This window comes from Schistocerca serialis, chromosome 10 (assembly GCF_023864345.2).
Source record: "Schistocerca serialis cubense isolate TAMUIC-IGC-003099 chromosome 10, iqSchSeri2.2, whole genome shotgun sequence".
Classification (NCBI taxonomy): domain Eukaryota; kingdom Metazoa; phylum Arthropoda; class Insecta; order Orthoptera; family Acrididae; genus Schistocerca; species Schistocerca serialis.
In genome coordinates, this window is record NC_064647.1 from 168,218,497 (window position 1) to 168,290,585 (window position 72,089).

Below are 72,089 nucleotides of genomic sequence, written 5' to 3' on the forward strand. Positions count from 1 at the left end.
TATTGAAAATAAGAAGAAAACTTTGAGAATCTTACTTCATGTGCTGAGATACATTCGCATTAATCTCCACTCGCTTATTACTGAAACGGTAAAGAATAAGATGAAGTGGGAGATCTAAAGGTGAATGACCACTATGATTGTAAAGTAAAAGTATTACCTGTTTGATGTGAACAGAGAGCTGCAGTACATTCCAGGATTCACACTTAATAATAATGGGTGTTGTGTTGTGTTGTCCTCATCATCATCATTTCATCCCCATCGACGCGAAAGTCGCAAAAGACTTGCACCCGGCGAACGGTCTACCCGACGGGAGGCCCTGGTCACACGACATTTACATTACTGGTTAGGGCGTCTTGTCAAAGTAAAATGCAAATTACACAGTTGTACTATACCACTCAATGTCCTTAATTACACGCTGCAATACAGATTTAGAGAAATGAAATTAACATACTGTGATTATGATTTGTAACGCTTTCTCCCCAAGAGTTCATCAACGTGGTGGCGTTACCTTCTCCTCGGGACATCAGCAAAACCTTCGTGGGATCAACTGCTCAGATCAGCGGCTGGGGGCGGACAGCTGATGGTAAGTGTACCAGCTGACTTCACATTGAGACACCTGTCTGAATACGGCAGAGAATTAATTCTGGTTCTGTCGTTCGGAAGCTTTTGTGTTCTCTCTACGAGTGAGTTTTTTCACTGTGTAGATGAACTTGTTGGAAAGACTGACAGTGCTGGGCTTTTCTCACTCGCTTGCATGACAAAACATAGCACGAAAACGCCACAAATTCAGTAATCGCCACCTTTATGTTAATGAAAACATTCGCATTTCGGTCAGTAACGATACACAGTGTTGAATGCACTAACGTTCACTGTCAGTTTACATGAGTGTATGTCATAAACAAAAACATCTCCCCTACAACACATCCCATCATATTTGACTCGTCATCTCCCTGAAAATATTGAAAGAAAAATGTCTACGACACACGTCTGATTCCTCCGATAGTTTGACAATTATCTATACTTCCATCCGAAGCGTTGCTATTTCAGCTTATCATTCTACGAAACATTATTTTGGCCTCAAATCCGAGTGAAACACAATTTCACAGAGGACTGCTTTAAAACTGGCAGATTTATTAGTTTAGGATCACTGTTTACAGAAATACAACTGAGCCGAGTTCGGTGGACGAAAGCAATGGCGATCACCAGTCCAATACTGGTTCCATGGTGAAGCTTGATGGGTAGAGTGGAGGACATGGGAGGAGGTGATGTTAGATGCTTCAAGGGAGGTGGCAGGTGACCGTGTGTATCGACTGTGCAGAGAGAGAGAGAGAGAGAGAGAGGAATGGGTACAATCGATCCTCAGGTACTTCTACGGACGAATGGAAGATACGGGTTTGTGCACGGTTTACGGCGAAGAAGTAGAGGCGGCGTGTCAGAAAGAAGGAAGCTATAAGCAGATGAAATTATTTCAAATTGCATGCCATTACACTTTTAACAGCTTTTTTAGGAACAAAGCAGACAAAGATGGCGTAACAATGTTTGTTCAGTTGTAGAGAAAGAAGATGGACGAGGTTGAGGAGTTTATCATTTGGGACGATTTTCATATGCAATGTCCAGTGTGTGTTGGGAGAGTAAGGTGTTTTCGTTTGTGTTTGTGGAAGCGCAGGACTAGGATCATTTTAAGTACCTCTGTAAAGACGGAAGTGTGGCTAATAGGTCAGTTGCAAGACGTTTCATTCAGATTTATTTTTTTTCTAAATTTAAGGAACAGGAGTATCTTGCAAGCCTTTCTTCGCTATTGGAGGAAATTATAGGATAGTGTTGTACAGAGTGACTATGACTTGTGAGAAGGAGTAGGTAGTTTTTTGATGTGAGTGCATATAAAACTCTTAATAAGATCCTGGGGCGCCTTTTCTGGAGAGAGTCACTTCAATTTCTTGTGCTGTAATTGGCATGTTTAATTCGCTTTGTAACACTGTGTGAAAGTATAGAAAATCGGATATACGGTATGGGATGGAACTGTTGCTACACTAGCAGACATGGAGGCCATGCAGTGCTTGAAGATCTGTTCACTGGTGACAGTAAGAATATCTTAAACTGATGAGCCAAATCAACTCAGATGTTTTATAATGGTTTATTGTTATGGAAGAAATGATAATGTGATGGAGGAATTGTAACAGTGACAGTGGAAGACTTTCCAATAATTTGTTGAGTGTTTGGGTAATCTATTTTCAGTTTTGCACATGTCTGTCACCAGTCTCTATCCTTTTTTGCCTGAAGGAGTGTGAAGGTGCACCAGTCTTGACTGTGGAGAGAGGATTAGTTCAGTTGATGGTACTATCTGACAATGAGTATAACAGATGTATATTGATATAGGTCTATGAGATCATGGGCACAGTTATGGATTAGTCATATTGCTTTTACAATATGCGTTCTGCTGTGGTTTCCGATTTGGGTATAGGTGGAGTTGGTACAGGCATAGTCTTCCATGAATTTGATAGAGGGTAATGTGATATAGGTTGTGTCTGTTCAGTGTGGGGTTGAGAGAAAGATATACATCTACACCATATGGTGCTTGCCAGACAGTACCCTGTACTAGTCGTGTGCTATTCTGTCCCACTCCTAACAGAGCAAGGAGAAAACGACTGTCTATATGCTTATGCAAATACAAATTGGTATAACATTGAACATAATTTTAATTTTCTTCATATGAAATGCAACTAGTTTTTCTTAACATACACTAGTATATTCATAAAGAGGTTTTGAAATATTTATTAACCAAGTAGTGAATCATACATTAACTAGTAGAAATCTGTTTGAAAATCGTTAGTTGCTAATTTCTCATTTATCTATTCAAACCAATATATTTCTACAACCAATCATATTGTGCAAATGATAAGATTCTATGAATTTTCTTAAATTTTAATCTGAACTTTAACACTGTTTAAGATTTCTGTTATGTAAAACATATTTTTCTTTGTTATTTAAATTTGTCAATCATATATTTCCTCCTTCTGGGGTTAAAGGTAAATCGTTAAGAAAATCATGCAATTCTTTTGGATTTTCCAAATCCACTTCTAAAATATAACTATATTTATAATCAGCTGGTTTCAGAATCAAAACAAATGGCTATCCCCAGCTGAAATTTTTAAATGGTAAAAATTGAGACATTGCTCAATGATAAAATTATTTGCATCTAAATATGCAATATAGTTTGACTGTTTTTGGCTCAAATTTTCATTTACTTGTTTTTTTTTTTATTTTGCATATATTTTAATACTTTGAGAACTTCCACCTCGAATTCCTTTTTCAAGAAGTAAAATCATAGCATAATCATGTAATAAATCTAATTTAATTTTTGTCATTTTTAACATTGAATGTAAACCAGGTGCCGTAAAATACCTAGATTGATCATAATTATTAGATTAAATACATGTATCTCTAAAATTTTCGAAATGATCTACCACTATTGGAACATAGGATTTATTATAAAATTTTCTATACTATACCTAAATTTTTAACATGAAATTTTTCCATACTTTTATAACTCTTTTATGATCTTCATCAGGTATGTTATCTTGTTTTGAATAAAAACATCCTTTTTAGGTAATTTATTTTACTGTTATTTTTCTTCAGGATCCATATATTCATAAGTGTAAACTCCTTCTTTAATTATTAAATTTAATTGTTTACCTTCGATATATTTTTCTGTTTCTCCAAATTGTTCTTCTATAAGATTAGAAGATAGTTAATTAATACTTGGAGCCATAAATTTAAATGTATCTAAAAATCTAAAAATTAATCCATCTTTACTAAAAGATATATATCTTTATTTATGATTTGAGATTGCATCAACATCATTATTATCAATTCCTAATTTTTCAGTAAACAAATGAACATTGTAATTTGTTAAATTATGATTATAAACTGAAGTATATTTAGGATTTTGATTATTAGATTGCAATCTTGAGGTGCAGGTCCAGGATATTTTCCTGTTAAATAGCAATGATCTTTCACTCTCTATCCACCAAAAGTAAATTCTTTTTCACAAATATGAAAAGCTTTGTGATTTATAAAATTTATTTTACCTTCATTAGTCATTTTCAGTAGGATATTTCGTTCATATATTCTAGCAGTTTCTATAGATTCTTCTTTTACTATTTTAATATTTTAACGAATTACCATTATTATTAATTCCATAAGTTATTATTCTTGATTCGAAAGAAGGAACTTTCCTATTAATTCTTTTTGTGATTTGGAGAAAATCTTCATCATCCAGAAAATTAAATTGTTCATTTTTTCTGATAATTTTTTGTTTAATTTCTTAATATTTATCTACTAGTAGTTTATGAAAATAGTTCTTAAGATCATTATTATTCATTCTGATCTCAGAACAATAGAAAAGATTGATTAATTGCTGTTTATTAATATCAGAATATTTTTTTAAAATTTCGTTTTGCAGACTTTAAAAAGATCCCTTAATGATTTTTTACTTAAATTGATATCATTAATTTTACCTTCAGATTTTTTGCAAGATCAAGTAATTTTGTTTTTCCAAGTTTCGAATAATTTTTAATTTTTTCGTTATACAGATCTGATGCTGTTATTTGAAATATTTTCTATTCATTATCGTTATTATAATTATTATTGTGAAGAGGATTTACAATAAGAACGATAACTTTTGTTTATTAAGTATAGAAGAATAGTTGTCTCCTGTTAATTTCTTTATTCATTTCTTTCTTATTAAAATAATCAGTAAATTCCAAGAGATCTTCTCTAGTTACATTTGTGTTGTGTACATAGTTCCGCGTAGTCAGAGGGTACACAACTTTGCCACTAGAGCGCGCCCCGCTAAGCACAACAGCGCAGGCGCAGGGCTCATCCATCTCCACACTACGAAATGGCGCTGTCTTAGAGATGGACCAAATTCTGCTTCTGCTGATCCACATATTAATATGTAACGCAGCCAATGAGATTGCTGCTATCATGGAACCTTTTCTCCTCTCGGATCACACTCATGCAGTGATATATGAACACGCGAGGTATTATTACGAGTGTACAGACCTCTGATTAGTCAGTCTGCATTAGTCTGCATTTGTCTGTACCAGTCTGTAGTCAAGTTTCAGTCTGCACCTAATAAGATTACCATATTCCTGTACATAGCCATAGATAAATGAATAGACACTTTGTCAAGTATCAGAGATATGTGAGAATATGATTAACGTACCAAGACCAAAGGAAATTCAGATTGTCAATTGTAAATAGCATCCAGAACCAAGTTAAACTAGTTTTATGAGTGTTATTATTTTAATAAATGTGTTTGAAAGTTAATCAAGTTCTGTTTAAAGTTGGTCACCGTCCATCTGCTACTCTAAGCGTGCAAGTGGCATTTGTATCATCTGACATAACGGCAGAAGATAAACACGCCACGATAAGACAACGAGACATATTGTTGACACTCGCCTACTTCATTAGAGTGACAAGTCAAATAATCTGATGGTGTGTGTATCGAAGGTCTTACAGTATGCACACCACAATTTGCATAACCATTTAGTTTACATTAATTTTCTAAATCCTTATAATTCAATCCATACATTCCTTAACTATAATTTTCTAAGTTTTTAAATAACTCAACTTTGTTGTCCATTTTGTTTTAGTTTTGATTAATATGTACCTTTGAGATTTTAAGTTTGATGGTTCTTATTTATAAACAAGAAAATTTATTAATTTAAAATTTTTAAATGAGAACATGAGAATATGGTTTTTCAATACAAGCAAATGAGTTTTGATACTTCTTATTTGTAAAGAATAAAATTTATTACATTTGATAATTTTTAAATGTGAAAATGAGAATTTGGTTTTTTCAATACAGGCAGATGATATTTTCTGGTTCATATTTATAAAGAATACAATTTATTAAATTTGAATATGTTTAAATGGGAATGTGGCTTTATCAGCATTGTTAATTGAGATTTTTGGTTGTAAAATACAGCAAAGTTAGTTTCTTGGTGTAACCTGAAATTTTTCCTCATAATGCTCATTGGTCCAGAATCGGCATGAATGTACCACTGACAGTCCCACTCTCTCGTTACATAAGGGCTACCTGGTATTGATTTAACATTGGTTGTTGCTTCTAATTTCCAAATCATGGTCATGTCACCTACAATCGAACTGGGCAGCTTTATAGAGGTTCACCTGTCTCTGATGGATCTGTTACTCAGGTAACATCGAATGACCAGTCCAGGTTTAAAGACGACGAGCACACCTGACCAACTCTCTCTGCTGCTACTGCTGTCTACTGACAATGCAATATTCCCTGCTGACTTCTATACTAACGAGTCTGTCTCATGGCAGTTAATGGTCAATTCCACACTCCTTATGGTGTACAGATACCTTTGATCAGATAGTGTAGATGATGAGGGCTGTAGAGGATAAGACTGGCACACATTGTAGGCAGTGAAAACGACTATGGCAGAAATAACTGATGTGCATAAATATCTATGAAACTTGAAGATATTTCTGGCAAAATCCGAAGCTATTGGTGAGGGTTTCAAGACTGAAATGTTCTGTTTTGTCCTTCGACCCTCGATCCTATCACAATATTCTTTTCCCAAGTCTGCAACGCTCTTGTAACCCTTGTTCCCTTAAGCACCTCCTCATCTTCCTGTTTGGTATTTGTGCTCTTACTACCCACCACCATTGTGACTTTGTACGTTCCCTACTACTGATGGTGTGTTTATTCAACCCTCCTAAATTTTCAGTTTTAAAATGTACAGTTTGCATGCTAATGCATCTGGATCTAAATGCAGCAGGTTATCTTACATTCTTCCTGACACACAGAGAGCCACTGTTAATCATTATTTCGCGATATTGTTCCAATGGTGAGAATCTGCTGGGAAAATGTGTACTGTCATAATGTGCATCGCGACTCAGCTAGATTTCTTTGGCGTTAAAATGTAACAAACTGTATTTTTCTCCTGATAATGCCTTAATTTGTAGTAATTGTACTTTGTTTCGCTATAGTCATGCGCCAAATGCAATAATACTGCCATTGTCGTAACTATGAACCTGCATTCATCATCAGCTGCTGTCTTTCAATAGAGTGTTCAGAGTAAAGACTTGAAATGTATTCCTACATATATTTTCATGTCGACTGGAGTCTACTCAAGAATAAACGTTTACAACAGTGGTGAAAAATATGTGTACCAACGTTACACTGTATTGAGGACTTAAAACAGCAGTCCTTGTCTCTGACAAGCTAGGCCAGTTGTTAGGATGGGGGTGAACCCTCCAACTATATTTTGGTGGAAACAGTAGCCACGATTCTTCTCAGCACTTATAACTGAGTGACCAGCAATACCTCAGGTGATGTCAAACTTCTCTGGTTTTAGCTTGATTCTCTGAGAGTAGGCTGCAGCCAGCGAATGGCTAAGGTTCGTGCAGCAGCGTTAGCTGCATCAACCCTTGACGTAAGAAGCTTGGCTATCCTATGTACCGCTTATTTTCGTTATAGGATTAATCCGTTACACAGTTCATGTTCAGACAAAGAATAAGTACAATAATTTTGTATGTAAGTTCTCAGTTACACTCTTACTTGTTCTTACTACACAACCTTTTCCCATCAACGTTTCAACAAATGACATGTTATTTATACACTGATGTGATAAAAGACATGAGATACCTCTTAATACCACGTCGGAACTCCTTCCACCCCCCAGCACAATGCAACAACTCGACGTGGGATGTACTCAGCAAGCCATTGGAAATCCCCTGCAGAATTATTGAGCTTTGCTGCCTCTACAACCGTTCATAACTGCGAATGTGTTACGAAGATGGATTTTGTGCACAAACTGACATCTCAGTTATATCCCATAAATGTTCGATGGATCTCATGACGGTTGATTTGGGTGGCTAAATCATTCGCTCAAATTGTCCAGAATGATCTTCAAACCAGTCGCTGACAATTGTGAGCCAGTGACATGGCACATTGTTGTATGGGCATATACAAGTCCATGAATGGCTGCAAATGGTCTTCAGATAATCCAACATAACCACTTCCAGTCAATGATCCGTTCAGTTGGACCAGACGACCCAGTCTATTCCATGTAAACACAGCCTACATCATTATGGAGCCATCAGCAGCTTGCACAATGCCTTGTGGCCAACTTAGGTTCATAGCTTCGTGGGGTTTGCACCACACTCGAACCCTACCATCAGCTCTTATCAACTTATATCAGGACCAATCCGACCAGACCACGGATTTCCAATCATCTTGGGGCCCAATGAATATGATCACGAGTCCAGTAGAGGTGCTGCAGGCGATGTCGTACTGTTAGCAAAGGCCCCTTTCGTCGGTCGTCTGATGCCATAGCCCATAAATGCCAAATTTCGCCTTACTGTCCTAATGACTACGTTCGTCGAACGTCCCACATTGATTTCTGCGGTTATTTGAAGCAATGTTGCTTGTCTCTTAGCACTGACAACTCTACAGAAACGCTGCTCCTTTCGGTCGTTAAGTGCAGGCCGTTGTCCACTACATTTTCCATGGTGAGAGTTAGTGCCAGAAATTTGGTATTCTCTACATACTCTTGACACTATGGATTTCGGAATATTCTATTCTCTAACGACTTCCAAAATGGAATGCCCCACGTGTTTAGCTCCAACTACCATTCCGCGTTCAAAATCTGCTAATTCCTGTCATGTGGCCATAATTACATCAGAAACCTTTTCACATGAATGACGTGAGTACACTTGACACCTTCACCAATGTGCTGCCTTTTTATTCCCTTTGAAGACGATACTACCGACATATTTATACTTGTATGTCGCTCTCCCATGACTTTTGTCACTGCCATATCAGCCTGAGTGAAGCTTCCAATAAATTTCTGGGTCTTATGTATAAAATATTCGAATATGTCGTTCTTGGTACATAATAATCAAAGTAATTAAAATTTGGTAAAAGTTTATACACAATAATCACAGAAATGTGAAAGGGACTTTCGTCACTTTATCACATTTTTCTTACAGTTTCCTTTCCCTCACCCCATCTCTGTCAGCTTCCTCTTTCCATTCCATAGCCTTCCATACAACTTCAGCTCCCTTCAGGCTTCTGACGTTTGCTTAGAACTTCTTGGCAGCATGAGCTCTTAATGTTCAAACAGCTGTTTCGGTCTTTTCCAAAGTTTTCTTTAATTTTTATACGTTATGTTTACATTGCCTATAGCCATTCATTATTATAAACTTTCTCATTTCCCCCACGGATATTCCTGTTATGCCATCCTGCACTTTGTATGCAGGATATGATATCAAATCAAGTACTGCTGTTGCTGGTAAAGAGGAGTATGCGAAAAACTCAGACTGTTAGGCTTCTTTTCAAAAAATATGAATTGAGCTGTGTTTTTGTAATGCAGTATAAGTAATTCTCAATTTCTGAAACAAACAGCTACAATTTCCACATTTGTGTCACTATATCGTGCATTTTTCCTCACTGTTCTTGGTGAAATGTTATTATTTAAATCATCTTAATGGATGAAAGTGAGGTCGAAATTCACAATGATGCTAACACTGGTACATTTCATTACGAGTTTAAATGTTTCTCTAAAAAGAGTAAGAGAAACATAGGTACACCTTCAACAGTAAAAAAAATTCGAAATAAATTAGGTTATAAATATTTTTATTTCCCGCAGACTTGCTGCTTGTAAATCTCATATAAAGACATTAAATAATTTTAACCGATAATGCTGATGTAACAGCATTTTATTCAGCTGTACTTACGGCTATCAGCTCGTTTCAACACTAAGGTCATTGTCAAATTATCTGAAAAATATGTAAGATGTTGGTACAAAAGTAATTTTTGTACATTTTCATTAGTTACAAATTACATTATAATATTTACATTACAATTTGGAAGTGCTTACGTTCTTAGCACATCGTTATCGCTGGTACTGTCGAAATTTATTATATGGAAATATGTTGATGGAGTTTTATTAATCTACAGTTCATGAACGCTATTTTTGAAATGTTTGATGCTTTTTTAAATTTGACAGTTTCTAGCAACAGCATAATAACAATATACAATGGTCACATATCTGATTTATTAATCTAGGATTTGTGTGATGTTATCATCTTAGTATTGTTTACTCATGGAATTATCTATACCTATGTAGCGTGGTTACATACATGAAGGTAAAAAGAGAAGGGAGGTGGAACTACAGACTTATGCTGTACATTATTTGGAAGCCAGCGTGTCCACCAATTTAAGTAGTGCAAAACATTAGCAGACCATTGTTTACAACTGCTTCTTGTTCACTGCTGGTGTCATGTGTGCGCAATAACTGTTTTAAATACAAAAAATTAGAGAGCTTACATGAATCACAATGTGTCAGGGAAAGCAATTTCAAACGTTTTTGTATTCTTGAATGCATATTTTTTCTAGTAATACAGCATCAGAGTGACGTCACAAGAAAGTGTCAACATGGTGAAGTATGGGGTATGAATGTGGTAAACCTAATGTTTTGGGCTAGTTAAGATGGCGGACATCAGTTTCAATTTAGTCATTTACTGCTCTGTTTTTTTACCTCCATGGTTACATATCTGGTTTATTAATCCATGGGCCTTTGTGATATTATAATCTTTGTATTGATTACTGGTGGTATTGTCTTTCCTAAATTTTTTCCATGATCTTTTCCGATGATTTCAATGAAATTATTGATGTAACTTTTATGTTTTAATTCAGTTTGTTTATTTAAGGTTTTGTTCGGGTACTTTTGTTTGGGTATTTCTGCATATGAATGTAAATTTCTATTTCTTCAAGAAAATTTAGTTTCGGGCCCTTTGGTGTTATCTGCATGATTTCTATAGCATGTTCTGTTTGCTTTACATTGTGATTTTCTGTTTTGTTGTGATGAAAGAATGAAGATTGGTTCGTATCGCTATTTATTATGTATTTGTGATATCTTTTGTTGAATTTCCTGCCCGGTTTTCTTCAATATTGCATTAAATTTGTCAATTATGACTCCACATATGTTTGTGATATGTAGAAGAATTTACACTTTGTGTTTGTTTCTGTTGCCAGTATTACTTTATTATGTATTGTGCAGGGTGCTGGCTTCATGTGTTTTGGTCGATTATAGTGGGGTTAAAGATGTTTGTGCATTCTATGTCTCTTTAGAGTTGCCTGTTCTTTTTGTATTGTGGGATTTTGTAATGGAATGCTTATTAATGCGTTTATCATGTTGCGGAAATATGCTTATTTGTGTTGTGGTTCGTTTTTTATAAGTTTTGGATTCATGAATGTTGTGTTTTTTATTGTTAAGTATAGGGAGTTAATTGTAAAGTAAAAATTACAATTAGTGAAAAAGTACAAAAAATTATCTATCAACTTTTTGTACATTTTGTAGATAGCTTGGAAATAAGTATGGTGTCGATATGGACTCACAGCCATAAAAATTATAAGCATTATTGATTTAAGTGTTATTGATTAAAATTAATTTCTTTATGAAAGGTTCTAAATAATTCATTGTGAAATTCACAAAGGCTTATATTATCACAAAATACGAATAATATTTACTTAGTCTTCAAAAAAATCGACTTCTACATACACGGAGCACTTCACATAGTCTGAATAATCCGCACTAAATAACAAGAGACATCAAGACTTACGAAATACAGCTTACATCTAACCTGCATTTGCTCGTTTTCGTCAACTCCTTTTGGCTCCCTGGTCAGTTTTCGATTAATAACAAATTACAGTGAAGACGAATAACACCTTAATTTCTTAAATTTGTGTAAGTCTCACCAATAACTTGTAAAGACTGATTCGTATATACCTGATAATACAATTTACTAAGTTTCTCTGTGGTATCCATTCATCTCTGAATAGTTTATACGTACACAAACAGGTCATTTATTGGTCATGTGGAAACTGATTCAATCTCTGTCATAATGAAACTGTTTGGAAAAAAAGAGAATGGTAATTAATCTAAGAGCATTCAATAAGATGCAAAATTATTATTATGATTTTAGCAGTTTATTGCTCAGAGACTCTTACATTATGAACACCTAGGACCTGATATTGTTTATTAATTTTGTTTCGCTACTGAAGGGAATAGTTGCTGGATATTCATGTTGGTAAAGAAACAGAAAGATGACATGACAAAATTCGTTTGTTTACAGCATCAGCCTGTTCAGAGGTACTTCAATGGGCTCTTGTGACGGTTATTCCCAATTCAATATGCAAGCAGTTCTACAAAAGTGGTTTTATTGTTGACAGTATGTTGTGTGCCGGAAACAAGTACTCTGGTGCGTGCTATGTAAGTAGAAAGCATGGTTCACCTTGACTACTTACTCATTAGAAATTCTTTATTTTGTTGCTTTTTAAACTATGTATCAGTTGTTGATACACAAGTGGTTTTTGCAATGTGAATTTGTAATAAATTGTTGTTAAAAACAGTTTATATCATCAATTCACAGAATGTGCTATTGATAGCTATGTCACATGGTCTGCCTGCATTTGCTTGTAACTTATCAATGTTTTATGCAACCTACACTGATGTAAAAAGTTCCAGTACCAACAAATAATCGACATAGATTAATCAAATTTTCGAAATACATTTGTCTAGCTAACACATGTGATTAACATTGCAAGATTACAGGTTAATGGAAGAGCAAGATAAACTATTGCAAGTTTGAAATGCTGCTATGTTAATAGCTGGTGCAACATTCAGAATGTTGAATGTAAGCATGATAACATGCATGCAGGGACAGTTAATGCTTGTTGTGGATTTTGGTACAGCAACATCAGTTTCATCCCACATTGCATTGTTGCCATATTTATTCGAGATGGCGGACAAAATATGGCGGCGATAGATGTGGCAACTTTGCAATGACATCATGATGGGAAGTTCAAATTTTGGCGGGAAAAAGCTCACTTGGGCTATCTAAGACATTCAACCACCGCCACTTCGTGGAATTGGTGGGAGAAGGACTCAACCTGTGCTGGGCTGCTGGATAGTATGGGTGTAAGTCTTTATTTCGCATGCAGCATTTATTTAAAGAATTTGAGTTGTCACAGGCAGTAGCTCCATCCAGTGTGTTCCCCATGAGGACCAGAGTGGAACTAACCCAGTACACAGTACTGCCACCAGATGTGGTCTCTCCCATGATGCAATCCAAGATGGTGGTCTGGGGGAAAACTGGCGGGAAAAGGACTCAGTCTGTGTCCAGCTGCTGGAGGGGAGGGAGTGTACTGTATTTATTTTCAGTGGGAAGTTGAAACAATTGATTTAGGGACAGATTTCACGTGTTTTATTTATTACACTGATACAACACAGTCACCCTGTTGTGCTTTGGGTCACAATAAATAGCCTACAGACCTGCAAACTGCTCGTAAATTACCGAAATAATGCAGTACATTGTCAAAATACTGCATATATAATGCTCTCCAAACACGCTCACTAATTGTAAACTATCGAAATAATGCATTGCACAGACTACAAACATGTTCACAAAACAATGCAGTACGCTGATGCTTAGACATCAGATGTAAAATTGGAAAAATAAATTTGGAAAAATTGGAAAAATAATGCATGTATAATGCTCTGCAAACACGATCACAACGCTCAAACAGCTGTAATAACGCAGTTCACAAACACTAGTGGCATGTATGCTCACTTTCGGACTATCGTTAAGAAATTTGACCGCTACGTATCAGCGAAATGTTCCCCACAGAGTTCCAAAGTGGAATGATGACCAGATGCATTTGTTATATACACTGATCAACACCCACATGATAATAAAATTTGCTTTATTAGGTGTAGCCAGGACACCACTTAATTTTACAACAGATAACCTTCTTTGGAAAATAAAAAGGCTTTTCTCCTGCCCAAAAATTTAGTATCAAAACACGAATATACAACCTTAATAAAAGTGACTTTTATAACTGAACTGATTTTACGTTCCTTGGTAGTGCTCTTTCGATGCTCTCCAACGGATGCCGAGGAGTTAGACGGGCGCCGCTTCCGGGTCGAAGACTGGCGTATTGAAAACGGACACTTGGTCGATCCGGCTGTGACGATGTTTCCTCCTGGCGGCGGTCCGCGGTGGGTCGAAAGACCCCTGTTTCCTTTCCTGTCGGCTATTTAACCTGGCGGCTCTAGTCTTCCTCCGTGGATTCTGTCGTGAGGAATGGCGACCGTTGGCAATACCCGATTGGCAGATGGTGATGTCATCTTATTACCACCTGTGTCGTAAAAAGGGGTCGCGCACGTGCGTATTCCGCGGTTGCTTTCATGTTTGGCGGGAAACGCCTCTAGTGCCGGCTGGCGGAACGCACCGGAACCACGAGGGCGGTTCAGAAAGTAACCTCCGATTGGTCACAGTGCAGGTTGTGGGGGGAGTAGCGACGCCATCTGTGCGTTCACGCACTCAACAGGTCAGTCGGCATCAAGCCGTGGTCGAGTAAACGTCGTACCTGCGCTAGTTTAGTTTTTGTGGCAGTTTGAAATGTGTGCTGCAATAGAAAACCCCACCAAATGTGAAGTGCGTGCTGTCATAAGGTTTTTTACAGCCAACGGATATTCTGCAGCAGCTATTCATCGTGAGCTTTGTGCCGTGTATGGACCAAGAGTTATGAGTGAAGCAGTTGTCCGTGAATGGGTACGTTTATATAAAAGTGGACGAGAAAACGTTCATGATGAAGAGAGGAGTGGTAGACCATCATTGGTGACTGACGAACTCGTTCAGACAGTTGATGCAAAAGTTCGTGAAAATCGACGTTTCTCAATGTCGGAGTTGTCTACTGGTTTTCCACAGATTTCTAAGACTCTCTTGTACGAGATAGTGACAGCAAGATTGGGTTACCGTAAGTTCTGTGCACGATGGGTGCCCAAAATTCTTACCGACCACCACAAAACTCAAAGAATGGCCTCTGCATTAGACTTTCTGTCACGTTATGAGGACGAAGGAGAACCATTGTTAAACAGAATCGTGACCAGTGACGAAACCTGGATTAAGTATGTGAACCCTGAGACAAAAGAACAATCAAAGATGTGGGCACATTCAAATTCGCCTACCAAACCAAGAAAAGCCTCGCAAGATTTTTCAGCCAGAAAACTGATGGCAACGGTGTTTTGGGATGCCAAAGGGGTGTTGTTGGTTGAATTCATGGAACGTGGTACGACCATTAATCAAGACGTGTACTGTGAAACAATAAAAAAGTTACGACGGGCTATACAGAACAAACGCCGTGGTATGCTGACTTCCGGTATCGTTTTTTTGCACGATAACACCCGTCCTCACTCTGCTCGCAGAACAACGGCCCTTCTTGAGTCCTTCGAGTGGGACGTTATCAACCGTCCACCTTACAGCCCAGACCTGGCGCCAAGTGATTATCACCTCTTCATGCATTTGAAGAAATGGCTCGGGTCACAGCGGTTTGATGACGATGAAGAGCTCAAAGATGCGGTCACAGGCTGGCTCCAGGCACAAGCGGGTGATTTTTATGCAGAAGGAATTTCAAAGCTTGTGAAGAGATACGATAAGTGCCTCAATCGCTATGGAGACTATGTAGAAAAATAGTGCAAAGATGTGGTTGTAAGATGTATATATTAAAATATTTTTATTTAACTTGGTGTGTTTTTTTAAATCAACCGGAGGTTACTTTCTGAACGGCCCTCGTACGTTGCAGGTGCGGCTTATTCTGCAGCAATAGCCACCCGTTGTATTTGCGTGACTGTGCGCGCCATGGCAGCATTCTTCCTAGCGATACTAATGGGACAGCCTGTCCCACATGTGAGAGGCTTCTCATTGCGCACGTGTTTGCCTAGCCACCATGGCTGACACATAGCTTTAATAGGTGCGGGTCCAGCGCCAGGCGAGATGCTTGCATAGTGGCTCACTCCTGCAGGCGCAGCTAAAAGTTTGTCAGTGTTATACTGATGTCACATGTGTATGTAAATAGTAGCCAAGTCTCCCTCTCGGAAATCGTTAAGTATCGCACATATAGTTAACAGTCACTTTTGTTGTTGTAGCAGCTTTCGTGATGTCTCAGCTTGTCTGCATGGGAATTTTTGTCCTATCTGGACCTGTTTACGGAAATAGCCCAGAATAACACTGAAAGCATTCTTCCTGATGGTCCTAATAAGGCACCATATCCATCACACGTTACCCTTCCCGGAAATCATAATGTCGTGCCTTCTAAATACGACTCAGAAACGGTGAACGTTCTGACAGCTAGAAGCCTTCATCGTTTATGTGCGTGCTTGTGAAAACACCATTAGTCATAAAAGCACTCTCAGTGTTTGGAAAGAGAACACTGACTAAGCACAGACCGGAAAAATCAGGACAATTATGCAAACAGAATTCGAAGAACTGTCCTAGAGAAGATGAAAATGGCTGGAATTTTTTGTGTCCTACAGATGCCACTCTGGAGATGATCTAATGCCACAGTGGCGGATTAGGAATAGCATCCCGCCAGAGATGATGGTCTGCTTCAACTTGTCTTTGAACAGTTGAACAAAGAAGATCATGTTACTCTCGTTGCTTTTTGTAGATAGCTTGCCTCCATATTGTTCGAACCAGGCTGTAGGGGCTCCTATGTCCCAGCACAAACGATGTCTTGTGAATGAATGGAGCGTTCTGATTGGATCTTACTGAATTTACCCGCCAAACTGCTGATGCTGCTGCTGTTGATGTGGGAGCACTGTCTGCCACTTTCTTCTGCAGATGAGACTTTCACTGGCAAAACTATTTTTTACAGATCGCCACATTACACTGACAGTTAAACAGTTAAACCTTGCAAAAATGGTCTACAGATTATGAAATACGAGAAGACACTTCCTCAGTTACACTGATCTGCCACTGACGATGGAAGCTTTGAATATTTCAGCGTGAAACCGATCTCCAGCCTGGCTATATATCACCACATATCGTGTCGATGTAGTAAACATACAATTCGTATCCTATGCCAAACAAAAACATCACTTCCGCATCCTGCACATAGCTAGCGACCACCGGACACTAGTACATACGATCATAGTCCACAAAGTTTCGTTTTTATTTCTATCAGCGGCAGCGCTACGATAGCAATTCTGAGCATGCGCAGCAGCTACTCTGACTCAAGGAGAAGACATGTACGCCATTTTCAGATCGCTGCTGCTGACGTGTGCTTCGTAGTGCTTCTTTATAATGTCAACCGTAATTGAAAATGCCACTGCATGTAAAATCAGATCTGTGATTCGTTTTCTAAATGCAAAGAAAGTTAAACCATAGGAAATTCATCGGCAAATCTGCGAGGTTTACGGACAAAATGCTATGAGTGATTCAATGCTTAAAAGATGGGCCATACTGTTCAGTGAAGGACGTGATCAAGTGCATGATGAAGAACGAAGTGGACGCCCTTCTGTGGTTACTGATGAACTAGTTCACACAATTGAAGAGAAGATTAAGCACAACCGTAAGTTTACACTTAGTGCCCTTGCTATGGAAGTTCATGAAATTGTTACTGAAAAACTGAAATTTCGAAAACTTTGCTCACGTTTGGTACCCAAAATTCTTACTGAGCAACACAAAAAACAACGGATGGGCAGTGCATACCAGTTTTGACACGCTACAATTAAGAAGGCGATGGTTTTCTTTCTCGGATAGTCACGGAAGATGAAACTTGGGTATCGTACGACACCCCTGAAACGAAACGGCAATCAGTGCCTAAGCCAATCTTGACACCTCGAAAAGTCATGTGCGCCGTTTTTTGGGACACAAAATGCGTTTTGCTGATTGATTTCTTACCACGAGACCAAACAATCAATGCACATGGTTACTGTGAGACCATTAAGAAATTGAGCCACACAATACAGAAGAAGCGCCGAAGATTACTGTCAAAAGGTGTTGTTTGTTTTCCACGATAATGCCCGACCTCACACGGCGAATGTGACCAAACAGCTCTTATGGGAATTTCACTGGGACGCGTTTGATCATCCTCCATACAGCCTGCACCTCGCCCCTAACGACTTTCATCTCTTCTTACACCTATAATCTGTCTTTGGTGGTCAACACTTCAACGATGATGATGAGCTGAAAGAACATGTAACCACATGGTTGAATACAAAGGTGGCAACCTTCTATGAACAAGGCATACAACAACATGTGCCCCACTATAACAGGTGTCTACAAAATTTCGGAAACTACGTATAAAAGTAGTTTAACAGTTGTAGATCTTTGTACAATAAATATTTTTTTCTGAATCTGTACACGTTTGTGGCACTTACTTTGTAGACATACCTCATATACCACGAAGACAGATGCAATAAGCACATGGATCGTATGTAGTCCTCGTAGCACTGCAAGGTCGGTAGGTCATCCACTGTAGCCAAAGGTCAGTAGTCATCTGCCCCCACACACCCTGGCCCGACGCCTCACCAGAGCGGACCGAGGTCACTCTCCAAACTGTTGCACGAAGGGTGGTTGGGTTCCACTTGGCACAATGTTTCTGGTCCCTACCTGCTTGCTAGCTTGGGTTCTACACCCATCTCCAGAGTATGGGATTAAAAGAGCATATGTATTTTCACGTGGTTTTCTAGAATATCGTACCATTTACGCAATACTTCTCGATATCAAGCACATAGCAGTATGGTAGCGATCACTTGCACAGTATTATTCCGAAGATACAGACTGGAAATGATTTCTCTATAAACCCAAAACTTCATCGAGGTGCAGCGTGCTGTAAACCTCTGAGTAACTAGAAACTTATCCCGTCTGCGAATATCTTTACGTGAGAACTCGAAAAAAAAAGAGGAAACTGATATTTCTTATCCCGAATACCGATGTCAGTCGTATAACAGATTCCAAATCATCCTTATAATTTACAAAGTTAACGAACATGCTTCTCATGTCTAGAGAACCAGCAAACGTTCTTCCACCCGTCTTTCACCTACTAGATGCACACACCACATTCAATGTTCTGTTAACCAAATAAAGGTGGTAAATGTGCGAAAGGAGTCGACAAGACAATTTGCATTGCATGCCAGCATGTGTAGGATACCGAAAATTCCAGCCATTTTTCTCTTCTGAAGGACAGTTCTTCGAGTTCTGTTTGCATAATTGTTCTGATTTTCCCGTCTGTGCTTAGACAGAGCTCTCGACCAACAAGAATGCTTTTATGATTAACGGTGTTTTCGCAAGCACACACAGACATGATGAAGGTTTCTAGTGGTGAGGACGTTTACCATTTCTGAGATGTTTCTTGAAAACAGGACATTACGATTTCTGGGAGTGGGATGTGGTGGCTCGTAGGGACCATCAGGAAGAATGCATTCGGTGTTATTCTGGACTATTTTCGTAAACAGGACCTGTTAGGACAAGAATTTCAGCCGACCGAGGTGGCCGGGCGCTTCTATGCGCTACAGTCTGGAACCGCGCGACCGCTACGGTCGCAGGTTCGAATCCTGCCTCGCGCATGGATATGTGTAATGTCCTTAGGTTAGTTAGGTTTAAGTGGTTCTAAGTTCTCGGGGACTGATGACCTCAGAAGTTAAGTCCCATAGTGCTCAGAGCCATTGGAACCATTTGAACCATTTGACAAGAATTTCCATGCAGACGAGCTGAGACATCATGAGAGGTCCTACAACAACAAAAGCGACCATTAACTATTTCTGTAACACTTTATGATTTCCGAGAGGGAGACTTGGTTCTTATTTACATACACATGTGACGTCAGTATAACACTGACAAACTTATAGCTGCGCCTGCGAGGGTGAGCCGCTATGCAAACACCACGCTCAGCACTGGATCCGCATCTATGAAAGCTATGCAACAGCAGTATTGCCTAGGTAAACATGTGTACAGCCAGAGGTGTCTCGCATGTGGGACAGGCTGTCCTGTTTGGATCGCTAGGAAGAATGCATCTAGTTATCATCCCACCTTGGAGCTCTGTAGGGAACAGTTCAGTCATACATCATGCTCGAATTTCTTAACGATAGTCCGAAAATGTGTTTGGATGCAATGGGTGTTTGTGCACTGCAAATTTTTCGTTTGTTTAAGCGTTGTGAGAGTGTTTGCAGAGTGTTATACACGCATTATTTTCCAAGTTTTACGCATAGTGAACGTGTCTATGCATCAGTGTACTGCTTTATTTTGTGAACATGTTTATAGGTTCTGCAATGCATTATTTCGACAGCTTACAATTAGTGAACTTGTTTGGAGAGCATTATACATGCATTATTTTGACAATTTACGAGTTGTTTAAGTGTCTGTTGATCAGTGTACTGCATTATGCAGTTTTCAGGTCTGTAGGCTATTTATTGTGACCCCAAGCACAACAGGATGACTTTGTTGTATCAGCATGATAAACAAAATATGTGAAATCCGTCCATAAATAAATTGTTCCAAATTCCACTGAAAATAAATAAAGTATCTCCTTCCTCTCCAGCAGCTAGACACTGAGTCCTTTTCCCCCAGGCCGTCATCTTGGATTATGTCATGGGAGTGACCACAGTGCCCTCTGGTGGCAGTACTGTGTACTGGGTCAGTTGGACTCTGGACCTCATGGTGAACTGCCTGTGACAACTCAAATTGTTCAAATAAACACTGCATGCAAAAGAAAGACTTACACCCATCCTATCCAGCAGCCCAGCACAGGCTGAGACCTTTCCCCGCCAATGCCCAGAAGAGGTGGTGGTTGAATGCCTTAGGTTAGTGGAGGTAGCCTAAGTGACCATTTTTCCCACCATTTTCTTCAGTTAGTGGAGGTAGCCCAAGAAACCTTTTTCCTGCAAATTTGAACTTCCCACCATTTTTTTTTTCAGGGAGAGGGAGGTGTGAGGGGATGGGGCTAGGTTAGTGGAGGTAGAATAGCCAAAATTTGAACTTCCCGCTATGACGTCCTTGCAACGTTCCCACATCTATCACCGCCATCTTGTATCCGCCATCTTGAATAAATTTAGCAACAATTCAACGTGAGGCGGCACTGCTGTTGCCCTAGTACTGTGGTTCTTGTCTGATGATGTCCCATATGTACTCGATTGGAGACAGAGCTGGTGATTTATCAGACCAAGGCAACATGAAGACACACTATAGAGTGTGTTGGGTTGCAACAGCGGCATGTGGGCGAGCATTATCTTGCTGGAAATACCCCATGGAATGCTGTTCATGAATGGCAACACAACTGAATCAGCTGACGAACGCACAAATTTGCAGTCAGCTTGCATGAGACAACCACAAGAGTGCTCCTGCTGTCATACAAAGTCGCCCCCAGACCATAGCTCCAGTTGTAGGTCCAATGTGTGTAGCACGCAGACAAGTTGGTTGCAGGACCTCAGCTAACCTCCTCATAATCAACACATGGCCATCACTGGCACTGATGCAGCTGTCATCAGAAAACACAACAGACCTACACCCTGCCCTCCAATGGACAAACAACTTGACACCACTGAAGTCGCGGATGGTGGTGGTTTAGGATCAGTGGAATGTACGCTACAGGGCGTCTGGCTCAAAGCTGTCCTCGAAGTAACCGATTTGTAACAGTTTGTTGTGTACATAGTTCCGCGTAGTCAGCACGTACACAACTTTCCCACTAGAGCGCACCCCGCTAAGTACAACAGCACAAGCGCAGCGCTCGTCCATCTCCGCACTACGAGATGGCGCTGTCTTAGAGACGGACCAAATTCTGCTTCCGCCGATCCACGTATTAATATGTAATGCAGCCAATGAGATTGCTGCTAATGCAGAAGCGTTTCTCCTCGCGGCTCACACTCGCGCAGTGATACCTGAATGCGCGAGGTATTATAACGAGTGTACAGACCTCTGATTAGTCAGTCGGCCTTAGTCTGCCTTAGTCTGCGTTAGTCTGCGTTAGTCTGCATTAGTCTGCAGCAGTCTACATTAGTCTGTAGTCAAGTTTCAGTCTGCGCCTAATAAGATTATCGTATTCCTGTACATAGCCACGAAGAGAAATGTATAGACACTTTGTCAAGTGTCAGAGATATGTGAGAATAAGATTAACGTACCAAGACCAAAGGAACTTCAGATTGTCAATTGTAAACAGCATCTAGAATCAAGTTACGTAATGTCTATCCTTTTTATTATTTTAATAAATGTGTGTGAAAATTAATCAAGTTCTGTTTAAAGTTGGTCACCGTCAATCTGCTAAGCGTGCAAGTGGCATTTCTATCGTCTGACCTAACGGCAGAAGATAAACACGCCACGATAAGACCACGAGACGTATTGCTGACACTCGCCTACTTCGTTAGAGCGACAAGTCAAATAATCTGATGGTGTGTGTATCGAAGGTCTTACAGTACACACACCACACAGTTCGCTGTGTCACTGCGGTGCCACTTGAGGCTCAGTTTGCTGCTGCAGATGCAGTCCAATGCACTAGAGCCATACCCCATAGACGATGCTGTTCCCTGTCAGTAGTGCCACATGGCTGTATGGAGCCTGGTCGTCTTGCAGAAGTAGATTCCCGTGACCACTGCTGCAACAATCAGGTACAGTGGCTGCATTCCTGCCAAGTCTTTGTGCACTATCGCAGAATGAACATCCAGCTTTTCGTAGCCCTGTTACACCACCTCGTTCAAACTGTGGTGTTCATAATGGCGTCTTTGTTGCCTTAAAGGAATTGTTGACTAACATCAACTTATCACGTCCATTATCAAAGGCAACCAACGCTCACGACTCTTACAGCGTGTATTTAAGTATACCTGATATGCATCTTCATAGTGGTGCTACCAGCTCCACACTTACACGAATAGCGCGAAATTTTGATAAATATCATCTTTCAGACGTAGAAACAAGCCTATCACCTTTCGTTTATGTCGCTCAACACCTTCTTGGTGCTACGATATTTTTTTCTGTCTGTGTGTATATCAATTTTTGATACGCAAATTCTTTTGCAATGCAAATTTGTAATAAATTAATGTTAAAACAATTTATTTCATGAAACTAACAAAATTTGCTATCGATAGCTGTGTCACGTGGTCTTCTTGAATGCATTTATAATCTACCAACGTATTATGTGATCTAGCTTCGAGTGAGAGCTAATATTTGGAGTTTCCAACAGTTGTTAATATGTCATCGTCAGCAGATACCACTGACAGAAACTAAGGGAAATGAAATCGTTCGATTCATTTCATCTTTGGGACTTTTGATTGACAGTTTTGTTGATATCCATACTGACAAGCAGTTTAGGTTTTGATTGAATTATTCATAGCTAGAATTTTGGAAAATAACAAATATAATCAATTATGAAAATATTATACCTTACTTAAGCATTTGCAATTAGTAACAGATAAAAGGGTCAGGTGCACCAGCTTGAGGTTCGTAAACAGAGAGTAATACAATTTATTTATTTTCACAAAATAAGTGTATTCGGGATCACGTGTAGATTTATTGAAGTGAACACATACGAAGATTATTCTCGAACAGTTAGTGCACTGATAAGCCAAAACATAATGACGATTACCCACCGCAACGTCGGATGACGCCTGATGCCGCTGCAGGCATGTGATACTGTGACAAAAGCAAGTAAGCGGAGCAGATACGGACTGGGGATTACCTCAGCGAAGATATGGACTGTAAATTGGGAAATCCATTGAAGATAAGTGACTTCGACAAAGGGTAGATTATTATTACGCAGAGCCTGTGAATGAGTATCTCGAAAACGCATAACCTCGTCTGGAGTTTACATATTGTTGTCATGAGCATCTACGGAAAGAGGTGGAAGGAAAGGTAAATTACCACTAGGTGCTAAATGATTACACATCCACGACTCTTCACAGAACGTGGAGTCTGAAGACTTGGTTGTTCTGTAGGGTGGGATAGAGGGTCATATGTGGCATCTCTGCCGAGAGAGCGCAATGCTGGTGAACACAAAAGTGTTTCGGAGTACACTGTTCGTTGTACATTGTTGAACATGGAACTCCACAGCATACCACCCCTACGTGTTCAGACGTTGACCCAATGACATCGTCAGTTACGATTTCAGTCGGCTCGGGACCATCGAGACCCGACCGTCGATCAATGGAAACGTGTCTTCTCTTTGGGGGAATCACATTTTTGCTGCACTAGGTCGATAGTCGTCTCCACAAACGCTGTCATCGACGTGAACGGTGGCTCGAAACGTACTGCGCGCTACAGACGCAGGCTGGTGGGAATAGTATTATTCTATGGGAGACATTCTACTGCTCATGGGACCTGTGGCAGTAATTGAAGACACGCTGACATCTGCAAACCACCTGCATACTTTCATGCTTGATGTCTTCCGCCACGTCGATGTTATCTTTCACCAGTATTCTGAGCCAGAACAGTGCTAGAGTGGTTTGCGGATATTATAGCGAACTCACGTTCATTTATCGACGACCAAATTCGCCTGATGTAAATCCTATGGAACCTATCACGGTCGCTGTCGGGCGCCATGACCGCGTACACAGATCAGCGGCCCGTTATCTACGCGAATTACGTGACCTGTGCGTAGACATCTAATGCCACATACCACCACAATCCTACCAACAAACTGTCGGACCCCTAATAATACACAGAACCTGTAGTGTCACCGCCAGACACCACACTTGCTAGGTGGTAGCCTTTAAATCGGCCGCGGTCCGTTAGTATACGTCGGACCCGCGTGTCGCCACTGTCAGTGATTGCAGACCGAGCGCCGCATCGCGGCAGGTCTAGAGAGACTTCCTAGCACTCGCCCCGGTTGTACAGCCGACTTTGCTAGCGATGGTTCACTGACAAATTACGCTCTCATTTGCCGAGACGATAGCATAGCCTTCAGCTACGTTATTTGCTACGATCTAGCAAGGCGCCATTACCAGTTACTATTGATGCTGTAAAACATGTACCGTCAAGAGCGATGTTCACCTATTATGGATTAAAGTTAAGTATTCCAGCAGCTACGTACTTTTTTTTACTAGTCTCAATTCCTTTAACTGTTCCAGACCTCACGCCAGCCTGCGTGAGCTTAAACGCGTGCCTTTCGGCTTCCTCATAGTGGCTAGGCTGTCTTGCCAAGCCACAACAGAACCAGTGATGTACTTCGTTCCAAAACCGGACAAACGTGTTGTTAAGAGGGGGTCATAATGTTTTGGCTCATTAGTCTTCACTACTGGCCATTAAAATTGCTACACCAAGAAGAAATGCAGATGATAAACGGGTATTCATTAGACAAATATATTATACTAGAACAAACATGTGATAACATTTTCACGCAATTCGGGTGCATACATCCTGAGAAATCAGTACCCAGAACAACCACCTCTGGCCGTAATAACGGCCTTGATACGCCTGGGCATTGAGTCAAACAGAGCTTGACTGGCGTGTACAGGTACAGCTGCACATGCAGCTTCAACACGATACCACAGTTCATCAATAGTAGTGACTGGCGTATTGTGACGAGCCAGTTGCTCGGCCACCATTGACCAGACGTTTTCAATTGGTAAGAGATCTGGAGAATGTGCTGGCCAGGGCAACAGTCGAACATTTTCTGTATCCATAAAGGCCCGTACAGGACCTGCAACATGCGATCGTGCATTATCCTGCTGAAATGTAGGGTTTCGCAGAGATCGAATGAAGGGTAAAGCCACGGGTCATAACACATCTCAAATGATGCTGTGAGGAAAATGCTCAAAGAAGACCCACATATTACATTTTGCGACATTGAAGAGACCATAAATATTGGATCAACAGCAGCACAGACCATCGTTCATAGTCACTTAGGCCTTACTAAGAGATGTGCCCATTGAGTGCCACATTCCTTGACAGAAAGCCAAAAGGAGGCGAGAGTGGACTGCTCGAAAAATTCAATGGAGGGAAGTCCCAAGACACCTACAATATCGTCACAGGTGATGAAACGTGGGTCTACCATTATGAACCTGAAACGAAGAGACAGTCTTCTGTGTGGTGCTTTCCAGGGGAGGAACCACCCACAAAAGTTCGACGAAGTCGGAGCTCTGGAAGAAAGATGGTGACAACTTTTTTCACAAAGATCACAGCATCCAAAGTCCAAGAGTGGGCACCTTCTGCTGCATCACGACAATGCATCTGCGCACAGGGCTGCCAGAAGGATGAACTTTCTGGAGAAGGAAAAAGTGTGAGTGTTACCCCATCCCCCCTATCCACCTGATCTGGCCCCCTGTGACTTCTTTCTGTTCCCTAAGACTAAGGAAAAAATTCGAGGGCAGTGGTTTTCATCAGATGAAGAGGCCATTGCAGCATACGAGAGTGCACTAAGTGACATCCCAAAAGAAGCTTGGACTGACACTCTTCTAAGCATGTATACATGCTAATGGAGAGTATTTTGAAAAGTTGTAAACGTTTTTCGCAAATAAATTTTCTTTCACACATTCTGCTAAAAACTTTTGGCATAGGCCTCATACATCTCCTCCCTCATCTCTCTCTATCCATCCCTTTGTCCCCCTCCCCCCCCCCCACCACTTCTTTCTCTCTCTCTCTGTAAATCGCCTCCTCTCCAATTCTCTGCCCATCTTCTTCTCCCCCTCTCTCTTTCCACCTGCTGCTCCCCAATTTCTCAGTCCATCTCGACCTTCTCCCTCTGTGACCATTTCCTCCTCCGACTCTCTCCCTGAATTCCCTCTTCCTCTCTCTCTGGTGATCTCTTCCTCCGAATAACTCTCGTGCATTCCTGTGTATGAACCTCATTTCTGTTATCTTACCATCAAGGCCCTTAGGCAAACAATACGTTGGTGGCAGTAGAATTGCTTTGCAGTCAGCCTCAGTTTCATAGAGAGGGGGTGGAGAGAGTAGGCTCATAGAGAAGGGAGGGGGGTGATGATGGGCAAAGATTTGCGCAGATAGGGGAGAAGTAGGTGGATTTGTAGAGGGAGTGGGGGAAATACCTACAGTCATAGGGACTGAGTAAATGGTCAGATGATAGGGGAAGGAAGAGATGGATAGACAGAGGGGAAGAAAATGAAAAGAGAGATGGGAAAGAAGAAGATGTAAGGATAGAGGAAGACGCAGCAGGTGGACAGAAAGTGGGGAAAGGAGAAGATGTGTGCAAATTTGTGCTGTATGAGCACATGGTAGAAACTGCAGATTAAAGCTATATTTGTGAATGGACCTGAGCAGAGTGGTGGAGGATGAGATTCACGGTGTAAACGCTGAGGATGATATGAACAGAAAAAAGGGGATGAAGTGAGGCACAGTAGACAAGTCGAAGACGGAGAGAGGTGGTAGGCACGAGGAAAAGGAAGAGGGGGAGAAGAAGAAGGAGAGATAGAGGAGGATACAGACAGGGTAGAGAGGTAGAGGAAGAGGAGAAGGACAGACATACAGGGGGGGGGGGGAGGGGAGAAGGTCCTCAGAGAAAGAGAGGAAGGAGAAGATGGTCAAAAAGAGAAGAGGAGGAGGAGATGAGCGTAGAGAGATGAGAGGAAGAAATACGCAGAGGGAGTGGGGCAGGCAGAGATGAAGAAAGAGGAGAGAGTTGAAGGTAATAGCATTTTGCCTCATGTATATTGTAAGATCAAGGTGATTCTTCCTCAAAAACTACATTAAAAGTAAGAAATTTTGTTAGAAAATGTTACACAGTTGTCGAAACATTCTGTCCACCAAACTTGTCTACTGAGATATTGACTATTTGAGCAGTTCGGGAAACAAACCCAAGAACACATCTCCTCGGAGCTTATGTGTTGTGAACTGTAGCAAATGACTTTATAGTATTCCTGAAAACTTCTGAAAACTACATAATAATCTGTTAAAACCTGTAAAGTAAAATTAATATTTTTATGTAGCTTATAACAAACTTTTATTTTGTTGAAATGAGTACGCACCGCAGTTGTTGAATAACAGCTTTGAATAAATCATGTACATTTTGCTATATCCAATTTCTTAATATTGTCTCTGTCCATGCTTTGCTTTAGCTTTTTTTTTAAACTAGAGGGAATAAATATTTAAACTCTTATGTATATAAGACAATATGTGTTGATTGTCAATAGAACTAAATTGGGAGACAGGTCTAACATTTAAAACTTGCTTTAATGAACGTATACTTACACAAAGTAAAATGCTATTTGGTACGCATTTATCACCACATACACATGAAATCACTAATATTGACAATAACGTGGATATTTTGAATAGAACAAACAAAGGGCGGTATCTTGAAGTATTAGAGGAACTTGAAATGTACACTGCCAAAGGAAAATAACTCTATAAGAATCTTAACGAACAACATCAATTTTCCCTTGATGTTCATTTTAATATTTACCTTCATGTTCTCCAGTAGGTGCGTAGCACGTGATGAACTTCCTTGTTCCACAAACATGAAATTGGATATCGTGTTGTTTGACTGCTTGTGATGTTCATAAAAATACTACCTACTGCAACATTCGCCATTCAATCTGCTGTGGTACAGGGGTACACTCTAGCTGCCACTTTATTATTTTTACCAAACTATTATCATTAAACACCTTGTCATTTGCAGTATTTCCGAAAATCTATTCTAATTTTTATAACTGTATTCTCTCTTTTCTTCTCCCATTTTTTTAAATTTTAAAGTAATGATCCTCAGTGTATTTTATTCTTATTCAATAAAATTAAAACTAATTCTTAGAACTGTATTTTGAGAGATGAAAGACTCAGTCTATGCTGATTAGACATGTTTGTTAGTTTGGCACTGTCTTTTAAAATTTACAAACAAGAACGAAAATGTTTAATGCACACTGTACTGTGAGGTTGTGTTTTAAATTGCTATTTTATCTTTTAAGGCATAACACATCATACATGCTGAAATGTTGTATATTATCATGTAATGATTTTAACTTTACTACATATCAGTATTTTATTTTGTGGTGGAGGAATCTATTTGATGCTGTTTTGGTGTACTAGCCAATGAGAAACGCACACATTGCGTTACTATGCAAAAATTTTTACCACACCCATAACCTTTGTGTTTTATTATAGTTGACAATCTTCACTTTGCACTGCCGGGTATGTACAGCTTTCCCAGTGTTTTGGTGTTAATTATGGCTCCTCTGATAGTAGTGATTGTAATATCACACTTTTGAAATTTGGTTTGTTGTTGCCTCTTTTTTCTGATCCAACTAGAACTGAACATGATCTGCAGCACTGATTAAAACTCGTAGTCGATAATGAAATGGATGCGTTTCAAAAAATGGCTCTGAGCACTATGCGACAACTTCTGAGGTCATCGGTCGCCTAGAACTTAGAACTAATTAAACCTAACTAACCTAAGGACATGACACACATCCATGCCCGAGGCAGCATTCGAACCTGCGGCCGTAGCGGTCGCTCGGCTCCAGACTGTAGCGCCTAGAACCACACGGCCACTCCGGCCGGTGATGCGTTTCAAATGGTACTTTTTATTTATTACAAAAAAAGAGATTACAGTTCCCACGTCATGGCATCGATAAATAAACGAAATAACTTCGTTACGTCTGTGTGAGCTAACAGTTCCAAGTTATTCAACTTCATTTTGATCTTTTGAAACGCATCTTTGCATTTGTTACTTCAGTGCAAAACTCCTGTTTCTCCAGTAATTCATTACCGCTTCGTTGTTCAAGGTTTCTCTGTCTAAAAAACGAAGCTAGGATGAACGCAGACCCAAGAAGCAAATGAGATGCGTCAGGCGTGTCGCAGGTCATATCACTGATTAGCATCCTGAAGTCGCGTAACTCCATGCTTGACACAGCTGTTGGCTTACGTTGCTCGTAACAATTTACGGTCACCATTTCCGAAGTGAATACCGAGTAAACACAATGCATGCCCACACCCTGAAAATAAGGATGTGGCAACATTTGCCTCTGACATTCCGTATCTTCTGTGTTACCTTAAAACTACTGTCGGCTCGATCTTGAATTCTACAGAAATTTCATCACTGCGGTTTAAATTACGGTGCTCTTTTTCCTGCCTTACTATCACGCAAACACAATCCGGAACAAGCTTACCATCAGCTTGACGTATTTTCCATCACTCTTTTGCGAGTTCGTGCTGTGGACTTTACCAAAATGTGGAATTATCCTTTAGTGACAGTTTCCCACATTGTTAAGTGCCGTAACGGGAAAGTCACGTGTGACATCATCTCCATTTCTTTAGTCAATATTAGGTAATATATCTACCAAAGGTCAGTGGTAACAGATGTTGTGTTAACTCGTACTGACCAGATAGACTACGTGGCATTCTGGATATCATTTTGAAATTTAATTTGGTTTAATTATTGAAAACAATTAAGGTTAAATATTGCTTTGACGGCAAACGAATTTAAATTAAGCTATAATCATCTTGTGGTGTTGCAGTTCTTCTTAAGTCCGTGCTTGCTATGAAAATAGGACGAGGAATTTCGCCTTATACAAGACACCTTTTCTGTTTTGTTTTACCCATACATGTTTCAGCACTTTTTGTCCTATCTTCAGTGGGTTATTTTTTATTTTCTTACAGTAAAATTGTTGTTACATGTTAACATTCAGCGAAACTTTTGGTACATACACTACTGGCCATTAAAATTGCTACACCAAGAAGAAATTCAGATGATAAATGGTTATTCATTGGACAAATATACAAATATATTATACTTTAACTGACATGTGATTACATTTTCACGCAATTTGGGTGCATACATCCTGACAAATCAGTACCCAGAACAACGACCTCTGGCCGTAATAACGGCCTTGATACGCCTGGGCATTGAGTCAAACAGAACTTGGATGGTGTGTACAGGTACAGCTGCCCATGCAGCTTCAACACGATACCACAGTTCATCAAGAGTACTGACTGGCGAATTGTGACGAGCCCGTTGCTCGGCCATCATTGACCAGACTGGTGAGAGATCTGGAGAATGTGCTGGCCAGGGCAGCAGTCGAACATTTTCTGTATCCAGAAAGGCTCGTACAGTACCTGCAACATGCGGTCGTGCATTTCCTGCTGAAAAGTAGGGTTTCGCAGGGATCGAATGAAGGGTAGAGCCACGGGTCATAACACATCTCAAATGTAACGTCCACTGTTCAAAGTGCCGTCAGTGCGAACAAGAGGTGACCGAGACGTGTAACCAATGGCACCCCATACCATCACGCCGGGTGATACGCCATTAAGGCGATGACGAATACACGCTTCCAATGTGCGTTCACCGCGATGACGCCAAACACGGATGCAACCATCATGATGCTGTAAACAGAACCTGGATTCATCCGAAAAAATGACGTTTTGCCATTCGTGCACCTAGGATCGCCGTTGAGTACACCATCGCAGGCGCTCCTGTCTGTGATGCAGCGCCAAGGGTAACCGCAGACACGGTCTCCGAGCTGATAGTCCATGCTGCTCCAAACGTCGTCGAACTGTTCGTGCAGATGGGTTTTGTCTTGCAAACGTCCCCATCTGTTGAGTCAGGAATCGAGACGTGGGTGCACGATCCGTTACAGCCATGCAGATAAGATGCCTGTCATCTCGACTGCTAGTGATACGAGGCCGTTGGGATCCAGCACGGCGTTCCGTATTACTCTCCTGAAGCCACCGATTCCATATTCTACTAAAAGTCATTGGATCTCGACCAACGCGAGCAGCAATGTCGCGATACGATAAACTGCAATCGCGATAAGCTACAAACCGACCTTTATCAAAGTCGGAAACGAGATGGTACGCATTTCTCCTCCTTACACGAGACATCACAACAACGATTCACCAGGCAACTCCGGTCAACTGCTGTTTGTGTATGAGAAATCGGTTGGACACTTTCCTCATGTCAGCACGTTGTAGGTGTCGCCACCGGCGCCAACCTTGTGTGAATGTTCTGAAAAGCTAATCATTTGCATATCACAGCATCTTCTTCCTGTCGGTTAAATTTCGCGTCTGTAGCACGTCATCTTCGTGGTGTAGCAATTATAATGGCCAGTCGTGTAATATTTACAATTGGGAATGAATAATTTTTGAAAAAATATTATACATCACTTGTTCATAGTTCACAGTTGAGATCTACATCTACATCCGTACTCCGCAAGCCACCTGACGGTGTGTGGCGGAGGGTATCTTGAGTACATCTATCTGTTCTCCCTTCTATTCCAGTCTCGTCTTGTTCGTGGAAAGAAAGATTGTCAGTATGCCTCTGTGTGGGCTCTAATCTCTCTGATTTTATCCTCATGGTCTCTTCGCGATATACACGTGGGGGGGAGCAATATACCATACTGCTTGACTCCTCGGTGAAGGTATGTTCTCGAAACTTCAACAAAAGCCCGTACCGAGCTACTGAGCGTCTCTCTTGCAGAGTCTTCCACTGGAGTTTACCTATCATCTCCGTAACGCTTTCCCCATTACTAAATGATCCTGTAACGAAACGCTCTGCTCTCCGTTGGATCTTCTCTATCTCTTCTATCAACCCCATCTGGTACGGATCGCAGACAAGTAAGCAGTTTTCAAGCAGTGGGCGAACAAGCGTACTGTAACCTACTTCCTTTGTTTTCGGACTGCATTTCCTTAGGATTCTTCCATTGAATCTCAGTCTCGCATCTGCTTCACCGACGATCAACTTCACATGATCATTCCATTTTAAATCACTCCTAATACCTACTCCCAGATAATTTATGGAATTAACTGCTTCCAGTTGCTGACCTGCTATATTGTAGCTAAATGATAAAGGATCTTTCTTTCTATGTATTCGCAGCACATTACACTTGTCTTCATTGAGATTCAATTGCCATTCCCTGCACCATGCGTCGATTCGTTGCAGATCCTCCTGCATTTCAGAACAAATTTCCATTGTTACAACCTCTCGACATACTACAGCATCATCCGCAAAAAGCCTCAGTGAACTTCCGATGTTATCCACAAGGACATTTATATATACTGTGAACAGCAATGGACCTACGACACTCCCCTACGGCACGCCTGAAATCACTCTTACTTCGAAGACTTCTCTCCATTGAAAATGACATGCTGCGTTCCATTATCTAGGAACTCTTCAATCCAATCTCACATTTGGTCTGATAGTCCATATGCCCTTACTTTGTTCATTAAGTGACTGTGGGGAACTGTATCAAACGCCTTTCGGAAGTCAAGAAACACGGTATCTACCTGGGAACGCGTGACTATGGCCCTCTGAGTCTCGTGGACGAATAGCGTGATCGTCTTTCTCGAAACCCATGTTGATTCCTGCACATTTCGTGTCTCCAGAAAAGTAATTATACTCCAAAGTAATACGTGTTCCAAAATTCTACAACTGATCGACGTTAGAGATATAGGTCTATAGTTCTGCACATCTGTTCGACGTCCCTTCTTGAAAAACGGGGATGACCTGTGCCCTTTTCCAATCTTTTGGAACGCTACGCTCTTCTAGAGACCTACGGTACACCGCTGCAAGAAGGGGGCAATTTCCTTCGCGTACTCTGTGTAAAATCGAACTGGTATCCCATCAGGTCCAGCGGCCTTTCCTCTTTTGAGCGATTTTAATTGTTTTTCTATTCCTCTGTCATCTATTTCGATATCTACCATTTTGTCATGTGTGCGACAATCTAGAGAAGGAACTATATTGCGGTCTTCCTCTGTGAAACAGCTTTGGAAAAAGACATTTAGTATTTCGACCTTTAGTCTGTCATCCTCTGCTTCAGTCCCATTTTGGTCATAGAGTGCCTGGACATTTTGTTTTGATCCACCTGCCGCTTTGACATAAGACCAAAATTTCTTAGGATTTTCTGCCCGGTCAGTACATAGAACTTTACTTTCGAATTCGTTGAACGCCTCTCGCATAGCCCTCCTCACACTACATTTCGCTTCGTGTAATTTTTGTTTGTCTGCAAGGCTTTGACTGTGTTTATGTTAGCTGTGAAGTTCCCTTTGCATCCGTAGCAGTTTTCTAACTGTATTAACGATCTGATGCACTGTCTTGTTTATAACATCATATCAAAGTTCTGTTTATAGCTTAATTGGCAAAAGATTAGATGTATGCATTGGTTTACATACCTTACATGATGCTATTGGACATTTATGTTGGTAGCTAGTCTACTACACAATCTACAACTTTTCATCTGCAAATAGCAAAACGTAATTTTGATTTTTCTATTTATTATGTATTTACAAGCGGCAATAAGTATTTAACACGTTTTTTGTGTGTAGCATACGGTTTTGATGTCGCAGTGCTTTCTCATATGTTGTTAGTGAAGTGATTAGGCTGATTTCGTAACCTATGGTCGCTTGACACTGCACTTTCTTCGATTTTTCAAAACATAGAGTTTTCTCCGCCATTACGTGTTTTTGTGGCTCGAGTTTGAAGTGTATTTGGAGTTCGTGGTGACTGGTTTGTGTGAGTGTGCTTGTGTGTGTGTGTGTGTGTGTGTGTGTGTGTGTGTGTGTGTGTGTGTGTGTGTGTGTGTTCGTTCAGGACTGGAGCAAAAGAGAGAGAGAGAGAGAGAGAATTTTTCTTTTTTTTCCTCTTGGGTAGTTTTCGTGTGAACAGTGGCGGATTTAAAAATTTTGCGCCCCTAGGCGCACCATATTATATGCGCACGCCATGTTTCAAACAATAACTATTACCCGATCAGTTCACAATTGCTGTTTTGGGTGGGAGCGCTATGAGCTGTTTACGTACTCTGCTATTCATTGATCTGAAGGACGCGTTAGTGTCTAGTAATGCTCAATCAAAATGTAATAGGAACTGTACTTTGGGTGTACGGCAGCGGATAAAACTAACTTAAAACTGCATTGCGTTAACACTTCTTCCGTCAAAAGACAACGGAAACGAACACAAGGAAAATAACTATTCTTTAATGGCCTCAAAAATTCAGTAGAGCGTGTAGGAGACATCGGATTTTTGTTGTACTTTCACTTTTAATATGTTCTTTTACACGACACCGTTGAAAATGAAAATAAAAAAGTTCTGTTACTATCTAAAAACTGAAGCGAACGTGTCATACATTAGAAATTAGTAAGTACTTTTACAGAGATGCGTTAAACTGTCGTTTTGCGATCTAATGACTTCAATGTGTAGCAGATAAAAAAAAAAAACACGTTCGGTTTTAATACGTGAATTTATAGGAAAGCGTAAGGAATGAAAATGAAACAGAGAATGAAATAGAGATTTCCGTGCACGAACTAATAACTAAATACAGACGACTAACACAAAACTGGATTAGCTATTACATAATTTTACAGACTAGTGTGGAAAAATCAAATTGGTTTTATAATCTAATATTTAACGTCTAAAGCATTAGGGTCTGTGTAGCTAGATGCTGCATAATAAGTGTACATAATACCTTTAATCCATGTAACGGCTGAATAGTTTTGTACTGCAGCCAATGCTCTCACCATAGCTCTTTTTAACGGTATTAGCAAAGCTTTTACGTATTTATCGACAGAACTGAAGTACGTTATTTATTAATACTTTTTCATCTGGGCGTATTCTCCGATAACGTATATTTCCACTATACACTTCAGATGACGCCAAGAATACGCATCAGTTGTGATATACTACAGTATCAGTATGACTTGACTGTACAGCGCCCGGTTCTAGGCGCTACAGTCTGGAACCGCGCGACCGCTTCGGTCGCAGGTTCGAATCCTGTCTCGGGCGTGGATGTGTGTGATGTCCTTAGGTTAGTTAGGTTTAAGTAGTTATTGAACCTCAGAAGTTAAGTCCCATAGTGCTCAGAGCCATTTGAACCATTTTGTACAGCGCCTAGCGGCCTGGGTCATTCAGGTATTGTTTAGTACTGTCGGGCGCCTTCGGTCTTGTCTGCACGTAAACGAGGTTTAGTTCCGCGTTCTGCCATCGCCCGTTGTAAAATAAACAGGTACTACCTAGTTCGTAAATCCAATGAATGTGCTCTAAGTTATCATAAAAATCGCATGATAATCTTAAATTTTTAAAAGTAATATGAACAAATAAACAAAATCAGCAGTCAGCAAAGTTTGTGTCTGGCTTTGACGACAGAAAACTCGTTGATCTTATCTTCATAGTTTATATGGTTATCAGTTAGGATGTCAGCTTCGATGTGAGGAATGGACAAGGTGTTCAATCTCTCCTCAGACAACTTAGAACGTAGGTACGATTTCAGTCTTTTAAGAGCCGAAAACAAGCGTTCTGCTGAACAATTTGTAAGTGCCATACATAGAAATATTCTAAGAGCAATGTCAACATTCAATAACACGGACTGCAACCTCTCTTTTCGTAAAAATTCACTCATTTCAATTTGTATATCACTAATCTCAAAATATTCCGAAAGTTCTGCGAATTGTACACATTCACTAGGGAAGGAAGGCTCTAAATCCGTCTCATATGACTCTTGGAGTTTGGCTGCACGTCCAGCAATATCGTCAGGTGAACTGTTCTTAAGGTAACTGAAAACTTTGAAGGAGTCCAACAGTGTTCTATAGCTTTCCTTCCTCCAAACTAATTTGGCGTACAAGTTGTCGAGTACTGGGAGAAATGTTTAGATTCTCAATTCTTCCCTCCCAGTCAGCAAAACTTCTTCAGTCCGCTTCTTCGTCATCATGAAGTTTGCGTTTTCGTGATATTTTATAGATGCATTCATAGTCTATATCAGTCACAATCTCCATGGATTTATTTTCATAATAGTCGAACATGCCACGAATAGATGCAATAAATCCTACAAGTGATTCATATAATTCATGATGTGTCGGCAGCTGGGCCAACACCTTGTAGATCGAGATGGCTGAAAATGCACGCTAGACTAACGCAGACGGGCGTGAAGTACTGGAACAGGCTACGTAATTAATGCTATGAAGAAAAGTACGTAGCTGGATTAATACTTATCTTTAATCAATCATTGTGGTACATCTCTCTTCACTATACACAGGAGACTTTAATTACAATCACTGTAAGGCTAATGGCGCCTTGCTAGTTCGTAGCCATTAACTTAGCTGAAGGCTATTCTGTCTCTCGGCTAATGAGAGAGAAAGGCTTCGTACATCTAGTCGCTAGCTAGGTCGTCCGTACAACTGGGGCGAGTGCTTGTTTGTATCACGAGACCTGCCTTGTGGTGGCGCTAGGTCTGCGATCACACAGTGGCGACACGCGGGTCCGACATGTACTAAATGGACCGCGGCCGATTTAAACTACCACCTAGCAAGTGTGGTGTCTGGCAGTGACACCACATTCCCCCCCCCGCAAATCGGCGAACGGTCGTGAGATAAGGCTTCCGCCCGCCGTGGGGAGGACCCCATGTTGACGTATGCGATGAGGTGGGGAGCCTAACAACAGGCGAGGCTGTGCCACCCGCACCCGGCCATTCGGTCCGAGGGGAGCTAGGAAACGCCTGAAAACCTAGTCCAGGGTGCACGTCAACATGCGGTGTATGCGCCCGTAAAGAGACAGGAGGGGCCGAAGGGTCGACCTCCATTGCGTCGGGGTAGCCGACGCGCGATGACGTCATGTGGTCCGGAGCGGGCGGGAGTTCCATGGCGGAGGACAGCTGGTCACGGGAAGCGATCGGCGGCGCGTGACCCAGGGAGGCGCTTGGCGGCTGCAGCGAAGCGTCGAATGCGGGCGGCGCCGGCCGGAGTACCGGCGGCTGCGGCGGCGGCGGCGGCTGCGGCGGCGCGTCGCCATGGGGCAAAATGGAAGGCATCGTCGGTAACACCCGGGGATGAGGCGAGCCAGTAGATGGGTCCCCAGGGCGCTGACCGGACGGCACCGTCGCTGAAAGCAGACGGGGAGCGGCAGAACGCGTGCGACGACAGAGGCGCAGCTGATTGAGATGCCGACGCACCTCACCAGAGGCCCCCAAAACCAAATACATCGCGCGGCCGAGGCAGCGAAGAATGCGCCCTGCGAGCCAACGCCGTGAACCTCGATAGTTGCGATAAAATACAACGTCGCCTGGAGCAAAAGCAGGAGTCTGCCGCTGCACAGGAACCTGATGCGGCGGATGCAGCAAAGACATCAAGGTGCGATGAGGACGACCGTGGAGCAACTCAGCCGGCGAGCGACCATCTCGGGGCTGAGAGCGATACGAAGACAAAAAGAGCAACAATGCGTCCTCCCGAGAATGCGACTCTTTCAACTTTAACATCTGTGACTTGAAAGTCCGGACCAATCGTTCAGCGGCACCGTTTGACTGAGGCGAAAACGGCGCGGATGTCAGATGTTGAATACCATTGGCCTGGCAGAATGACTGAAATTCTGCGGACATGAAGTGTGGGCCATTGTCGGAAACAATAGTCTGCGGAAGACCTTCAATGCAAAAGATAGCAGACAACGCTTGGATGGTGGCGGAGGACGTCGTGGAAGACATCCGGACAACAAAAGGAAACTTACTGAAGGCGTCGACCAGAACCAACCATCGAGCATTCCAGAATGGACCAGCAAAATCAATGTGCAAGCATTGCCACGGGGAAGTGGCTTTTGGCCATGCAAAGACTTTCCGCGGCGGTGCGGATTGTTGTTCGGCACACGCCATGCAAGAAGAACACATATTCGTAATCGCAGCATCGTTTCCGAACCAAGTACAGTGCTGACGAGCAAGTTGTTTCGTTCGCACTATACCCCAATGTCCTTGGTGAAGAAGCCGTAAAACAGAGGACTGTAACGAACGTGGGACCACGACTCGGGACTGATCATTATCAGAACGCAACAACAAAACACCACGTCGAACAAAAAGTCTCTCCTTGTGAGCAAAAAATCGGCGAACCAACGGATCCGCAATCCGAGACTTTAACAAAGGCCATTGCGTAGCAACAAAACGTAAAACAGTAGCAAGGACAGGGTCAGCAGCTGTGGCGGTAGCGACACGACGAAAATCGATCGGAAACGATTCGACCACTTCATCGGTTTCCGAATCAATGAACATGCAAGCAAGTTCGGAAGAATCGAATGCTTTATCCTCAGCAACAGGCAAACGGGACAACGCATCGGCGTTTCCGTGCTTAGCAGTGGACCGATACAAGATATCGTAGCGGTACTGCGAGAGAAAAATAGACCAGCGAATGAATTTCTGCGCTGTACGCGGAGGTACAGGCTTGTTCGGATGAAAAAGCGACGTCAAAGGTTTGTGGTCTGTGATGATGGTGAAGTGACGACCATACAAGAAATCATGGAACTTAGTAACACCAAACACGAGAGCCAAAGCTTCTTTCTCTATCTGGGAATAATTTCTTTGCGCAGACGAGAGCAATTTGGACGCAAAGGCAATAGGGCGATCATGCGAGCCAACTTTGGGCGCAAGGACAGCACCGATCCCGAAATCCGATGCACCTACCATCAACAAAAGGGGTTTCTGGGGATCGAATGGCGTAAGGCAAGTATTAGAAAGCAACGCCGATTTCAACTGGCGAACAGCGCGTTCGCATTCCGTCGTCCAGAGAAACGGAACACCTGCACGGCGTACGCGATGAAGCGGAGCTGAAAGAGAAGAGGCATTGCGCACGTTCACTCACACCTTGTGATTCGACATTGTTCAATGTTCTTGCGACCTCATGACGCAATGCGTGGGGAACATTGCGCGCTCTGAAAAATTTCGGTTGCGCGTTGACCTTCAGTTCCAATTGTGCTTCACAGTTTTTAGCGCAACCTAAGCCCGTGGCAAAAATGTCTGCAAATTCGTCACATAAGCGAGAACACTGTCCGTAGGCACAGTTTGATTCACTGATAGCACCTGATTTACAATAGACATGTTAAACAACTGAAATAAATCTAAGCCAAACAAGTTCACTGCAGTAGAAGAACGAAGAACGTAAATTGACACAAGTTTTGTTTGTCCTTTAAATGTTGCAAAAAGAGTGCACTGTCCTAACACAGGAATTGTCTGTCCGGAATAACTGTTTAACTGAACATTTGCGGCACGCAACGGAGGTGCGCCCAGTTGTTTGTACGTGTCGTGATTGAGCAATGAAACTGCAGCTCCGGTATCGAGCTGGAATGGTATCACTTTGCCTTCAAAGTCTAAGTCCACAAAAAGTTTATTGTCCTGCTGACGACAAGAGCGACTGTTTTGTGCAATTTGAATAGACACTGGGACAGAATCACTTGCTAATGGACGTGATTTCCGGCGACGTCGACGCACAGTTTTTGTGGGACGAACACAGGCACTGTTAGAGAAAGTGGCACTGGACGAATCGGAATTAACTACATGAATGTCCATGGGCGAAGCTCCACGATCCTGAGTGTCCTTGGTTCGATTCCGGCGAGAAGCAAAGGGCCTGGAATGATTGTGATTGTCTGATCGGAGCTTTTTCTGGCAAACACTTTGAACATGTCCTTTCCTATGACAGAAAAAGCAAATAGCTTGGCGTGACGGGCAATGTTCACGCGAATGTCTAGTAGCACACCGCGGGCATGATTTCACTGCATTTGTGGGCTGGCGCGGCACACGTGGCTTAAAGCGCGGCGGCAGCTGCGCTTGTTTGCGCGAGGGCAGTTGACCGGGCCGCGCAGCTCGCCCGGCGGACCGGTTAATGTTACACACTGCTGGCGAAGTTTCAAAAGATTCTGAGCACAGTCAAGTGTGTCTTGTCTATCCAAAATGTCTATCACTTGTTGAAGGGAGGGATTAACTAGTTTCAAAATTTGCTCCCGTATGCGAACATCAGAAACGTTCTGTGCAATAGCATCACATACCATCGTATCTGAATAAGAAAGACCACAGTCACAGTCAAAGGCACAGTCCCTAGTAAGTCCTTGCAATGTTGCTACCCACTCCCTATTAGTTTGACCGGCCGTACGTTTTGTACGAAAAAACTTATACCGTTTTGCAACCACATTAACTGTTTCTTTGAAATAGGCATCTAAAGCAGACAAAATTTCCTCGTAGGACAGAGTTGCTACGTCGCGTCGGGGAAACAATTTCACTATCACACGGTAGGTGGACACACCGACACAAGAAAGCAAAAACGGCTGCCGCTCATTACCTCGAATTCTGTAGGCGGCGCGGTGGAAGGCAAACTGGCGGGACCATTCCCGCCAAGTCTCGCGGGTTTCATCAAAACTTCGAAATGGTGGTGCAACGGCAGGTTGTGGCTGCGGTACCGGTGAAGCAGCGGCAGCCGCATCGGTTTGAATGGCACGTTGACCCTGGACGAGCTGTCCAAGGGCATCCAATAACGCCTGCGTCTGCTGATTCTGCAAGCGATAAAATTCGGACAGTACATCTGGCGAAGCCATGACACAAATAAATTAGGGCAAAGTAAAACACAAGATCCTTTGTAGACTCGTCGCCATGTGATGTGTCGGCAGCTGGGCCAACACCTTATAGATCGAGATGGCTGAAAATGCACGCTAGACTAACGCAGACGGGCGTGAAGTACTGGAACAGGCTACGTAATTAATGCTATGAAGAAAAGTACATAGCTGGATTAATACTTATCTTTAATCAATCATTGTGGTACATCTCTCTTCACTATACACAGGAGACTTTAATTACAATCACTGTAAGGCTAATGGCGCCTTGCTAGTTCGTAGCCATTAACTTAGCTGAAGGCTATTCTGTCTCTCGGCTAATGAGAGAGAAAGGCTTCGTACATCTAGTCGCTAGCTAGGTCGTCCGTACAACTGGGGCGAGTGCTTGTTCGTATCACGAGACCTGCCTTGTGGTGGCGCTAGGTCTGCGATCACACAGTGGCGACACGCGGGTCCGACATATACTAAATGGACCGCGGCCGATTTAAACTACCACCTAGCAAGTGTGGTGTCTGGCATATTATTGGCAATATGTGTGAGGGCATTGATAATGCCATCCCAGTTTTCATATAGACTTACACACGCTTCCTCCCTTGCTGACCAACGTGTTCTTGATAAACTTTTTACTGTTTCGCTTCCTGGTTTCATGAAAGAAAGAAGTTTGTTCCAGTGCTGGGTAGAAGCAGAGAAAAACTTATAAAGTTTTTGCACTACATTGAAAAATGAACGTGCTTCCCGACAACAGCTTGCAGCACTAGTGCCGACTAAGTGCAAAGAATGTGCTGCACAAGGCACATAATGCGCTTTCGGATTTCGTTTTTTAATGCGTACCTACAAACCAGTGTAGGTTCCTGGCATATTGCTTGCATTGTTATATTACTGCCTCTACAATCAGTAGTAGCAGTGGAATTTGTAGACAGGACTTTTAGTACGGCCTTAGCTAAGTTTTAGGACTTTTTCTTGTGTCCCTGGTTTGGTAAAAACAGAAGGGAAAGTTCAACAGGCTCACCATTCTTGTTCTCATGTCATAATATGAAAGATAATTGATCAGTATGTGAAATGTCCGAAGTAGAATCTACTATCATAGAGAAATATTTGGCCTGTTTTATTTCACTTATGATAATTATTTTTATTCGTTCATAAGAAGCTCTACTCTTTCATCACAGATTTTTGAAGAAAGATAACTTTTATGTCCCTGCCGTAGATTTCCATATCGTTCAGTGTACTCTGCGAGGAAAGGATCAAACTCGTCTATAAGTTCAAGAGACATCATAAATTGACCATTATGTAATGAATGGATTATTTCAACGTGTCCACATAGGGGAAGTCCACGACTTGTTGTTGGCTTCTTCACTACTGCAAAACACCCTTTTCAACACACTGTGCCAGTACATTTTTTCTGTATCAACATATGACTCGAAATGGTTATCTATTGTTCCAAGTGACTTTTTTCTTGTTAAGAGTGATAACTCAGAATTTTTGTGTTCAAGTGAATTCCCATGATGAAATAAAATATTAGAAAATTTTTTTCCAATCTGCAATACCATTAGTAGCAATCGCGGCCTTACCTCCAAACAATTTACATGATGCACAAAAAACAGCACCGTTGCTACAGGAGCATACTAGAAAATCACGCATAAAAGTTGATTCACCATTTAAAAGTTCATGGTAAAATACATTTTTGTTCAAATAACTGGTTTTATCACCTATTGATCTTCTTTAATTAGAAAAATCACCGTTATAGTTTTGATTAATGCCATGTTGTAAGAGAATGTCGATTGTTGATTCATTGACACACCATTCTGCAGGATCGTCACTAAAGAGGTTATTTCATTTTGTAATGTCTGACTCGACACTTAGTTTTTCGTGAAACTCGAAATCAGGAACAATTTGCTTTTCTTCATTTTTAACTTTTGTTTCGTCTGTATGTACTTCTTTCACAACAGCTGCAGTGCCAGAAATATCATCCATACTACGTAAACTCAGTCAATCCAGCAACATTTTTTGCGAAAAATTATCAACTCTACCAAACGTTTTTTGAACATCTCGTTCTCGCCTTTCCTTCGATAATTTCCGAAATGCCGCCCCACTTAATTTTGCACGTTTGCTTTTTCCACTGTTATTCATTTTAAAGGACTTACAAAATTGTCAACCAACAGTCAAAACAAAAGAAAAAAATTTGTAAAAGAAAAGAAAGAAGGACTGAATCCATTTCCAATCGTACTACACCGCACATGAGCACAAAGCTTTTTACTTTAAACACGGACCACGTGCACAAAGATTTCTCCTTTAAACACGGAGCAACACGGATTACTTGAGGTAACTGTGCTATGAAAGAACGACAATGCCGAATAATTTAATTTCATTGCCGCCTGTTTCTTTATTGTCAGTTAACAGTAGACGCACACCTGCCGGCTGGAATTCGTCTCGTAAAGAAAATGGGACAGTCCTTTTTTGGCTTCTGTTTCCCACGTCGCCAGAATTTTAACTGCGACGCAAATATGTTCTGAATATTCTTAACACTGTCTTTCTAATTTAAAAAGCAAATAATTTTTGCAATTTCTTGCAGTGAGGTGTGCTGGATCGACTCTTATCCCACTTATTCATAAACATTTTAGCGGTTTTTGTGGGCAGGGAAGACAGATTACAAAGTTTAAGAGTCTTGTTGGCAGTTGATGTGTGTTGTCATTTGTGTGAACACTGCGGTTATGTCTACACGGAAATGCACCTTTTGTTCCAACATAAAATAAAAATAGCCTTTCCTCGAAGAAAAAAAGCATAGTTAAGAAGTTTAATATAAAATTTGCAATGCCATGTGCTATTCGTCTGCACAGGGTGGGAACTTTGATATCGTGCAGGCTGCACCACAATAAATGAGACAAACAAAACTTGGTTTCTACTTTTTTTGCCAAAAAAAGTAAATGCGAGCACGCTTCCTATAAACAACGTGTCCCAGGGTATCATGAAACTTCCTTCTGACAAACACATCAAGGAAGAGAAGGCAGCCATCTTCCTCCGTCTCCACCGTGAAATGAATATTTGGGTGGATTGAATTCAGGTGTTGTACAGCAACTGTTCAAATTCTTACTGCGATGAGACCAAACAACAAACGTATCAGTAGAACGAAAAACCAGTTGCGACGTTCGCTTGCTTCATTTCTTCATTGATAGTCCTCCGTGTCTATGTACTGCGTTGTTGTTGTTGTTGATGTTGTGGTCTTCAGTCCTGAGACTGGTTTGATGCAGCTCTCCATGCTACTCTATCCTGTGCAAGCCTCTTCATCTCCCAGTACCTACTGCAGCCTACATCCTTCTGAATCTGCTTAGTGTATTCATCTCTTGGTCTCCCTCTACGATTTTTACCCTCCACGCTGCCCTCCAATACTAAATTGGCGATCCCTTGATACCTCAGCTTATGTCCTACCAACCGATGCCTTCTTCTAGTCACGTTGTGCCACAAACTCCTCTTCTCCCCAATTCTATTCAATACCTACTCATTAGTTATGTGATCTACCCATCTAATCTTCAGCATTCTTCTGTAGCACCACATTTCGAAGGCTTCTATTCTCTTCCTGTCTAAACTATTTATCGTCCATGTTTCACTTCCATACATGGCTACACTCCATACAAATACTTTCAGAAACGACTTCCTGACACTTAAATCAATACTCGAAGTTAACAAATTTCTCTTCTTCAGAAACGCTTTCCTTGCCATTGCCAGTCTAAATTTTATATCCTCTTTACTTGGACCATCATCAGTTATTTTGCTCCCTAAATAGCAAAACTCCTTTACTACTTTAAGTGTCTCATTTCCTAATCTAATTACCGCAGCATTACCCAACTTAATTCTACTACATTCCATTATCCTCGTTTTGCTTTTGTTGATGTTCATCTTGTATCCTCCTTTCAAGACACTGTCCATTCCGTTCAACTGCTCTTCCAAGTCCTTTGCTGTGTCTGACAGAATTACAATGTCATCGGCGAACCTCAAGGTTTTTATTTCTTCTACTGGCTGAAAATTAGGGGATGGAAATTCAACCACTGACTATTGTAAATGACATAACCGACGGTTGCACAGCTGCGTTTCACAGTTACTCACTTTCACTGTTCACAACCGCCCCCCCCCCCCCCCCCGAAAATTACACAATTATATGAGCAGTTCACTATTGGTAAATGTTGATAACCCTCATTAACAGGTTGCAGGCAAGATCAGCATACTGCTACAATAGTCTGCTGTCGAAAGCTATGAGCAGTAAAAACCTAACCACACAGTTCACAGTTCTTGCAGAATAAGATGGTACGTGTGACACTATTTTTCAAATAAATTACACGGACACTGTCGTTAATTGTTCTAGCTCATGGTCTATTTGTGTTACACTTATTTCTCTGTTAAGTGATGCATTGTTGTTAATCTAACCAATACATGTTTCACTTCTGAAAATCGGCTGCGGACTGACTTTTTTGGGACCAAAAATCGGTCATAATAGGAACTGAAACTATACGTTGTTCGATGTATAAGTTACAGAAACTACAATTAAAACATAAATCTTTCAATTAACTGAATACATCGAAAAATTCATTCTTTTTAACAGTTCCTTCTACCTCAAAGGTTAGGCCGAATTATTTGTTTAAATAATGAAATTAACAGATATAGTCATACAGACAATACTTTTGACAAATGTGGTAATTATTTTGGAATTAATTAATGGCTGACATTGTTAATATGTTTTCGAATAGAGCCAAATAAATACTTTAAAGAATCCTAGTAGCTCTTCTTCCAAATGTTTATAATTACTACAGAATTTATATTTGTTTATAAGACATGAATAGAATCTAAGGCACGAAACAATTACAAATTCACCCTATAATGATCTGTAGCAAAAAATATAAACTAGGCATGCTCGAAATAAATTAGGAAATTAATTACATACGCAAAACTAAGCACAAAACTAGACCTGGTGCCGTATTCCTTAAGAATGAGGGCCAATCTTTCTCTTTTATGGAAATGCAGTTCACACTCATGAGTGTTAATGGTAATCAGGCAAAAATGAAAACAATATGAATTTAAGGAGCCAGATGGCAAATCACGAGAGGAGGTAAAGAGATCCCAGATTGCTTCGTCACAGAGTCCAGGTTGCAAATATTTACTTTTTGTTCATTCGATGAGTAGTTTCGAGCCGAGACCCATTTTCAAATCAGGTGGAAAATGGGGAGTTATCTGTATGCACTGTAAATGTTCACTGTACATTTTTGACTTCTTCGGAAATGCCATTTTCGACTATGTTACGACGATTTAAAAATGGGTATCGGCCCGAAACTAGCCATCGAACGAATAGAAAGTAAAAATTTGCTGCTTAGACTAGTTTTTCGTTCTACTGATTAACACAAATTTCTGACCCAAGCTACACCAGCATGCTGCAAGCTCGTAAACAAGAGTGTAGTCTATATATCTGAATAACAGACTTCCGAGGTTTCTCGAAGTCTTCCACAAAACGCCAGTGTGAGTACACTCAGCTCTCAAACACCTGTCTGTATTGCAGGGCGACGGTGGCAGCGCCCTGGTCGTGAAGACTAAGAAAGGTTACAAGCAGATCGGCGTGGCCAGCTTTGTCTCTGTCAAGGGCTGCGAGGAGACTGGTCAGCCGGCCGGGTACACCAGAGTCACCTCCGTCCTCGACTGGATCAAGAAAACCGCCGGATTTTAATGAGCAACTATGTGCAGCGAATTTAAAACTTCCGATTCTGTTTGTTACAAGTATGATGGATCTTAAACAAAATTTTAATAAATCAGGCCCATGACATGTAATAACTGACAAAAGCATCGTGTCACAAACTTCTTCTATCCTTCGCCGTCCTTGTGTAACATACACATCCTATATACAAGGTGTTACAAAAAGGTACGGCCAAACTTTCAGGAAACATTCCTCACACACAAAGAAAGAAAATATGTTATGTGGACATGTGTCCGGAAACGCTTACTTTTCATGTTAGAGCTCATTTTATTACTTCACTTCAAATCACATTAACCATGGAATGGAAACACACAGCAACAGAACGTACCAGCGTGACTTCAAACACTTTGTTACAGGAAATGTTCAAAATGTCCTCTGTTAGCGAGGATACATGCATCCACCCTCCGTCGCATGGAATCCCTGATGCGCTGATGCAGCCCTGGAGAATGGCGTATTGTACCAAAGCCGTCCACAATACGAGCACAAAGAGTCTCTACATTTGGTACCGGGGTTGCGTAGACAAGAGCTTTCAAATGCCCCCATAAATGAAAGTCAAGAGGGTTGAGGTCAGGAGAGCGTGGAGGCCATGGAATTGGTCCGCCTCTACCAATCCATCGGTCACCGAATCTGTTGTTGAGAAGCGTACGAACACTTCGACTGAAATGTGCAGGAGCTCCATCGTGCATGAACCACATGTTGTGTCGTACTTATAAAGGCACATGTTCTAGCAGCACAGGTAGAGTGTCCCGTATGAAATCGTGATAACGTGCTCCATTGAGCGTAGGTGCAAGAACATGGGGCCCAATCAAGACATCACCAACAATGCCATTTGAACCATTTGAACCTCCCCTTCCTCCTCAGCATATCCTTCAGTCCTCGCCCTCCTAATGCTCTCCTCCTAGATATCCATCCCAAAGTCTTTCAAAATTTCCTCCAGGCCGACTCGAATGCCTACTGGAAATCCATCAACAGGTCTGAAGTCACTTCCTCATCTTCCGACACCCTGACGACATCATCCTTGCTTCGTCCCTTCTCCAGAAGACCTTGCCTGATGTTGCGACAGCGTGCATTCCTACCAAAGCCGTCCATCCCCAAAGCCGTACTCTTCCCCCGCCACATGTACTCCTATTCCGCGAACCCCACTGGGTTTATCATTTCTTCCTCTGCATCATGACCAAGATACACTCCTTCACCACTGGCAAATACAGAGGAATATCTGTAACCTTTTGACGGCGAAGAAACGCTGGGAGTGGCTGCAGACATTTACTTGACTCAGTGCCACCCCCCCTATCAAATCCTTAGGCACAAATCACGCCCCGCATTACCCGCAACCAAAGACAGCTGCCCCTTCCCTGATGACCTCAGTAAGGCTAATCATTTTGCATCCTATCTCTCTGACATCTTCTCCATCCCAATGGTCGTCACTTTTGCTACTCCCTCTTCCCCACCATTCATGAACGTACCGATATCACTTTCCCTCCACTTGCTCCTAGCTTCCAGTACTTGAACCATACGCCACAGACAGAATTAAACAACCCCATTAGAGTACACGACAGGATTGCTACCTCCCCCCTCTCCCAAACCCCTCTCTCCTCGCCCTCAGTGTGCTTCCAGATCCTCATCCTCTGCCACCACACCCCACCTCCCGCTCCTCCAACACCTCCCTCCTGTTCGTCCTCTTCTCCCCCCTCCCCCCTTCCGGCCATCCCTTCCTTGACACAACCCTCCCATTTCCACTTGTGATGTGGTTTGTGATTTCTGTTTATGTTCTGCTAGAAGTATAGTGTTTTAAAATGTTTTCGTGCTGTGTAGGTTTTAATGCTGTGACTCACATTGTCATCGTATTATAAGTTGCGCCAGTGTTTCTTCAACATCTTCGCTCAGTGCGGTTTTCATTTATGCTCTCTGCAGTATTAACGTGTGGCAATGACTCCCATTTGCATTCTCCTTGTCTTGTGTATTCCATTCATATTTTGTACCGCCTTTCAACTTGGGTGAAATTACAATAAAGGAAAAAAAAACTATATCTTATCAAGACGATCTTCAAGACAGTTGTATGAATCTATCAATGATCCTTTCCATTGGTTTTGACGGATCGTTTCACCGCAAAGATATGAGCGAGCATGTTCTAAGTTGGCATTTCTTCTAAGTTGGCATTTCTTCTAAGTTGGCATTTCTTGAATATTTCAAAGCGATACGCTAATACGCACGTTGATTTTAGATATTAAAAAGATTGGTTTTTAAACGACTGTATTCAAATGAAACTTTGTCAGTTAATTCGTAACATAGAGGGCCTTATTTTGAGTACATGACGTAAACTTAGGCTGTTGTATCTGCTATAAAAAGTCGCCTTGTCTGCCTGCTGCCATTGCACCAGTAAGATCATACGGTGACATGCACTGCCGTGAGTTTGTTGAATTGAAACTCAAATGGTATATTGACCATAATGGATAGCTGCTACTGGATATCACGGTGTTTCACTTATTGTCCTAAGTAAAAGTAAATTTATTCTGATTATGTAATTCTCCCTGTGTACCGAGCGAGGTGGCGCAGTGGTTAGCACACTGGACTCGCATTCGGGAGGACGACGGTTCAAACCCGTGTCCGGCCATCCTGATTTAGGTTTTCCGTGATTTCGCTAAATCGCTTCAGGCAAATGCCAGGATGGTTCTTCCGAAAGGGCACGGCCGACTTCCTTCCCCGTCCTTCCCTAATCCGATGAGACCGATGACCTCGCTGTTTGGTCTCTTCCCCCAAACAACCCAACCCCCCAATCTCCCTGTATTTTAGCATTGGAGATGGCTATTTATAGTAGAAATCTAGATAAGTAAGAGTAATAAAAGCTAGTGGCATTGTGGCTGATTGCTGTGTGCCTCTCCTTGCTAAATAAAACCGCTGAAAAAGCGTAAAACTCCTTTTCTGCTTCGGATCACTTTCAAATTTCGTCGATCCCTAGCAGTTGTACCCCGTATACTAGAGCGAAAATTGCGGTCGCACTACATTCCAAAGGGGTGGGATCACGTTCAGTGTGGTTGCAGCCTCACGATGTCCGTACAATAGGTCTGAGATGCCCAGGTCTTGGCAGCAGTGTCGAGCGCTGCCAGGAACACCGACGTATTGCTCACAGAACTGCGAACTGTCACTTTCGACGGAGAAATGTGTGGGAATCCCCGCCCCAGCGAAAAGGGTGATTGCATTGCCACCACCTTAGACTTTAGCGTGTCGATTACAAAAGGCAGTGAGTCTAGAATATTTTCGTCGGCCACCCATAAGGAAACCGCGTGATTTCAACGCTCCGTGTCGCAGTTCTGATCTCAATCGCAGAGGCGTCAGAAGAAAGGTTGGGTAAGAGCATCCATGTCGGCCTCCATATCACGTGATACGTCGACGGTGGTGTTGGCTAGAGCTGTGTTGAAATTTGATACCAATATGACATAATTAACTCACCTTAAAGTTCACATGAACTTCTGAGCAATGGCTTTCCCCCCTCTTACACATGTCGACACCTTGCTGCTTGAAGCTTCGTCGAGCCCCATGGTGACGTCACAGGGCGCTACGCTTTTGCACCGTTACAGAGGGATCCTGTAGACACCTGTCAGCCATATTTGAAACATATGCGTGCGAATGGGAGAGAATGAGGGGGTTTCGGAAAAGTGACGCTCTAGTTTTGTTAGCCAGTGTACTAGTAAACCACTCCGTTGAATTTAGAGATGAAAAATGGGCACTTGCAAATGCAGTCGAAGGATTGGGAGACAGTAAAAAGTATTATTATATGGCAGGGGAAAGGCGAATTTCGTTGCTAAAGACTCATTTAGGTGAGTTTGGCTGGAGAAAAAAAAACATGTCAGAAAATTGGTGGTCTGTTTTCTGCAAGCTGTGACGAAAGTGGATGTGGCAAGGAAAGGAAGTTGGGTTTTTTGTTGCGATATGATGGTGCATTTCAGTGAGCATTAATTTTTAAAATTAATTTTATTGTTTTTACTTTTCCCCTCTGCCAGTCCAGTTTTGAAGTATTATATATTTTTTGTTTGTATACTTTCATTGTTACCTTTGATTTCTTGCACGCCAAGCCATTGAAAATAGTCACCAGCTATTGGTAAGCATTGCTGAATGTGCTATTAATTAAATTTTCATTTCTATACTAGTTTTGTCTAAAGTGATTTTGGCGTGTATGTGCTTCTTGCATAGCTTGCCGATGTTGGCAACTGTTTGAAGTTCCTGTTAGCAAATCTACAGATACTAATTGAGTACATGTTAAGAAAGGTGGAGAGAAAAGGTAAATCTGGGAGATTCCATTGTCATGGTTGGAATAGTTGCAATGCTTTTTCTGACGGTCAAAAGCTAATATTACAGTATGTGTGAATAGAAATAAACTAAATACTGACTAGTGGTCACATGAATAATTGTTTTACCTTTCCTTTAAGTCTAACATCAGAAGTTTAAAAAGTGAGCTGTTAATCATCTCTAAAGCTTTCTCACGTATGAGACAACTATCATAGCACTGAATGCCCACAAACATGTTTGCAACAACTGTTTCAATAGCGCACTTATTTTCTTTTGAAAACATTGAATTCACACTATTAAACCAACTCTCCACATGCTGAAATTTCAATAAATGTTATATTATTAATACTCACTTATAAAAATAGCAATGAAAGGCCATGGTGGATGAGACAAGGAATTGTCACAGGTGGTTCTCATGTGAAGTAGAATCTAGTGAAAGAGTGGAGCATTATGATTGGCCCTTATTGAATTTACCTGCTGAATTACTGATACCGCCAGTGTGGAAGCACTGTTGGCCTTTTTTTTTTTCTTTCTGCAGATAGGACTTGCAGCGGAAAAATTCTGTTTTGTATAGATAACCATATTTCACCGACAAAGTGTCCTACAGATCGTCAAATACGGAGACTCTTACTCAGTTACACTGCTCTGCCACGGAGGACGGGAAATTAAATATTAGAGCGTGAAACCCATCTGCAACCTGGCAGTATATATCACCGTGTACTGTGTCGGTATAGCAAACATACAATTCGTATCCTTCGCCATACAAAATCGTCCCTTTCACATAATTCGTATACCTATCGACCGCCAGACACTCGTACATATACTGCGAAGACAGACAGCACTGTATATACTCCTCGCTGCACTAGAGGTCGGGCAGTCATCCACTCCCAAAGCATGACCAGAGCGCCCTCAGTGGACTGAAGTCACCCTCAGAACTGTTGTACAAAGGCTGGGTTGGTTCCCCTCGGCATAAAGACATTGCTGTTTCTGGTTCCAACCTGCTTGCTTGCTTGCTTTTCTACGCCCATCTCCAGACTCTGGGATTACAAGAACGTGTGTTATTTAGCATGGTTTGTCAAAATATTATACCATTTTCGCGATACTTCTCGATATCAAGCACATAGCAATATTGTGTGCATAGCAGTACCGCTTGCACAACATACTTCTGAAGATACAGACTGGAAATTATTTCTCTACAAACTCGAAACTTTAGCGAGGTGGAGTGTGCTGTAAAACATTGAGTAACTAGAAACTTATCCCGTCTGCGAAGACCTTTATATGAAAACTCGAAAAAAAATAAAGGACACTGATATTTCCACTAGCGAATACCGATGTCGGTGATATAACAGATTCAAAATCATCCCTATAATTTACAAAATTAACTAAGGTGTTTTTCACATCTAGGGAACCAGCAAACGTGCCTTCCATCTGTCTTTCACCTGCTAGATGCACACACCACAATCAATGTTCCCTCAACTAAATAAAGGCGCGAAATGTGCAGAAGCAGTCAACTGGACAATTTACGTGGGAGGGAATAATGGTCCAGCGTAAACAAACGTCCATATTGAATCTTCTCAAATTTCCACACTGTCACGAAAGCTGTCCAACACATATTAAGTATTAGTTCGCTATTCGGTAGTCTAGAGGACGACACAGTTAAGTCAGCTACAGTCCTACAACCCAACAGGCCTCTCCATTTGGACAGCTGCTACCGTTATCCGGAAACATGAATCATTCCCGCCACACGTCACTAGCGCTGCACACCAAGCACGCATAGGCAGAATCGACCTAGGAAAACTGGCCACATGTATATTTTATTCCCGCACTTACAACTGGATGACATTCGACAATGAGACAAGTATCGGAAATACACCCTGCTGACGGCCATGGCTCTGGAAATATAAATATCTGTACCATTCTTACGACTTTGCTGTCACAGTATTCCACGTCAGATCCATACTTTCCTTACGACTGGGCATAGTCATTTCCTTTGCACATGTCGGAACACAAACACATACTTTACAGGCCTGATGCTCAAGGTGAACCTATCACCCACCCCCTACTACATATATAATACTCTGCCAATAACTGATTGCTGGCGATACGAAATAACACTGAAAGAAAATCAGTGATTGGTGGACATGTCTCAAAAGTTTTTCCTGCGAGTGCGACCACTGTGTCTTAGAAAGAGGGGCGTAATTGTCTTACAAACCGCCAGTTGTTAAAAAACACGATCGCAATGACAGCATTACTATCACAAGCGGTCTTGATTCTACAGGTGCATACAAGTACCCATGTTAAGAAATATACCCGCTTTATAAACCAACCTATGGCTTTGCCTCCAAATGAATTGGTTTAGGGCCGGCCGCGGTGGTCTAGCGGTTCTAGGCGCGCAGTCCGGAACCGCGCAACTGCTACGGTCGCAGGTTCGAATCCTGCCTCGGGCATGGATGTGTGTGATATCCTTAGGTTAGTTAGGTTTGGCTCTGAGCACTATGGGACTCAACTGCTGAGGTCATTAGTCCCCTAGAACTTAGAACTAGTTAAACCTTGCGGTTCCAGACTGCAGTGCCTTTAACCGCACGGCCACTTCGGCCGGCTTAGTTAGGTTTAAGTAGTTCTAAGTTCTAGGGGACTGATGACCACAGATGTTAAGTCCCATAGTGCTCAGAGCCATTTTTTTGAATTGGTTTTTCCAGACAAATACTACGACACTGGATATAGACAGTGATCGCTGGAGTGTATATTATCAGACCAACTGTGCAGTTACACGTAGCCCACGATTCAACCTAATAATAAAGTCACGGGATTTTGGAAGTGAGTCGGCTAAGGAACGTGGTATGAATCCAGTATTTGCAACTCCCTCATGCTGCCACTAGATATTTCTCCAGTATTTGTAACGTATTCTCTCTCAATGCCATGTCAGAGGTTCTGTGATATATCCAGTGGGTTAGAGGTGAAGGTTGACAGAGAAGGATCACAAACTGTAGATGGTGTGCTGATTGAGGTCGTAAGAAATGTATACAGGCTTTTCAGACCTCTAGTGTTACACTCTCTGGTAAAAATGTTGTCTGGAATTAGGAATCAAGTCTTTCCATTCAACTACATACCTGCATTGGATCCTATGGAGAAGTCCTTTAATGATTACTGTCACTAGTGAATCATGTTTCTGGCACTCTCATATCTCGGAACTCACATTTTTCAAACCTATCAGCTAAAGTAAAATTTTAGATAGTTCCTATGCCTCCTACAATTTCTGCCATATCTTCAGCTCTGCACATGTGATCGTTCCAATTTAAGTCGGAGCTCAGCAAAAGTCGGAGAGATATCCACCACCTTCTGCAACCCATGAAGAAACAGGCTAAGCTGAGTTACTGCGACAGGACTGTGTTTTGACCATTCGATGGAAACAGGAACTGGGAGAAGGATGAGGATTTTTCTATTGCACTGTGGTGCGTTCCCAAACTACATACAAGTACTAGAGATCTGTGACCCTCGGGGCACATTCACGTCTATCACTCCAACATGCTATCTTCATTATTCTGTACCATCCAGCAGAGAAAAATTACAAACTGTAAAAGCTCCACTAACTTCATCTGATAGAGAACTTGATAAGATTTTTACCACATCTCTCTCCTCCTATATATTGAAAATAAATACTGTGTGTGTGCCGGCATCGAGCACATGTGACGACGATCCTATTAAATACACAGCTATTGATCCATTGCAGGGACCAGTGTAAATGTGCTTCGCCTGTACTCTAGGAGGATGACTGTATCCCACAAACTATAAGTCGAAGAGACCCTCCCTGTGACCCTGTGTCGTTATTTGAAACATTGATTTTTCTGCTGTAACACCCTTTGTACATTGCCATAAATTTTGTAATTTTCCACAACGACTTCGAGATCTGTGTCAGGTTCTAAACTGACATTAACACATTCTGATCCATTGCTTCACAGAAAAAACTAGATGTCGCATGGTATAAGTCATGTTGTTACTGCTGCTACCACAACACGCCACACACACACCGCATGCTTTTAAATAAAAGACAGTTATAACTTAAGGAAACTGAAAGAGTTTGGAAGCGTTGTGGAGAGTTTCCAAACTGCAGTCCGAAGGAGATTGACGACCTCTACATTTAAACTCATCTGTCACAGTGACGCAATAGCTGATGGCTCTGCATTCCATTTCGACTGATTCCTCATGCTGCAGTCATGTACACAATCACTGTTTTGGTGCTAGCCATCCCCAGAAGGTGCTGCCCCTCCACCAAAACTCTTTCTCCATCTCAGACAAGCGATGTCAGTCAGTCATTATGTGGTAACCAACAGCGTACCAGTGGATGGATGGGATGGAAGAGACACCGTCGGGTACTGTAATAATAAGCATCACAGTTGATAGCGCCAACAGTTTTAGCAATTTTACAGTAATTTCAACTGCTACTACCACAACACGCCACACACACACCGCATGCTTTTAAATAAAAGACAGTTATAACTTAAGGAAACTGAAAGAGTTTGGCAGCGTTGTGGAGAGTTTCCAAACTGCAGTCCGAAGGTGATTGACGACCTCTACATTTAAACTCATCTGTCACAGTGACGCAATAGCTGATGGCTCTGCATTCCATTTCGACTGATTCCTCATGCTGCAGTCATGTACGCAATCACTGTTTTGGTGCTAGCCATCCCCAGAAGGTGCTGCCCCTCCACCAAAACTCTTTCTCCATCTCAGACAAGCGATGTCAGTCAGTCATTATGTCGTAACCAACAGCGTACCAGTGGATGGATGGGATGGAAGAGACACCGTCGGGTACTGTAATAATAAGCATCACAGTTGATAGCGCCAACAATTTTAGCAATTTTACAGTAATTTCAACTGCTACTACCACAACACACCACACACATACCGCATGCTTTTAAATAAAAGACAGTTATAACTTAAGGAAACTGAAAGAGTTTGGCAGCGTTGTGGAGAGTTTCCAAACTGCAGCCCGAAGGTGATTGACGACCTCTACATTTAAACTCATCTGTCACAGTGACGCAATAGCTGATGGCTCTGCATTCCATTTCGACTGATTCCTCATACTGCTGTCATGTACGCAATCACTGTTTTGGTGCTAGCCATCCCCAGAAGATGCTGCCCCTCCACCAAAACTCTTTCTCCATCTCAGACAAGCGATGTCAGTCAGTCATTATGTGGTAACCAACAGCGTACCAGTGGATGGATGGGATGGAAGAGACACCGTCGGGTACTGTAATAATAAGCATCACAGTTGATAGCGCCAACAGTTTTAGCAATTTTACAGTAATTTCAACTGCTGCTACCACAACACGCCACACACATACCGCATGCTTTTAAATAAAAGACAGTTATAACTTAAGGAAACTGAAAGAGTTTGGCAGCGTTGTGGAGGGTTTCCAAACTGCAGTCCGAAGGTGATTGACGACCTCTACATTTAAACTCATCTGTCACAGTGACGCAATAGCTGATGGCTCTGCATTCCATTTCGACTGATTCCTCATACTGCAGTCATGTACGCAATCACTGTTTTGGTACTAGCCATCCCCAGAAGATGCTGCCCCTCCACCAAAACTCTTTCTCCATCTCAGACAAGCGATGTCAGTCAGTCATTATGTGGTAACCAACAGCGTACCAGTGGATGGATGGGATGGAAGAGACACCGTCGGGTACCGTAATAATAAGCATCACAGTTGATAGCGCCAACAATTTTAGCAATTTTACAGTAATTTCAACTGCTACTACCACAACACGCCACACACACACCGCATGCTTTTAAATAAAAGACAGTTATAACTTAAGGAAACTGAAAGAGTTTGGAAGCGTTGTGGAGAGTTTCCAAACTGCAGTCCGAAGGTGATTGACGACCTCTACATTTAAACTCATCTGTCACAGTGACGCAATAGCTGATGGCTCTGCATTCCATTTCGACTGATTCCTCATGCTGCAGTCATGTACGCAATCACTGTTTTGGTGCTAGCCATCCCCAGAAGGTGCTGCCCCTCCACCAAAACTCTTTCTCCATCTCAGACAAGCGATGTCAGTCAGTCATTATGTCGTAACCAACAGCGTACCAGTGGATGGATGGGATGGAAGAGACACCGTCGGGTACTGTAATAATAAGCATCACAGTTGATAGCGCCAACAATTTTAGCAATTTTACAGTAATTTCAACTGCTGCTACCACAACACGCCACACACACACCGCATGCTTTTAAATAAAAGACAGTTATAACTTAAGGAAACTGAAAGAGTTTGGCAGCGTTGTGGAGAGTTTCCAAACTGCAGTCCGAAGGTGATTGACGACCTCTACATTTAAACTCATCTGTCACAGTGACGCAATAGCTGATGGCTCTGCATTCCATTTCGACTGATTCCTCATACTGCAGTCATGTACGCAATCACTGTTTTGGTGCTAGCCATCCGCAGAAGGTGCTGCCCCTCCACCAAAACTCTTTCTCCATCTCAGACAAGCGATGTCAGTCAGTCATTATGTGGTAACCAACAGCGTACCAGCGGATGGATAGGATGGAAGAGACACCGTCGGGTACTGTAATAATAAGCATCACAGTTGATAGCGCCAACAATTTTAGCAATTTTACAGTAATTTCAACTGCTGCTACCGCAACACGCCACACACACACCACATGCTATTAAATAAAAGACAGTTATAACTTAAGGAAACTGAAAGTGTTTGGCAGCGTTGTGGAGAGTTTCCAAACTGCAGTCCAAAGGTGATTGACGACCTCTACATTTAAACTCATCTGTCACAGTGACGCAATAGCTGATGGCTCTGCATTCCATTTCGACTGATTCCTCATACTGCAGTCATGTACGCAATCACTGTTTTGGTGCTAGCCATCCCCAGAAGGTGCTGCCCCTCCACCAAAACTCTTTCTCCATCTCAGACAAGCGATGTCAGTCAGTCATTATGTGGTAACCAACAGCGTACCAGCGGATGGATGGGATGGAAGAGACACCGTCGGGTACTGTAATAATAAGCATCACAGTTGATAGCGCCAACAATTTTAGCAATTTTACAGTAATTTCAACTGCTGCTACCACAACACGCCACACACACACCGCATGCTTTTAAATAAAAGACAGTTATAACTTAAGGAAACTGAAAGAGTTTGGCAGTGTTGTGGAGAGTTTCCAAACTGCAGTCCGAAGGTGATTGACGACCTCTACATTTAAATTCATCTGTCACAGTGACGCAATAGCTGATGGCTCTGCATTCCATTTCGACTGATTCCTCATACTGCAGTCATGTACGCAATCACTGTTTTGGTGCTAGCCATCCCCAGAAGATGCTGCCCCTACACCAAAACTCTTTCTCCATCTCAGACAAGCGATGTCAGTCAGTCATTATGTGGTAACCAACAGCGTACCAGCGGATGGATAGGATGGAAGAGACACCGTCGGGTACTGTAATAATAAGCATCACAGTTGATAGCGCCAACAATTTTAGCAATTTTACAGTAATTTCAACTGCTGCTACCACAACACGCCACACACACACCGCATGCTTTTAAATAAAAGACAGTTATAACTTAAGGAAACTGAAAGAGTTTGGCAGCGTTGTGGAGAGTTTCCAAACTGCAGTCCGAAGGTGATTGACGACCTCTACATTTAAACTCATCTGTCACAGTGACGCAATAGCTGATGGCTCTGCATTCCATTTCGACTGATTCCTCATACTGCAGTCATGTACGCAATCACTGTTTTGGTGCTAGCCATCCGCAGAAGGTGCTGCCCCTCCACCAAAACTCTTTCTCCATCTCAGACAAGCGATGTCAGTCAGTCATTATGTGGTAACCAACAGCGTACCAGCGGATGGATAGGATGGAAGAGACACCGTCGGGTACTGTAATAATAAGCATCACAGTTGATAGCGCCAACAATTTTAGCAATTTTACAGTAATTTCAACTGCTGCTACCGCAACACGCCACACACACACCACATGCTATTAAATAAAAGACAGTTATAACTTAAGGAAACTGAAAGTGTTTGGCAGCGTTGTGGAGAGTTTCCAAACTGCAGTCCAAAGGTGATTGACGACCTCTACATTTAAACTCATCTGTCACAGTGACGCAATAGCTGATGGCTCTGCATTCCATTTCGACTGATTCCTCATACTGCAGTCATGTACGCAATCACTGTTTTGGTGCTAGCCATCCCCAGAAGGTGCTGCCCCTCCACCAAAACTCTTTCTCCATCTCAGACAAGCGATGTCAGTCAGTCATTATGTGGTAACCAACAGCGTACCAGCGGATGGATGGGATGGAAGAGACACCGTCGGGTACTGTAATAATAAGCATCACAGTTGATAGCGCCAACAATTTTAGCAATTTTACAGTAATTTCAACTGCTGCTACCACAACACGCCACACACACACCGCATGCTTTTAAATAAAAGACAGTTATAACTTAAGGAAACTGAAAGAGTTTGGCAGTGTTGTGGAGAGTTTCCAAACTGCAGTCCGAAGGTGATTGACGACCTCTACATTTAAATTCATCTGTCACAGTGACGCAATAGCTGATGGCTCTGCATTCCATTTCGACTGATTCCTCATACTGCAGTCATGTACGCAATCACTGTTTTGGTGCTAGCCATCCCCAGAAGATGCTGCCCCTCCACCAAAACTCTTTCTCCATCTCAGACAAGCGATGTCAGTCAGTCATTATGTGGTAACCAACAGCGTACCAGCGGATGGATAGGATGGAAGAGACACCGTCGGGTACTGTAATAATAAGCATCACAGTTGATAGCGCCAACAATTTTAGCAATTTTACAGTAATTTCAACTGCTGCTACCACAACACGCCACACACACACTGCATGCCCTTAAATTAAAGACAGTTATAACTTAAGGAAACTGAAAGAGTTTGGCAGCGTTGTGGAGAGTTTCCAAACTGCAGTCCTAAGGTGACTGACGACCTCTACATTTAAACTCATCTGTCACAGTGACGCAATAGCTGATGGCTCTGCATTCCATTTCGACTGATTCCTCATACTGCAGTCATGTACGCAATCACTGTTTTGGTGCTAGCCATCCCCAGAAGGTGCTGCCCCTCCACCAAAACTCTTTCTCCATCTCAGACAAGCGATGTCAGTCAGTCATTATGTGGTAACCAACAGCCTACCAGTGGATGGATGGGATGGAAGAGACACCGTCGGGTACTGTAATAATAAGCATCACAGTTGATAGCGCCAACAGTTTTAGCAATTTTACAGTAATTTCAACACCGACCAATGATGCAATAGCATGTTTACCCAGTTTCAGTATCATAGCTAAACCACCCCGTCTCTGCTTTGCAAGTATCATTGCGAATGTAGATAGATGACTGTGCAGTACGTCCATTCATTGTCAATTCTCGAACACATCCATCATCAATGTATACCATACTAACACCTCGAGCATAGTGCATAATTTACGATCTACGAGGGCCGTTCAGAAAGTAACCTCCAGTTGATTAAAAAAAATACACCAAGTTAAATAAAAATATTTTAATATATACATCTTACAATTACATCTTTGCACTATTTTTCTACATAGTCTCCATAGTGATTGAGGCACTTATCGTATCTCTTCACAAGCTTTGAAATTCCTTCTGCATAAAAATCACCCGCTTGTGCCTGGAGCCAGCCTGTGACCGCATCTTTGAGCTCTTCGTTCTCATCAAACCGCTGTGACCCGAGCCATTTCTTCAAATGCATGAAGAGGTGATAATCACTTGACGCCAGGTCTGGGCTGTAAGGTGGATGGTTGATAACGTCCCACTTGAAGGACTCAAGAAGGGCCGTTGTTCTGCGAGCAGAGTGAGAACGGGCGTTATCGTGCAAAGAAACGATACCGGAAGTCAGCATACCACGGCGTTTGTTCTGTATAGCCCGTCGTAACTTTTTTATTGTTTCACAGTACACGTCTTGATTAATGGTCGTACCACGTTCCATGAATTCAACCAACAACACCCCTTTGGCATCCCAAAACACCGTTGCCATCAGTTTTCTGGCAGAAAAATCTTGCGAGGCTTTTCTTGGTTTGGTAGGCGAATTTGAATGTGCCCACATCTTTGATTGTTCTTTTGTCTCAGGGTTCACATACTTAATCCAGGTTTCGTCACCGGTCACGATTCTGTTCAACAATGGTTCTCCTTCGTCCTCATAACGTGACAGAATGTCTAATGCAGAGGCCATTCTTTGAGTTTTGTGGTGGTCGGTAAGAATTTTGGGCACCCATCGTGCACAGAACTTACGGTAACCCAATCTTGCTGTCACTATCTCGTACAAGAGAGTCTTAGAAATCTGTGGAAAACCAGTAGGCAACTCCAACATTGAGAAACGTCGATTTTCACGAACTTTTGCATCAACTGTCTGAACGAGTTCGTCAGTCACCAATGATGGTCTACCACTCCTCTCTTCATCATGAACGTTTTCTCGTCCACTTTTAAATAAACGTACCCATTCACGGACAACTCCTTCACTCATAACTCTTGGTCCGTACACGGCACAAAGCTCACGATGAATAGCTGCTGCAGAATATCCTTTGGCTGTAAAAAACCTTATGACAGCACGCACTTCATATTTGGCGGGGTTTTCTATTGCAGCACACATTTCAAACTGCCACAAAAACTAAACTAGCGCAGGTACGACGTTCACTCGACCACGGCTTGATGCCGACTGACCTGTTGAGTGCGTGAACGCACAGATGGCGTCGCTACTCCCCCCACAACCAACACTGTGACCAATCGGAGGTTACTTTCTGAACCGCCCTGGTATATCTATGCGGATGGGAGTCACAGAGCATTCTCGCAGTCTTAGGATGAAATTAGAGACTGAAAGATCTCCTCGCACTATCTTTGACCAGCCCGCCCTCCAGCACCATTACCGATTTAATCTGCACAGGACCAGAAATAGACCGCTACATTCCAAGTCTTGTGAATGAATGGAGCTTGCCAAGTCCTCGCCCATCCAAGTGAACAAGATTTCACCAGATGCGCCCATGTCGAGGAGTTTAGCACTCCTTATCGATGTATAGTAACAGATTTGAAAATGTCATGATGTAATAGCAGACGGTTAAGAAGAACAAGAAACGGGTGACTTTTAAGCATCCAGTTTCTGACATATTAGTCGTGTGGAATCCAGCGCTCTTAATATTCCAATGTAAGAAATATTTTTCCAGTGCATGACATACATCCTTCTTGTAGGTTTATCCACTATGTATTATGGTAACAAACTGTAAAACTAAAAAACTACTTCCTTAAAACAGTGGCTCTGTGTGATACATGCACAATATAGCTTTCAAGAGATGTGTAGCGTCCACTGTTCACATCCGCTCACGGTTCAGAAATTATACTATGGCCACATCAGTCCTATATAAAATTATCGTTAGTAACGGAGAATACCTCCTACAAGGAGCAGCGTCCGACATATGCAATTACAAGTCATTCCGCCACTAACTCTGTAAACAGTTCATCTGTGAAGCAGATGTATAAATGGGGATTGCAGTGTCTCACAAACACCTGTCGCTAACTTAGTTATGAAGCTGGAGTATGGATTTGGGTATGCTTCAGTTTTGGCTGACCATTGTTTCATTTTTTGCTGAACAAGAACATTGAATCATCCTGGCAGATCAGAACTCTGTGTCGGACTGGGGGACTGGGACACGCACTTCGGACGTTTGACTTTTGCAGAAAAGGTCCCCTACCAACTGACCTGGCCAAGGGCGACTCACGACCTGGTGTCACACTAGTACACCTCCTTGGAAGACTCAATTAGTAAAGCACTTGCCTGCAAAAGGCAAAGGTCACAGGTTCGAGCCTTGATCCAGCACACAGATTTGGGCTGAGAAATGAGCGCACACTCCACGGTGGAGTGAAAATTCATTTTGTAAATTAGATCACTTGTAAAGCAAGTTTCATTGTGTAGCACAGGGACATGAAACGTCACATTGAAAATGGACATATACTTGTTTCAATCAGTTGGAGCAGTGTCTTCAGGGGGAGCGGTGGTTGGGTATTAAAGGTAAACCCGTCACCAATCCGAACGTTGTTTTGTACGTTACTGAGTTCTACTAGCCTCAGTCCTACTGGGGGGTGCCCTCATTCGACATAGTCAGCCAGATATAGGTGGACTTGCAGTTTGATGAGAATACCGAAGCACGGTGGAACCTGGCATTTTAGATACAAAAGGATCACTTTGAAATGTGCAATAACTGTGGCAACTATTCATCTTTTTTTCCAGAAAAATGTTGAATTTATTTAGTAATAGTAATTAGAAGTGGTTTGCAATGTTTCTAAATAAACTGTACAAATCGTAAAAATGTTTTTCTTTCACATTTATTGTTGAGGATTTCTTGTTTTTCGTTCATCATATTTTGTTCAAAGTCGTTTCTATACTCTCCTCCCTCCTTGAAGACGTAGTTTATAAAAAACTATATGAACCATGCGAATGTTCTTGTCTTGAACGCTGGAAATGCTTTGACGTCCATGTACATTAACTTCTTGCTGTTTACTTCGTCGCGAGAGTCGTTGATAGCAATCGCTGATTTAAATTTTACCCCTTTCCACAGACTTGTAATTCTGGAGAACCATAGTGTTCGTTGTTGGCAGTGTCAACCAATCCACAGTACTGGCAGTACAGATGACGAATCACATTTATTCTATTGCGTCCCACAGCTGTTGGGATTAAATCGTTTATAAACATGTAGGTTGCTGAGCGCTACCTTGAACTTATGGATTTTTCTGCAGAACTAGACCAGACTGTCTTCCAGTTTAAGTCTTTGTGTTCTCTTGTTTTGCATCAGGACAGGACGTGGAGGTTTTTCTCCAATTGTTTCGATTATTCACTTCACTGTGTAGAATTGGATATCTTCCCTAAAGTATATGTCGCGGCTGGCATGGCGTGGATCATGTTTGCTGACATCCTTCTGATTGATTGACTGATTTTGGGGAGGGGACCAAGCAGAGCGGTCACCGGTCCCATCGGATTAGGGAAGAAAGTCTCCCGTATTCTTTCAAAGGAAACATCCCAGCATTTACCTGCAGCGATTTACGGAAATCACGGGAAACCTATATCAGGATGGCCGGACGCGGGTATGAACCGTCGTCCTCCCGAATGCGAGGTCAGTGAGCTGACCATTGGGCCACCTCGCTAGGTCACATCCTTCTGTCGCCTATACAGGGTTATTACAAATGATTAAGCGATTTCACAGCTCTACAATAACTTTATTATTTGAGATATTTTCACAATGCTTTGCACACACATACAAAAACTCAAAAAGTTTTTCTAGGCATTCACAAATGTTCGATATGTGCCCCTTTAGTGATTCGGCAGACATCAAGCCGATAATCAAGTTCCTCCCACACTCGGCACAGCATGTCCCCATCAATGAGTTCGAAAGCATCGTTGATGCGAGCTCGCAGTTCTGGCACGTTTCTTGGTAGAGGAGGTTTAAACACTGAATATGTCACATAACCCCACAGAAAGAAATCGCATGGGGTTAAGTCGGGAGAGCGTGGAGGCCATGACATGAATTGCTGATCATGATCTCCACCACGACCGATCCATCGGTTTTCCAATCTCCTGTTTAAGAAATGCCGAACATCATGATGGAAGTGCGGTGGAGCACCATCCTGTTGAAAGATGAAGTCGACGCTGTCGGTCTCCAGTTGTGGCATGAGCCAATTTTCCAGTGTGTCCAGATACACGTGTCCTGTAACGTTTTTTTCGCAGAAGAAAAAGGGACCGTAAACATTAAACCGTGAGATTGCACAAAACACGTTAACTTTTGGTGAATTGCGAATTTGCTGCACGAATGTGTGAGTATTCTCTACCGCCCAGATTGGCACATTGTGTCTGTTCACTTAACCATTAAGAAAAAATGTTGCTTCATCACTGAAAACAAGTTTCGCACTGAACGCATCCTCTTTCATGAGCTGTTGCAACCGCGCCGAAAATTCAAAGTGTTTGACTTTGTCATCGGGTGTCAGGGCTTGTAGCAATTGTAAACGGTAAGGCTTCTGCTTTAGCCTTTTCCGTAAGATTTTCCAAACCGTCGGCTGTGGTACGTTTAGCTTCCTGCTTGCTTTATTCGTCGACTTCCGCGGGCTACGCGTGAAACTTGCTCGCACGCGTTCAACCATTTCTTCGCTCACTGCAGGCCGACCCCTTGATTTCCCCTTACAGAGGCATCCAGAAGCTTTAAACTGCGCATACCATCGCCGAATGGAGTTAGCAGTTGGTGGATCTTTGTTGAACTTCGTCCTGAAGTGTCGTTGCACTTTTATGACTGACTGATGTGAGTGCATTTCAAGCACGACATACGCTTTCTCGGCTCCTGTCGCCATTTTGTCTCACTGCGCTCTCGAGCGCTCTGGCGGCGGAAACCTGAAGTGCGGCTTCAGCCGAACAAAACTTTATGAGTTTTTTTACGTATCTGTAGTGTGTCGTGACCATATGTCAATGAATGGAGCTACAGTGAATTTATGAAATCGCTTCAATCATTTGTAATAGCCCTGTATTTTCTGTCGCGTTGCCCTGTCCAACCTTCAGTATGACTGACATGCTGGTAAGTTGAGAGCATTTATGAGGTCGTTCCCTACAAGAGCTACACACTTCACCTCACAATCTGCTAAAGCTGTGCCACCTTGGTTCAGATATTTCGTCAGCTGATCCATGGCTACCCAACACGACATACCTTTCCAAATGAACCAGTCTGTTTACTTTTTCACTTGTGTGATATATTTTCTATCGATAGGTACGATTTGTACAAGATTACACATTTCGCATAGGGTCAGTATACTTTCACATTCACTCTGTTGTTGTGCTATTCGTTATCAGTCCACCAAACACGATATTGCACTATGATTGTCTAAACAGATAACATGCTCAGTTTCATGATTTATTGGTGACACGAATTTCTTCAGATCTAAAGTACGCGGAGTAGGGAAGCTCTCACCAGTATCAGGTGGTGCACATTTTCTAAACTATAGAGCCGTGCGGTCTAGGGCGCCTTACCACGGTCCGCCCCTCCCCCCCCCCCCCCCCCCGTCGGATGTTCGAGTCCTCCCTCCCTTGGACAAGGGTGTGTGTGTTGTCCTTGGCGTAAGTTAGTTTAACTTAGATGAAGTAGTGTGTAAGCCTAGGGACCGATGACCTCAGTAGTTTGGTCCCATAGAAACTTACCATAAATTTTAAAAAAACCGTATATTCCCAGATGCCTATTTCAGTCACATCAATGAGATATATACTGTAGATTGTATACTGTTTAGGAAATTTAGTTAAGTTAAGAAATACAGTGTTAAAGGTTGTTGACAAACATCTTCAATAAGCGTGTTGTTACTAAAATAACTATTTCATATCATACAGAGACAACGGCCTCGCCGCAGTAGTAACACTGGTTTCCGACAGATCGCGGAATTTAAGTGACACAAAGCTTGGCTAGCACTTGGATGGGTGACCGTCTGGGTCTGCGGGGCCCTGATGGCAAGCGGGGTGCACTCAGTGATTGCGAGGTCAGAGGTCAACTGAGGACCTACCTGACTGAGAAGCAGTGGCTCCAGTCACGAAAACGGGCAGCGGATTAACGAGCGGAGTGCTAACAACACACACCTCCGTAGCCGCATCCAGTGACGCCACTCAACTGAGGACGACACGGCGGTCGGTGGGAACCGTTTGTCCCTCACATCTATATCTACATCTACATTGATGTTCCGCAAATCACATTCAAGTTCCTGGCAAAGGGTTCTTTGAACCACTTTCACATTACTTCTCTATTATTCGACTCTCGAACACAGCGCGGAAAAAACGCCCAAATGATTCCGTGCATGTTCGGATTTCCCTCATTTTACTATGACGATTGTTTCTCCCCATGTACATCGGCATCAACAAAATACATTCGTATTCGGAGGAGAAATTTGGTGATTGAAACTTCGTGAAAAGATCCCGCCGCAACGAGAAATGCCTATGTTTTAATGGCGTTCACCCTAAATCCAGTATCATGTCCGTGACACTCTCTTCCCTATTTCTCGATAATGCAAAAGGTGCTGCCCTTCTCTAAACTCCGTTAACCCTATCTTGTAAAAATCCCACACTGTGCTGCAGTACTCCAAACACTAATGGACAAGCCTAGCGTAGGCAGTCTCTTTTGCACATTTGTTGCATCTCCTAAGTGTTCTGCCAATGAAACGGAGTCTTTAGTTCGCCTTCCCCACAACATTCTCTATGTGTTCTTTTCAGTTTAAGCTGTTTGTAATTGTAATTTTCTAAGTATGTAATTGAATTTGAGGCCTTTAGATTTTATTATCGTGTAACCGAAGTTTAACAGATTTCTTTTAGTACTCATGCGGACGCCCTCACACTTTTCATTACTTAGCGCCAACTGCCAATTTTCGCCCCATTCAGATATGTTTTCTAAATCGTTTTGCAATTTGTCGGTCTTCTGATGACTGTACTTTACTATAAACGAAACAACCTTAGTCGGCTGCTCAGATTGTCTCCTGAATAGTTTATACACAAAAGGAACAGCAGAGGGGCTATAAAAATACCTTGGGGAAAGCCAGAAATCACTTTCTTTTCAGTGGATGATTTTCCGTCAATTACTACGAACTATGACCGCTCTGACAGGAAATCACGAATCCAGCCACATGACTGAGACGATATTCCACAAGCACGCAATTTCATTACAAGCCGCTCATGTGGTACAGTGTCATAAGACTCCTGGAAATCTAGAAATACGGAGTCAATTTGAAATCCCTTGCCAATAGCACTCAAGATATCGTGTGTGTAGAGAACTAGTTGTGTTTCACAAGAACGATGTTTTCTTAATCCGTGTTGTCTTTGTGTCAATAGATCGTTCTCTTCGAGGTTATTCCTAATTTTCGAACAGAATATATGTTCCAAAACCCTGCTGAATATCGACGTTAATAATATAGACTTGTAATTTAGTCGATTTCTCCTACTACCTTTCTTGAGTATTTGTGTGATCTGTGCAACTTTCCAGTCTTTAGGCACTGATCTTTCGTCGAGCGAAGGGTTGTATATGATCGTTAAGTATGGAGCTATTGTATCAGCATACTCAGAAAGGAACGTAACTGGTTTACAGTCGGGACCGGAAGTCTTGTGATTTAAGTTGCTTTATTACTCCGAGGATATCTACTTCTAAGTTACTCATGTTGGCAGCTGTTCTTGATTCGAATTCTGTAATGTTTACTTCGTCTTCTTTGGTTAAGGAATTTCGGGAGGCTGTGTTTAGTAACTCTGGTTTAGGAGCACTGTCTTCGATTGTATTTCCATTGTTATCGCGCAGAGAAGGCATTGATTGTGTCTTGCCGCTAGCACACTTTTCATGCGACCGGTATCTCTTTGAATTTTCTGCTAGGTTTCGAGACGATTTTTCGTTCTGGAAACTATTATAAGTATATCGCATTGAAGTCCGTGCTAAATTTTGAGCTTCTGTAAGAGATCACGAACCAAAACCATTTCGTATGGAGTTTAGATTATTATGTCATGCTGAGACTTTCAAACCACAGGAAAGGATAAACAATACGAGTGAATAATTACCGAACCAAAGCCTTTTCGTATGGAGTTTAGTTTATTATGTCATGCTGAGACTTTCAAACCACAGAAAAGGATAAACAATACGAGCGAATAATTACCGAACCAAAGCCTTTTCGTATGGAGTTTAGTTTATTATGTCATGCTGAGACTTTCAAACCACAGGAAAGGATAAACAATTCGAGTGAATAATTACAACAGTTTAATCTCAATATGTTTATTATTGCTTTTACAGTAAGGACACATTACATCATTGTCTAGAAGTGTAACCGTGTGCCATACAGCACTTTAATACTGAGTCACAACTTGTCTTAACCGTTGTGTTTAAATTGTCCCACGGCGTCAATACTGGTCAGGGATGTATTGTTTCGATGAATAACCATTAGGCTTGCTGCTGTCTTTTTCCTCAGATTGTCCAGAAGACCTGGCAGAATGGCTCTCGCCGTAAGTGGTGCCAGCATTAATGCGTTCACACACTCCAGAACGACCGCAGACGAGGTCGGGGGCACACTGTGTGTTCTCAGGTGGTGACGCGTCACACCTTGCGTGCTCCCCTGCACAGGACAAAGGAAAATGCGTGTCAGGTGTCACCTTAACTGGCGTGAAAGCAAAACACAGCAATTATTTTTATTTGTACATACTAGTTTTACAGTGTTAAACGTCTGTCATTCAATATATGCACTGAAGCGCCAAAGAAACTGGTATAGGCATGCCTATTCAAATACAGAGATATGCAAACAGGCAGAATACGGTGCTGAGGGCGGAAACGCCTGTATAAGACGACAAGTGTCTGGCACAGTTGTTAGCTCGGTTCCTGCTGCTACAGGGGCAGGTTATCAAGATCTAAGGGAGTTTGAACGTGGCGCTACAATCGGCGAACGAGCGATGGGACACAGTGTCTCCGAGGTAGAGTGAAGTTAGGATTTTCTGGTATGAGCATTTCATGAGTCTACCGTGAATATCTGGACTCCGGTAAAACATCAAATCTCCGACACCTCTGCGGCCGGAAAAAGACCCTACAAGAACTAGACCAAAGACGACTGAAGAGAATCGTTCAACGTGGTGGAAGTACAACCCTTCAGCAAATTGCTGCAGATTTCAATGCTGGGCCATCAACAAGTGTCAGCATGCGAACAATTCAACGAAACATCATCGATATGGGCTTTCGGAACCGAAGGCGCACTCGTGTGCACTTCATGGTGAACGACGCAAAGCTTTATGCATTGCCTGGACCTGTCAACACCGACATTGGGCTGTTGATGAATGGAAACATGTCGCCTGGTCGGACGAATCTTGTTCCAAATTGCATCGAGCAGGTGGACGTGTACAGGTATGGATAAAACCTCATGAATCCATGTGAGCATGGAACTGTCCAAGCTGTTGGAGGCCCTGTAATGGTGTGGGGCATGTGCAGTAGGAATGATATGGGATCCCTGATACTTCTAGATTCTACTCTGATAGATGATACCAGAAGCATCCAGTCTGATCACCTGCATCTGTTCATGTCCATTGTGCATTCCAACAGACTGGGGCAGTTCCTGCAGGACAATGCGACACTCCACATGTCCAGAACGGCTACAGAGTGACTCCACGAATACTCTTCTGAGTTTAAACACTTCCGCTGGCCACCAAGCTCCCCGGACACGGACGTTATTGAGAATATCTGGGATGCCTTACAACGTGCTGTTCAGAAGAGATCTCCACCGCCTTGTACTCTTACGGATTTATGGACGGTCCTGTACGATTCATGGTGTCAGTTCCCTCCAGCACTACTTCAGACGTCAGTCCATGCCACATCTTGTCGCAGCACATCTACATGGTCGTGGTGGCTGTACACTATATTAGGCAGGTGTATCAGTTTCTTTGGCCCTTCAGTGTATGCTCACACATTAACAAAATCATACCGGTTATACAGATTGTTTCAGGAGTAACAGTGAATTTTTTAGGAGTTCATAGTATAGAGAAATTCGAATAAAGCGTTCTACGTAACCTCTGCCCCGTTTCTAATGGAGATACAGCTGTTAGAATGGAACCCAAGCAGATACTCATACAGAGAGGTTATGAAAGGAAAATTGGTGAAGTTCAAAGGTGATTTACGAGGGCAGTTCAATAAGTAATGTAACACATTTTTTTCTGAAACAGGGGTTGTTTTATTCAGCATTCAAATACATCAGGTTATTCCCCAATCTTTTAGCTACACAACACTATTTTTCAACGTAATCTCCATTCAATGCTACGGCCTTACGCCACCTTGAAATGAGGGCCTGTATGCCTGCACGGTACCATTCCACTGGTCGATGTCGGAGCCAACGTCGTACTGCATCAATAACTTCTTCATCATCCGCGTAGTGCCTCCCACGGATTGCGTCCTTCATTGGGCCAAACATATGGAAATCCGACGGTGCGAGATCGGGGCTGTAGGGTGCATGAGGAAGAACAGTCCACTGAAGTTTTGTGAGCTCCTCTCGGGTGCGAAGACTTGTGTGAGGTCTTGCATTGTCATGAAGAAGGAGAAGTTCGTTCAGATTTTTGTGCCTACGAACACACTGAAGTCGTTTCTTCAATTTCTGAAGAGTAGCACAATACACTTCAGAGTTGATCGTTTGACCATGGGGAAGGACATCGAACAGAATAACCCCTTCAGCGTCCCAGAAGACTGTAACCATGACTTTACCGGCTGAGAGTATGGCTTTAAACTTTTTCTTGGTAGGGGAGTGGGTGTGGCGCCACTCCATTGATTGCCGTTTTGTTTCAGGTTCGAAGTGATGAACCCATGTTTCACCGCCTGTAACAATCTTTGACAAGAAATTGTCACCCTCAGCCACATGACGAGCAAGCAATTCCGCACAGATGGTTCTCCTTTGCTCTTTATGGTGTTCGGTTAGATAACGAGGGACCCAGCGGGAACAAACCTTTGAATATCCCAACTGGTGAACAATTGTGACAGCACTACCAACAGAGATGTCAAGTTGAGCACTGAGTTGTTTGATGGTGATCCGTCGATCATCTCGAACGAGTGTGTTCGCACGCTCCGCCATTGCAGGAGTCACAGCTGTGCACAGCCGGCCCGCACGCGGGAGATCAGACAGTCTTGCTTGACCTTGCGGCGATGATGACACACGCTTTGCCCAACGATTCACCGTGCTTTTGTCCACTGCCAGATCACCGTAGACATTCTGCAAGCGCCTATGAATATCTGAGATGCCCTGGTTTTCCGCCAAAAGAAACTCGATCACTGCCCGTTGTTTGCAACGCACATCCGTTACAGACGCCATTTTAACAGCTCCGTACAGCGTTGCCACCTGTCGGAAGTCAATGAAACTATACGAGACGAAGCGGGAATGTTTGAAAATATTCCACAAGAAATTTCCGGTTTTTTCAACCAAAATTGGCCGAGAAAAAAAATG

At 42.2% G+C, this 72,089-nt stretch overlaps 1 protein-coding gene and 1 long non-coding RNA gene across 2 annotated transcripts in view; one reads left to right on the plus strand and one right to left on the minus strand.

Annotated features, from left to right (window-relative positions):
* Window positions 1-22,381: 22,381 nt before the first annotated feature.
* Window positions 22,382-46,880, plus strand: LOC126425131 (uncharacterized). Its single transcript, XR_007576265.1, has 2 exons — window positions 22,382-22,481; window positions 46,629-46,880. It is a non-coding gene; the product is annotated as an uncharacterized LOC126425131 (long non-coding RNA).
* A 22,045-nt stretch (window positions 46,881-68,925) lies between these two features.
* Window positions 68,926-72,089, minus strand: part of LOC126425199 (uncharacterized) — a 9,924-nt gene continuing 6,760 nt past the window's right edge. Inside the window, exon 2 of the mRNA XM_050088155.1 lies at window positions 68,926-69,236. Within this exon, the coding sequence (XP_049944112.1) occupies window positions 69,025-69,236 (212 nt within the window). The 3' untranslated portion in view covers window positions 68,926-69,024. The remainder of the gene's footprint in view (window positions 69,237-72,089) is intronic.